The sequence below is a fragment of the Mercenaria mercenaria genome, chromosome 10, assembly GCF_021730395.1.
Source record: "Mercenaria mercenaria strain notata chromosome 10, MADL_Memer_1, whole genome shotgun sequence".
Classification (NCBI taxonomy): Eukaryota; Metazoa; Mollusca; class Bivalvia; order Venerida; family Veneridae; genus Mercenaria; species Mercenaria mercenaria.
The window spans coordinates 66,866,881-66,927,828 of record NC_069370.1 but is presented as its reverse complement, the minus strand read 5'-3'; the positions used below and the strand labels follow the sequence as shown (position 1 = coordinate 66,927,828).

The 60,948-nt window shown below is 34.0% G+C and overlaps 3 protein-coding genes across 4 annotated transcripts; all 3 read left to right on the top strand.

The window, feature by feature from the left end:
• The first annotated feature begins 1,964 nt into the window (after nucleotides 1-1,964).
• LOC123561366 (uncharacterized) lies at nucleotides 1,965-16,514 on the top strand. Its single transcript, XM_045353676.2, has 5 exons — nucleotides 1,965-2,125; nucleotides 8,841-8,972; nucleotides 12,853-12,988; nucleotides 13,758-13,853; nucleotides 15,363-16,514. The coding sequence occupies exons 1-5, from the start codon at nucleotides 1,985-1,987 to the stop codon at nucleotides 15,551-15,553; spliced, it is 696 nt and encodes a 231-aa protein (XP_045209611.2). The 5' UTR covers nucleotides 1,965-1,984; the 3' UTR covers nucleotides 15,554-16,514.
• Nucleotides 16,515-20,071: 3,557 nt separating this feature from the next.
• LOC123560661 (ubiquinone biosynthesis O-methyltransferase-like) lies at nucleotides 20,072-28,749 on the top strand. The gene is made up of 5 exons (XM_053516962.1): nucleotides 20,072-20,179; nucleotides 24,673-24,807; nucleotides 26,566-26,701; nucleotides 26,996-27,091; nucleotides 28,390-28,749. Exons 1-5 carry the CDS (start codon nucleotides 20,072-20,074, stop codon nucleotides 28,578-28,580), a joined length of 666 nt encoding a protein of 221 aa, XP_053372937.1. The 3' UTR covers nucleotides 28,581-28,749.
• Nucleotides 28,750-47,797: 19,048 nt separating this feature from the next.
• On the top strand, nucleotides 47,798-56,337 carry LOC123560228 (uncharacterized). 2 transcript variants are annotated; one of them, XM_045352466.2, is made up of 6 exons: nucleotides 47,798-47,982; nucleotides 48,263-48,457; nucleotides 48,749-48,875; nucleotides 49,811-50,003; nucleotides 50,381-50,559; nucleotides 56,033-56,337. In XM_045352466.2, the coding sequence occupies exons 2-6, from the start codon at nucleotides 48,280-48,282 to the stop codon at nucleotides 56,070-56,072; spliced, it is 717 nt and encodes a 238-aa protein (XP_045208401.2). In that variant the 5' UTR covers nucleotides 47,798-47,982; nucleotides 48,263-48,279; the 3' UTR covers nucleotides 56,073-56,337. The 2 variants fall into 2 exon arrangements, with proteins under 2 accessions (XP_045208401.2, XP_045208400.2); XM_045352465.2 differs by having other exon boundaries at nucleotides 47,799-47,982; nucleotides 48,258-48,457.
• The last annotated feature ends 4,611 nt before the right edge of the window (nucleotides 56,338-60,948 follow it).

The window sequence follows — 60,948 nt, the reverse complement described above, 5'->3', positions numbered from 1 at the left end:
AAAAGAAAAAAAAGACTTGCGAGTGCCGACCAATTATTTGTAAAAGACAAAGGTGAATGTCGCACCAATTATAGCATTAGCGCTAAATCATGAATATGAATGGAAAAAATAGGAATAAATGTTTATCTTTTTTTTTCTTTTGATAAAACGGCCTGAATTGAATTGTCTTATGACATCACATTAGAACAACATGCGCGGATACAGAGGGAGGGGTCCGGGGTACGGACACCCCCTCCCCCTGGAATATCCTTAAAAAGGAAAGAAGAGAAGAAGGAAATAAAATAGTTTTTCGACAAGGCAACACATTAGGACCGCATTCAAAGTGTATGTGGCTGCTGCTACAATTCATATTTATGTTTATTATCTAAAAACAAAACAAACAAACAAAAAACAAAACAAAAACAAAAAACAAAACAAAAACCAAAGAATTTTACCTTTAAGAAAACTATTATTTTTTGCCACATTTAACAGGTGAGCTCATAAAAATGTGAAAATAAGGGGTATATTGTAAATAAAATTGCAGTGGAAAAGACGTTCTTAAATGCTCCTAAAATGCCCCGGAATGCAGAGAAATGAAGTGCTGAATTTCAAACTTTTCCGGGGGAGCATGCCCCCGGACCCCCTGGCTGGTCGGCTACTTTTCTATTTCAGCATGTTCAACAAAAACTTATTGACAACCCTGTACTTGTAATGAAGACACATATTTGTCATAGTAAGGGTTCGGTCGGACCCCCCCCCCCCCCCCCCCCCCACACACACACCCTCTCCCCACCTGAGAAAACTGGCTGAATACGCGCATTAACCATAAGGACTCGTCTGCATTCTGTTTTCATATGGCGATTAGCCCTTTATATGTGTTTGAGAACTTTATGCCATATCAAACGCTCCCAAAAACGGCCGGTGGTCTTGTATCAAGATTTGATATGACACGGCGGTAATTCATATTGATTTATTCTTATTTTTTTTTTAAAAATAGGTTACACCACAAATGTTTTCATATGTTTTTTTTTGCAAAAGATATGCACCTTTAGCGTCAATCTGACTTAGAACTGCTTACAAATATATATCATATTATTTCAGCGTCGTGACAACCGATGGTCCTTACACGATTCCGTAGAAAATTATTACATACCTAAGTAATATAAAAAATATAGTATTTTATAGCGATTTTTATGTTATTGTCTACACATATTTACTAGAGGAGCGATCGGCACAAGCACAGTTTTTTCGTGCTAAGGCCAGAAACCAACATTTGGTTCCCATGTGTTTTCATTCAAAGCGTGTGTGGAAATTGGTTTTATCTTATCATACTATCTAACTTTATTTTTTTTCCCACAGAGTAATAACTGAAATATTGACTGAATTATTTTAATAGCTGTAAATGGAAAGTAAACAAAGTTGGGAATTCTCTAAAAGACATAACATAGACATATAATAAAATCAGTCTAAATTGGCCTATATGAATTACTATTAACTGAACTAAAATGAAAAAAAAAAAATACAGTGAGGGACATTCTGAAAGTTATATCAGAATGACATGCAAGATACATCAATAGAAATGCTGGTATGCATCTCCATGTCGTACAAACCCAGAGACGTAAGTGTACGCGTGGTACCGTCGAATGCACTGGCATTTTCTTACTGTACAGCTGTAAAAACCACATTTGTGGCTAATAAAAACAAGTACTGTAGACTCCAACTTTATCTCTTTCTTTTTTGAAAATTTACATACACTTCTCTTAGATTATGCTTTATCCAAAAAAAGAAGAAACATGATGTTGCAATTTTAACTATTTTGTATTAAAACATTAGTCTGACATGACGTCAATTTCAAAAATATGTTGTTGTATCTTGCACATGACTCCAGTCAGTTATGACAAAGTTTCAAGGCTTGTATCATAATTTTCAGAACATCCCTACTACGGTATTCCCTTCGTTACTATTGTATTACAAAAGTCAGCAGTGGCGTTCCATACAATAACTGATGGTTTATGGTAAATTTGTTTGTTGGATAAAAATGGCGGAAAAAGATTTTCAGTTATGGATGGAAGCGATCAGTGGGCCCGGTGCCAGCATCCAAGAGTCACAGAAAGCTTACGGAAAATGGGCTAGGACGTATGAGCAGGTACGTACTCCTTGTTTTAGTATCCTTTTTGCAAGTTTAAAATGTAGTACTAAGTGTATACATTATAAGTTCACTATTTAACTTGTTCGTGATAAGTATAAATGTGTTTAACCTAATATATAGTTTCACCAAGGTATAAACTTTGCTAATGCTAAGTTTGAAAATAAAGTAAATTGAGGTGCCTATTGTCTTTCTATCAGTTCCGAAGCACACACGAACTACCTGTTGTTGTTTTTTTTCACACTGTTATAAAACAATTAATGCTATAAAATTTATAGCGTGCGTATAAAATACCAGTTAAATAGTTGCAACATGTACATGTATTTGGACACGTTATAGCTTAATTCATTTGGTGTGTGTTATACTTTGTTGGTATAAAGAGATGAACACCAAGTATGTTATTAATACATGTTTATTAAAGTAAGCTTAACAGTAGAATAATCTTGAACCATAGATGCATGCGATATATATATTAAGTAACAGTAATCTAGTATGAAGAACATAATCATAAGGATGCTGGAGTTGTGTCCCTTCAAACATTAGAATATTTAACATCCCCTTTCTTTTGAATAAAAAAAAAATACATAGCTGATATCATTTTATGAATGGCATTTTTCTGATTCAGCACTATACTTGAAAGTTGTGTGTGGGAAATTCAGTTTCAAACGACAAGGTGGGTCTGTTACATTCCATTATAGATAAATGTAATAAAATTCAGATAACACAAATAATCCCAGTTTCAAGTTATCAAAATGTCACAGCATTTTCCATGTTAGTAATGTTCACATAATTGTTATCTAATAATTGTAAGTGTTTATGTCTAGGCATTTCCTCAGCTAATTACACTGCCAACATCATAAGTAGAATATCTCAAAGCACTGTTCAGCTAATTATGTTTCATCCGGTGGTCGCACAATTCATCCAGATCTAGTTTGATAAAGGGCAGGTGAATCTGGGTTAGAGTTATAATTTGTAACATTTTCCTGCTGAATTGGATCTGGAGAAATTTTAGGACATGAAGGTTGTGGAGTTTGAAAATTCAGGGGTGGAGCTGGTGGGGTAGCTGGAAGTGATGGAAAATCAATTTCATCAAATGGTTTCTCACGCGAATTTAATAAATGGCGTCTATTCCTTCTGTACATACCACCATCCTCTGTCCTCACAATGTAAGATCTATCAACCTGTCTAGACACTACAGCTGGTTGCCAAGTTTTACCTTGTCTTATTCTAATACCTTCACCTTTTTCAAGCGATTTCATGAGTCTGGCAGATCTATCATAGTAAAATTTTGACCTTTTTTTATGTTCTGCATTTTGTTTCGGACACTCGATTTGTCTGGTATTCTGGGGTCAAGGTTTGAATCCATTACTGGTAAAATTGACCTAAGCTGTCTAGACATAAGCAACTGTGCAGGTGTCTTACCACAAGCTAAAGGGGTATTCCTGTACTCAAGAAGTGCTATGTAGGGATCCGTACCAGCCTGTGTGGACTTAGTAAGCAGATTTTTGCAAATAGAAACAATTTTTTCTGCAAGCTGTACGCTGGACTTGACGTTCTGTGGTTAAGATACCATTCTCTAGCAAAATCAGCAAAGCTTTGACATGTGTAATAGCTAGCATTGTCACTTATCAGGGTTTCAGGTATTCCATGTCTACTGAAGTAGCTTTTCAGTTTCTGGATAATATTTTGAGCTCTTGTGCTTGTTAACTGACTAAGCTCAAAGTACCTACTGTAGTAACCAACTAGAACAATGAAATCTTTACCTTGCCATGTAAATATGTCGGTTGCAACTGTCTGCCATGGCCTATCAGGCAAAGGTGTTTGAATCATACGTTCTTTCACATTTTCTGACCGATGTTCAAGACATACTGGACATTCCATAACTCTCTGTTTTATGTCATTAAACATTTTTGGCCAAAACATTATCTCCTTAGCTCTTTGTGTACATTTCTCAATGCCTAAATGTGCATTGTGAATTTTGTCAAGCATTTCGCTTCTCAACCCTTTTGGTATATAGATTTTCGACCCTTTTAGAATAATGTCTTCTACAACAGACATTTCGTCCCTAAAATTCCAAAATTCTGTGATAGATTCTGGACAGTCTGTTCGTTGGTCAGGCCAACCCTCAAGAATTGTTTGTTTTAGGGTACGTGACTGTGGGTCTGTCTCAGTAACATATCTGATTTGTCTTATTTTCTGATCACTGACTGGGAAATTGGACATAACAGCATGTACATGTATATCCATGTCTGGACATAAACCTGTATCAGTGTCGGGTAAGAATTTTCTTGACAAAGTGTCCGCAATTTGAATGTCACGACCACTGATGTGTTTGACCTCTAGGTCGTATTTCTGTAATTGCAATAGCATACGCTGTAAACGTGGGGGTGCACTATGCAAGGGTTTCTTAAATATAGCCTCCAGGGGCTTGTGGTCGGATTGGACATTCACATGTCTACCATACAAGTAATTATGGTATCTCTTGCATGCAAAAACTATACTATAGAGTTCCTTCTCTATTTGGGCATAGTTTCTCTCACTTTGGGTAAGAGACTTAGATGCAAAGCACACTTGCCTTCCTTCTTGCAGAAGTACAGCACCTAGGCCATTCTTTGAGGCATCTACTTGGAGTGTTATTTCCTTATTAAGATCAAAATAGACCAAAACCGGACCAGGGTTCTGTGTGATAATCTCTTTGATTTTCTGAAATGCTTCAATTTGGGGCTTATCCCAGGAGAACTCCACGTCTTTGGAAAGTAAAGCTCTCAAAGGGCTAGTTAGCTCGGCAAGATTTGGAGCGAATTTCTGTAAATAGATCACCATACCTAATACAGTTTCAAGTTCAGACTTACAAGTAGGAGGTGGCATCTCCTTGATTGCTCTGACCTTGGAAGGATCCATCTTAAGTCCATCAGAAGTAAGCAAATGTCCAAAGAATGAAATCTGAGATTTTCCAATCTCCATTTTCTCTGGATTTAGTCTGATACCTTTTTCACGACATCTGGTCATATGTCTGTCAAAACTCCGGTCATGTTCAGCCCTGTCCTTACCAAAAACTACAAAGTCATCTACAGTTGTCTTGATACCTTCCAGACATTCGTCCATTTTCTGCTGAAACATGTCCTGGCTACATAAAAGACCAAACGGTAGCCTAAGGAACCGAAATCTCCCAAATGGAGAATTGAAAGTGGTCAGATAAGACGACTTTTCAGTCAGTTTAATTGACCAATATCCGATTCTCGCGTCTAGCGTAGAGAAAACAGAAGAACCTGCCAGATCAGGCAATATTTCATCTAGAGTTTTAGATGGATAGTGGGGTCTTTTAATGGCATTGTTAAGGTCCTTGGGATCTAGGCAAATTCTCAATTTAACGTTCAGAACCCTTTTCTACAGTAGCTAAACTGTTTACCCATTCTGTGGGCTCTGATACTTTTTGAATGACCCTCTTTTCTAGCATCATTTGTAATCCAGCCTTGAGCTTATCATGTATCGCTACTGGTACTCTCCTAGGGGGGTGTATCACAGGAATGGCATCCTACTTTAAATGTATCTCACATTCACCAGGCAATTGACCAATACCTTGAAGTATATCAGGGTACCTAGAGAGAACAAGCCATATCTAAGTTGTCAACAGTAATCATGATCAGATTCATGGAAATGCATGTTTTTAAACCTAGAAGTGGAGTGGAATTAGTGTTCACAACGTAAAATTCTTCAAGACTGACTACGGCAGTATCTTTATGTCTGACCTTTAAGTTTGCTTGACCATCAACTTTGAGGTAAGACCCATCATAAGCAGTAAGCTTTCTGTCTGTGGGTCTCAAGGGATCATGTATTCCAAGACAATTCCAAATTGACCTTGGGATGATATTGACCTGCGAGCCTGTATCAAGCTTAAATTTGACATCCTTGTACTTTGACCCTACTTCAATTGTAATGAAGGCTTGATTTTGGGTCTGGTCAAAGGAAATGGTATCAACGATAAAGTTATTTTCCAGATCTGGAAGTAGACCACTTACTTGCAGTTCACTGATATTCCTTTTTGATCTGCACACTTTAGCAAAATGATTAGGCTTCCTACATGATAAACAAATTTGTCCATATGCTGGGCACACAGTTCCTTTGGCATGACTTTTTCTACCACAGTTCCCGCATTGTTTGCTCATTTGGTGACTTTGACTCCCCTTTGGATTCCGCACATGTGGATTCGAACTTGCTGCTTCTTTTTTCCTCCAAAAGGATTTGGGTTGCTGCGCTTTTGTTTTCAACTTGACAGCATCAATGTCCTGTTTTGTCATTGATTGACATTGAACTTGACTCATCTCTACAGTTCTAGCGATGTCCAGCGTTTTCTGTAGTGTCAAGTCTGAGCCCTCGTTTATCAGTTTCTCACGAATTTTCTGTGATCGTATCCCGAAAACTACCTGGTCACGAACAAGGTCTTCGTTCATTTCGACTGGATAGCCACAGTCCCCAAGTAAAACTTCGATCTGAACCGATAACGTGCGTAAATTCTATTTGATTTCGGTTGGCAGTATTGCTCAAAGTTGTTAAAGTATATGTCGAGAGAGTTCTTTTCTTCATCAGATATTTTCCATGAGGAATACAATTGCCTGCCATGGTCTCCAGACCAAAGCATCAGATAGTTGCATTTTTCGGCTTCACTTTAAAAAATGCCGTGGCGACTATTGAGGCAACGAGGCACTTGCCTCGGTCATTTTTTCTGCCTCAGTTACCTCGTTTGATTTTTTGCCTGGCCATTATTTTTTGGTCTCCTGGTTTGGTTTTGCCTCAGCTGTGTGAATTTACAGCCGTTCTTGAAGAATATGATCTCGGTTTAGAAATATTAGCTTATTCGAATAGATTTGTTATAAAAATATGGAACAAACTATAGCATATATCTACGACGTCACAACTGTGTGATGTATGTGAGATATGTCAACATCCGAAAATACCAGCCAGTAATTTAGAGGTCACTCTCAGGCACGTAGCGTGGCACACTCAGTTACTCTACTGATTGCTGAGTAACATTTGCAATGAAAGCCTTAAAATAAAAGGGTAAAAGATCGGCAGATCTGGCGAGGGTATGAGGCTAGTGCCAATGTTTGCGCATATATTGGTAAACTGTATTTTTGTAGGTTAGTAAATTTCAGAAGAAAATACAGGACCGTAGCTTGGCTAATTTGTTTGATCTTATACACGACATACCTCCCCCCCATACACACCCACCTCAATAAAAACTGTTACAAATCATTGCGCAAATTATTTGGATTGCATCTATTTCGGACACCTACTTACGAGGACATGTTTGAAGAAATATCAAATCTCGACGGTTCAGCCATTCAATTAAGATGTTCTACTTTTTAATGTAGTTTATTAGCTAGTTCAGTGATTGATAAAACATTTCATTGCATATGCATACCTAAAACTCTGGCATACGGTCAAGATAAATGTACTTGAAGTTTGCCTAAGGCAGATTTTGGTATTCCTAGTCGTCATTCATATAATAACTTCTTTTGTAGACGCGCACTTTCATTTCACTGTAAATGTTCGCCGTGCTCAAATGTAGATGATACCATACTGGTTTATATCAACAAATGTTTTACCATTACAAAAAGTGGATGAGATGTTAACATAATTTGATATCCTTAAATGATCCTTTCATGATTCAGACACGTCAGTAAAGAAATTTTAGTAATCTTCAAAAGATTTATCAGATACAATACTGAATCAAGAATAGCAGTCAAAAATGTTTCCTGTATCAAAGTTATCAGATACATTTGCATCATAATCTAAACACTGCTAAATACAAAAAGTATCTACAATACTATGGAAAAATTGGTCCGATGAAACTGCTTTTAAATGTAAATAGCGAGGTAAGTCTTTTGCCTTTTCAGTTGCTTGGATCTCATTACTTGGTAATATGGACATAAGTTGCAGCGTCATTGCATTTGTAAAACAAAATGAGAAGAAAATTTCTTGGTAACTGCGATCGAGTAATATTAACAGACAGAAACCTTAATACTGTAAATGTAGGGAAATTCAAAAGATTGCAGGAAAAAACAAACAACGTCTTATATCAACTGATATATGTAGCTACTTTTATTCCTAGAATAGTGGTGGAAAAAGTTTCCCGTCAAATTCTTTGATAGAAATTATAGACTTAGATTACTCAAATTCAGAATTTAAACAAACAATAGCAAAGCTCATTTGGCCAGATGTGTTGAACCTAGTGACAACTTCTTTTTACACGTTTACACTTACTATTGCTTCATAATTGTACGAGTATTTTATACGAATGATGAAACTTCATTTATCCTGTAATCATTAATTAATATGTATTTGAATGTTGTTTTCAACCTAATGAAGTTTTATTTTGATTTTACGTCGCAAACAATTTATCAAAACGCATTCTCAGCGGCTCTTATCTCTGCAGTGAGTTATACTGATATCCAGTCTTTTTAGCAACATCCTTGTATAGAAAACTAATGTCCTGCAACATTAAACGGAACTTCGATTGTAGGGAAAATATGGGAAAACAACTGGTGTTCTGTAACCTATTTTTAAGTACTGTATTAAAATGCTCAGTTTTTCATTTTATTTCGAGTTGTCTCTATATCACTGGAGCAGTCAAATAAAAGGAGGTCATCATTATTATAAAATAATTTTAAGATAATTTTAGCAACTATACGGTCGATTTTCTCTTCTGTTTCAGGATGCTGAAAAGTACCGATTTAACAACCATATAAAAGTCGCCGAGATTCTTCAAGACCTTTTCCAAGAAAACCAGCGAGATAAAATTCGAATTCTTGATATTGGTGCTGGCACTGGACTAGTGGCAAAAGAGGTTGGCAAGAAAGTGTAACAAGCAATTAGAAAGTCATTACAGTGCTAAAACTTTTTAATTCTTGTGGTAAAAAGAGTAAAATTTTACAATATAGCATCAATATTTAAAGAAGTGTAAGAGAATATGTAACATCTGTATTAGTAAATACTTAACAGACAAGAAAACTCAGTCAAGAAGGTTTTCAGTTTTTTTAGGCGGAAACGAGTACTTTTGGTACTTTCCGCCAAAATGGGTCTGAAACGTTATTTTAATAACAAGGAAGTAGACCGATGCGAGTTCGCAAACTGGTTTCATAGATCTAACGGACATAACTTTGTTGTTTTTGACAAAGTGATATCTAACGGACATAACTTTGTTGCTTTTGACATAGTGATATCTAACGGACATAACTTTGTTGCTTTTGACATAGTGATACATATACAGAGAATCTTTTCCATGTAAAATAAGGAAAGGAACTATCGACATTTACATGGCCATGGCAGATCTATCAACTTAGGATTTGTGTTCCGTTGATATGTCTTACTTCGAAAATCGGGGAATGTGATCCCATATAAGAACACTTTTACTACAGGTTGACTGTAACTGTGTTAAAATATTATGTTAATTGTGGTGTTAAGGGCTTTTCTCCTGATTGATGTGATATAATGGAATACAAACATATATCAAAATGTGCAATATTTTAACAAACTTAAAGTCAACTTGTAGTAAAAATGTTCGTACACGGCATTACATTGTACGACTTTTGAAATAAGCAAAATCAATTAAAATATAAAACAAAATATAAATTTTACTTAATTGTTTATAATATGAAACTGGCGATAGCCCGACCGCTCCTTTCCTTGTCACCACTTTTGGTGGTGGAGCCGTGTATTAGGTGTGTAATATAGTTGAGTCTTCCTTAGCGGCCACTTGTACTAAGATACCATTTGCCCTATGTAGCCAGTGACCTTATTTCCACTGTTAAATTAATTTCAACTTGTCTTAAGCAGTCATCTTCTATAAGCAACCGGACTCTGTCGTTGTCGTTCCCTTGACTGGCTACTTTATACAGGCATTGAAAATTGGTCTTGCAGCCAGATCATCATTTTTAGCTGGATTATACGAAGTATATTGAGAGCTAACTTACTCGACTCGGCGTGGGCGTCGAAAATTTTGATGTACTTTCCCTTTATCTCTGTAATTACTTCATTGAATGGCTCGAAATCTAAAAAAAAGTTTTCCCAATCATCACCTACGTAATATGGCACACGAACTATCCCCCTTTCTACTTAGATTTTCGGGTTAAATTTTGTTGCTCTTTCACTCTACCTATGTTATTACGAAATGGATAAAGTTCAAATTTAAATCATCTCCTATATCATATGATACAAAGTCCACAACTCTGACACCACTTTTTCATGAATAATGCCCCTTTTTTACGTAGAATTTTAGGTACATTTTGATGCATTTTCACTATATCTCTGTTATTACAGAAGGGATTTGATTACATCTTAAAATAATTGTTCCACACCATCACTCAAACTCATTTGATTCAAACATAATACAGTTTTTCCACATTATTAGCCACACTATGTGAAACATCTGCATTACATACCCCGTTCATTCTATACTTAGTTAATGTTTTGATACATTTTCACTATATCTCTGTTATTACAGAAGGGATTTGATTACATCTTAAAATAATTGTTCCACACCATCACTCAAACTCATTTGATTCAAACATAATACAGTTTTTCCACATTTTAGCCACACTATGTGAAACATCTGCATTACATACCCCGTTCATTCTATACTTAGTTAATGTTTTGATACATTTTCACTATATCTCTGTTATTACAGAAGGGATTTGATTACATCTTAAAATAATTGTTCCACACCATCACTCAAACTCATTTGATTCAAACATAATACAGTTTTTCCACATTATTAGCCACACTATGTGAAACATCTGCATTACATACCCCGTTCATTCTATACTTAGTTAATGTTTTGATACATTTTCACTATATCTCTGTTATTACAGAAGGGATTTGATTACATCTTAAAATAATGTTCCACACCATCACTCAAACTCATTGATTCAAACATAATACAGTTTTTCCACATTATTAGCCACACTATGTGAAACATCTGCATTACATACCCCGTTCATTCTATACTTAGTTAATGTTTTGATACATTTTCACTATATCTCTGTTATTACAGAAGGGATTTGATTACATCTTAAAATAATTGTTCCACACCATCACTCAAACTCATTTGATTCAAACATAATACAGTTTTTCCACATTATTAGCCACACTATGTGAAACATCTGCATTACATACCCCGTTCATTCTATACTTAGTTAATGTTTTGATACATTTTCACTATATCTCTGTTATTACAGAAGGGATTTGATTACATCTTAAAATAATTGTTCCACACCATCACTCAAACTCATTTGATTCAAACATAATACAGTTTTTCCACATTATTAGCCACACTATGTGAAACATCTGCATTACATACCCCGTTCATTCTATACTTAGTTAATGTTTTGATACATTTTCACTATATCTCTGTTATTACAGAAGGGATTTGATTAAATCTTAAAATAATTGTTCCACACCATCACTCAAACTCATTTGATTCAAACATAATACAGTTTTTCCACATTATTAGCCACACTATGTGAAACATCTGCATTACATACCCCGTTCATTCTATACTTAGTTAATGTTTTAATACATTTTCACTATATCTCTGTTATTACAGAAGGGATTTGATTACATCTTAAAATAATTGTTCCACACCATCACTCAAACTCATTTGATTCAAACATAATACAGTTTTTTCCACATTATTAGCCACACTATGTGAAACATCTGCATTACATACCCCGTTCATTCTATACTTAGTTAATGTTTTGATACATTTTCACTATATCTCTGTTATTACAGAAGGGATTTGATTAAATCTTAAAATAATTGTTCCACACCATCACTCAAACTCATTTGATTCAAACATAATACAGTTTTTTCCACATTATTAGCCACACTATGTGAAACATCTGCATTACATACCCCGTTCATTCTATACTTAGTTAATGTTTTGATACATTTTCACTATATCTCTGTTATTACAGAAGGGATTTGATTAAATCTTAAAATAATTGTTCCACACCATCACTCAAACTCATTTGATTCAAACATAATACAGTTTTTCCACATTATTAGCCACACTATGTGAAACATCTGCATTACATACCCCGTTCATTCTATACTTAGTTAATGTTTTAATACACTTTACCTTTATCTCTGTTATTACTAAACATTTGACACAGACTTACACTATTGTCCAATATCTTCATCCACAACGCCGTTATCAAACAGTTCAATAACAGCTCCAGCTTCCTCGGATGTTCCCAATTTCACTCTCCATCACCGAAATAGCCGAGCGTGCTGTTTCTTGTCTTGGCGTAATTGTGGAATTATATACATGTATTGACATATATAATTGAGATGTATCCTTTATCAGGTTAAAGGTCAGGAATTCAAATCTTGTTTCTTTATTAATAATATAAAGAACGACAACTTGAGGTTTTATCTATGTATATGCAGAGTTAATGAAAATCAGTTGAAATATCCTACGGATTGGCGAAGTTGACGGCTACACCTAATTGTAGACAGTTTTGAAAATCAAAGCACGGTTTTGCAAATTGTTTTAGTATGTATAAATTTCCTTAAAATTGCAATGTTCGATACCTTGACATCCCTGGGTCTTTTTTTTGAAATGCATGTATATAGGAAAATGTTGCGCGTGTACGTACCCGTTTAAAATCTCAGTGTTTATTGTAATAGTTTGTTATGTACGAATTTATGTTTGGAAATTATTTCAGCTGAAGAAGTATGGATTTCGGCACATAGATGCATTAGAACCATCAGAAGCTATGGCAGATGAGGCAAGAAAATTCAACTTGTACGAGAACTATTTTCTTGAGTTTATTACGGGTTCGCCATCAAGTATTTCAGCTAGTGAGTTAAGTTAAACAGGTTTTGACACGTGTCTTATTTTCGAAACGAACCAGTCTCAGGCAAGTGCGTATTTCATATAATCAAAATATATTTGTGCTATGCAATGTTTGTTGAGTTACATCAACAAAAAGAGGAAAATTTATTTTCTTTTGAAATATCTATGATATTCATAAAAGGAAATCGATCCTACCGATTTTCGTCGTTCGTCGTTAAGCAACGAAAATCGGGATCGATCCCTCTACGGTAACATGCGATATATCGAATGAGATATAAAGTATCGAATTAAAAAATATGTACTTCTGGAACGTGCACGAAGCGTCTGAATTAGGATTTTTTTGGAAGAATACGCATTTTTCTTGTGCCTAACAAGCGTCCACATAACTTTTCCGAACCGCAACGTCTTGCACATCAGTACAAATATGGATATATGGTTATATATACACATAGTGTGCCGTTGTGAATAAAAGCGCCTGGTGAGCACAGTTCGTATGAATAAATATACCTCACAGGATACAATACGGGCAGTGTTGTTTTATTCCAAAATCTACCTTTAAGTTGATAGGGAACCGATACTACACATAGCGACGAAAATCGGGATCGATCCCTGAACGGTAACATGCGATATACCGAATGAGATCATGAGATCTTTCGAATTAAAAAATGTGTCCTTCTGAGCTGTCATCAGACAGTTCCTTTCAAATGTTATGGGAAGAATTGAAGTCGGATCGAATCCCGATTGAGGCAGTGCCTTAATTTCATATTATTTCAGATACTTATGATGTGTTAACCGGAGGTGGGATTTACGCAAAAGAGGCCCACGTACCATGCGAAGCTGTGCATGAAATGATCAGGCTGGTAAAACCAGGTAAAGCTTATAACATTCGAAGATACGGTCGGACTGACCTAGCGTATCTCCATTTTCACGGCGTGCTGCAGGTTTGAATGCAATGTAGATGTTTCAGTGGAAATGAAATACCATCGCATTATTGCGACTTTTTATACTTTATAACATCATTTATATACATGTTTTTAGGCCGGTAATATTACTAGAAATAATGTCAGAATCTTGAAACTAATTCCAACATAAAGTTATATTGATGATTTATAATCTTTAGTTACTAATGCAATTTAGGAAATTAAGTCAAAAGAAATCTAAGCCAAACTCTGACAATTTATTTATTTATTTATTTTGTTGGGTTTAACGTCGCACCGACACAATTTTAGGTCATATGGCGACTTTCCAGCTTTAATGGTGGAGGAAGACCCCAGGTGCCCCTCCGTGCATAATTTCATCACGAGCGGGCACCTGGGTAGAACCACCGACCTTCCGTAAGCCAGCTGGATGGCTTCCTCACGTGAAGAATTCTACGCCCCAAATGAGGTTTCGAACTCCAACATAAAGGGGAATATGGATTTTGATAGTACAACGACTTTAAACTAGTCAAGGAATCGCCAAACTCGACAATTAGGTGATATTTACTTTTGGAAGTAGACAAAGTATAGCAAATTTATCTAAAATAAAATCATTAAACGTTACATAATGAAAAAGTTAAAGAAGCATTTCATAAATAATTGCAGTAACTGTTTATGATTTTCAAGTAAATGAGCCGCACCATGAGAAAACCAACATAGTGGCTTTACGACCAGCATGGATCCAGACCAGCCTGCGCATCCGCGCAGTCTGGTCAGAATCCATGCTGTTCGCTTTCAAAGCCTATTGCAATTAGAGAATCCATTAGCGAACAGCATGGATCCTGACCAGACTGTGTGGATGCGCAGGCTGGTCTGGATCCATGCTGGTCGTAAAGCCACTATGTTGATTTCCTCATGGCGCGGCTCAAATATTGATATTATCAAGTACCACGCCCTTCTGCTATATTTTTGTTTAACGAGTCCCATATGAATGTTTTTATTTTCTTGGTGATCATCCCCTTTAACTAAACTTCAAGAGAAATCGTCTGAATTTTGACACCTATGTCCTGAATTTTGACACCCCGACGCGTTTTGACACTAAACGTAGCATAGCAGACTTTGCTAGAATCTTTTTTTCTTCAGATATTCAAAGCAAACATTTATGCTATAGTATACAAGCGTGTAGTAGAACAATTCAACACATGAACGGCCCCAGTACGTTACTTCAGAATCCCAGTTACAATGCCATGATTATTTTGAAGATTTTTTTCTGTGTTTCATTTCCTTTCATACTATTCATTCCACACCAGAAGAAATAGGTTCGAATAAGTTCAACCCTATATGTTAAAATGACCAGTCTATTTCAATTATGCTCTTATGTTTTGTCACCACTAAATCATGAATGTATTAAAGAGTTTTACTGCGGTTTTCATAATGTCACTTAATTGAACTTCCTTTTCAGGTGGTTTTGTCGTGTTGGTTGCGAATCTTGACCTTATCCGGGCGAGTAAGAATTACACAGATTTAGAACCGCTTATGGAAAAACTTGAGATGGAAGGCAAATGGAAAAGAGTGTTACGTGAAACTTGGATAGCACGGTCGGTGGAAAATAAAACTATCGAGAGAATAGCTTGGTGTTTTAATGTACTATAAATGATTCGTGCATTAAATACATGTATATCTTTGTTAAAAAATAGTAAATACTACTGATCCCACCGGACCAGAAAATATTGCAACACTGAGTCCAAGCACGCAGGAACTTTATTAAATTTACTTAATCAGATGATACATATAAACAGGACTGCAATTCAACAGTTAAGATTTATTAGGAAGGCATTATTTGTAGTAGATCTGTAGACGTTTAATAATGTAAAGATGTAACAGAAGATCTTACATGCCAGATTTTTATTCAATCTTCATAAAACTTGGTCTCACGAAGTCCTGGATGATTTATGCTCTAATCCTAATGAAAATTGGCCAGAATAATTGTCTCCATGACATCTCAGACGGATTAAGAATTGGGTCAGGTTGGGTAAAAAACTAGGTTACTAGGTCATTACGCCAAATCGAAGAAAAATTTTGTTTACACTTTAGAGGCCACATATTTTCTCCAATCTTCATGAAAATCGGACGAATTTGAAAATGGGTCATGTGGTGTCAAAAATTGGATCACTAAGTCGAACATGTTTACACTGTTATGGTGTGTTGCCCAGGTGAGCGACATAGGGCCGTCTTGGCCCTCTTGTTGATATTTCCTCAAGCTAAAATAGAGACAGATTTCAAAGTGATAACCATTCACTGTACAAAACGTTCGCAGAGAATTCACTATACCAATAATTTCGATAAAAGAAACCTCAGAATATTGTAAACAATTATAAAACACAAAATGAAACTGCAGAGAACATTTTTCGTAGGGAGCCTCAAGTAAAAGGATTTGAGCGGACAGAAAATGAGCATCAACAGTGAGAAATTATGACCAAGTCCTATGAGACTGTTCCAAATTTTGCTCTCTACATTAAAAAATAACCACGAGACAGAAGTAAAACCTACCTCCATTTTTTCCACAATATGTAAACAAAAGAGTAAAGGCGAAATAAAGAACTTTTACCGTATGTACTCAGTATTTTCAAATGTCTAACCCTGCACCATTCTGTATCAGAGGTAAAAATCACTTTAAACAGCAAGAAATGGCTTATCAAAAGAAAAATTTCCACTTTTGTACAATAAATCAATAAGTCTTGAAAAACAGTTTAACTTCCTACCAAAAAAGAAGAAGAAAAAAAAGAGATTGGTTCAAGTGCTGCAGTAAAGCAATAGAGCAATGCAACATCGATTATTCACACAAAAAAGCTAGAATGATTATATAACAAGACTAATGCACGACGGGTCCTCTGTGTATTGACTTTGCTACGATAAAATCTTGAATGCAGCAGTGAGTTTTTCAACATTCTACGTACGTCGTTTTAGGGTATGAACTTACTAACTGGCATTGCCAGTGAAATAGCAGCCAACGAACGATGAAGACAGCGAACGTTATTATTACAACTGAATCTCGAACTCGCTTATCTAAAAATTCCGGCTATCTCGAATACATGTTCAAGCAAACAAACACAAAATCAACACAAAATCGTTGCATTTTTACCTCAGCAAAACACGAATTTGTAACATATAGACTATGATATAATCATAAAAGACAAACGTGTACATATTTGTTTTTAAAAAAGTGACTTTATAACAAAAAACTGCTCTACACTTTGATATATGAAAAAAGTATAAAAAAAGTGAATGATTTGAAGAGTTTCGTTAGGACTTCAGTCAGTAGGTTATGGCGCGTACAGTACACGCCATGTACGTGTCTCCATCAAGAAAATTTATCAGAACTTGAAGCCAATCAGTTTGATGTGTCTTATTGTGTATAATTTTGAAATAAATGTGCGTGAAAATAAATGGGAGAATTATGTTTTACTGAAAGCTCTTTGATTAAAACCTTATATCTAAAGTAAATATACCCGAATATATGCTTCGTTGACAGTTCAAAACTGTCTAATAGGTATCAACAGTTATAAGAAAAGACTTACTATCCGATTCCTCTTCATGACATTTTACGCAATTAAATGTGACTTGTATTTCGCCTTTTACTATTTCCCTCCCCTCCATCAATATTTAGCATGAATTAATATGTACTTGTTGGATGTTTGAAGCAACCCGTCAGAAATATTTTTCCATTACAGCTTCATTTTGTTGTTGGCAAATGCGTGGCTCTGGGGCTGTGTTTTTGGTGCTCTGTGCTTCCAAGAAATCTACCCTTACCTATTATCTTTTGAGGTGCTACTTTCTCACACACATTTGAACTATTTGTTTTTACTTCGGACATGAGTTATCTAACATATTTATTATCAGAAACGCAAACAATGTATATAAATTGTTTGTTATAATGGCAGTGTGTGTTAACATTGTACTCTTATTTTCCTCTCGAAATACAGTGCATCGCATTTCCTTGATGAATCACTGAATCAAAACGAATTTACCGAGAGTGTAACGTAAAGTATTAAGAACTTGATTTTTATCAAATAAACAATGTATGTTTTAAATTTTATATAGTTGTAATGGAACTGAAATACAGTCACAGTCAACTTCATCAGTCAAATATCAAGGTGCTTGATCAGTCTTTGTCAGGTGAATTCTGTTGTAAAAAAGGCCAATACTAGGTTAAAGTTTTTCTACAGGAAACGTGATTTTCTCATATTCCACACTAAGAAACATCTGGTTACGGCGCTCAGCCATTGTCATTTTGATAACTTCTGTTGTCTTTGTATCATGGTCTTACTAGGTATTGGAAAGAAAAACTCCAAGTTACTCAGAATAAATTAATTAGGTTTGTTCTCAATCTTGGTCATAGGTCTCCTATTGATAATGAACATTTTAAGGTTTTAGATTGGTAACCTGTTAAAAGTAGAGTGGAACAAAATATTCCTTGTAATGGTTTGGAAATAATAAATGGTTTTGCTCCAGAATAAATGATTGAAAACTTTTCCCCATTGACTCCATTCATTCATGACCAAAAGTCAAAGGTTTTGGTACTGAATCTTTTGCATATACTAGTAGCTATGTCCTGTGGAACAAGTTACTCTTTTCGCTAAGGAACATTTCAAAGTTAAGTAATTTTGAATATTCAGTAAAAAGTCATATGCTTAATATGTAGTTGTTGTTTTAAATCGGTCTTATCATATCAAAGTTTTATATATATAATGCCATTTTAATTTAGGGCTGTTACATTTCATTTCCTGCCTCTCTATGTCAATACCATCAACACCTTAGGACCGCAATTTAGTTCTCTTTTTGTGTTATCCTTGGTATAATGTTATTGACATGGTTTCATTTCTCATAAATGTTTATTGTGTTATTGTTTTATCGTGTATGTGGATGTGTTTTACCATGTTTTATGCATAATACTGAAATAAATCTATCTTTATCTGAGTACTTTATACTTCTTTGATTCAAACAATTTTTACCGCTGATGCGAATTTGATATCTTAAACCATTTAGATTAAACCATTTAGAATATGCAACAAATAAATCGAATTTATCCCTTCTTTATTTAATGTGCCAAAAAACCCCCCAAAAAAAACAAAAAAAAAAAAAAAAAAAAACCAACAACACACGATAAAACCGATTTTTGGAAAAATCCGAAGTTGGTTTTGGTTGCACTGGTTTCCCTTTTGGTGTCAGTCAATTGTTGCGGTGAAATTGAATCTCATTTGTATACTTGATCTGAATGGTGTTATTTGGTTTGTGTTCTCTTGGCCGTGTTGAGAAAATACTGGACCACATACAGGTAGGCTTGATGCAAATTAGTATTATGCGTTAGCTTGCTGATGTTGTTGTTGTTGTTTCTGAAAAGTAAACAAAGTGCGTTTTCGTTATTCAAAGAACAATTTATGTAAGCTAGAAAATGTGCGTGAATATTTATCTTTTTATTATAAATTAAAATCAGAGCTACTATTCCAGAGGGCGGCATCACATATTTCTTACAATTCTATAATTACACTTTTACGAATATCTATATGCACATTTGTGTAACACAGCAAATACATAGTCAAGATAGTGTCGTATAGCTACCTCGGCACACTAACCGCAAGTGCCCTATATGCTAATGAAGAATTCGGTGGATATTTCACTATTGAACATGATCAAATCATAGAAAGAAAGTGTAGTTTTACATGAAAATTGCATAGCTTATAAAATATTTTATGAACCGATTGTCAATTTACTGATGGATGCTTGCATTTCCAAAAAAGGGACCACATTACAGAGGACACACTTCTGGCCAGTTCAGTGCCTTTAAAAACTCACAATATTCATAGAAATGTTACGTGTATTTGCAACAATGTCCGAGTGCTGAAATTTCGAATAACTAGATTAAACATCGCTTTTAGAAATTTTGAAAATTGTTTGATTTCTTCCGTTTTTCTCAGCTTGTTCTGCGTAAAATTCACCACTCAGTCTTGATCTGCAGAGTGAGCCTGTATATGATGCATAGCAATGCAGTGAAGCGGTGATATCATATTTTAATACTCACATACATAACACAAACCATGCACCACAGTATCTGTAATACCAGTACTTTATATGGTACATTAGACTGTTAGAAGGCGACTGTATAAAGATTAAATGGCAGAAGAGGATTATAAAGTTTGGTTGGAAGCAGTTTGTAGACCAGGTGTGTGCTTAGAGGAGTCACAGAAAGCGTATAGAGACTGGGCTAGCACTTACGATGAGGTAATTTTAGTTATTCATAATTTGAGTATGATACCAAATTTATCTAGCACCTTTCTCATGAATATATACTCGAACAAGTTCAAATGTGCAAAATTGCTGTTGTTAAATGTGTATGCTTTCAAATATCTGGAATCTTTATCACAAGCCGCAGGACTCACGTTGTCAGTCGCCATCATCGCCTTTTGCGGTGAATTTGTTTAAATGGCAAATATTCATTGAATTTGGCGACAGGAACTGGTAATATTTTATTTATCAGCTGCATAAATAGTTAACCCGGGGTCACTCCAATCTCCAAGCAGAGTTGTCGTTCGTTCCTCACCATGAATGCTAATGTAACCGGTGTGCAAGAGAGTGGGGTCACTCCAGTGTTGTCAATCGATAAAGCGGACGGTTTATTAACTTGTGTATTCCTAAAACGGGTCAACTATGTCCGATATAACAGTGTCCTTAAGACGGTAGGATTATAAAGGAGGAGTAAACAATCTATTACAAGATGATATCAATGAGATTGAACTGACAGGCTGTTTTTGAGAACGTTTTCAAACGCCAACTACTCTATATTCTGCACACGACAATTAAACTAATTATTATTGGAAGGCAATCTGACAAATGTATACAATCTTACTTTTTTGCTTTGGGTTTAACGCCGTTTTACAACAGTATTTCAGTTGGCTGTTAACCTAACCAGTGTTCATGGATTCTGTGCCAGTACAAACCTGTTCTCCGCAATTTTAACTGCCAATCAGAGGTGGAGGACGAGTGATTTCAGACACAATGTATTTTATCAAATCGTCACGGAGAACATACGTCCCGCACAGGGATCCAACTCGCGATCCTGCGATCCGTAGATCTGTGCTCTCCCTGTTGTGCTAAGCGGGCGGGCTACAATTTTACTTATCTAGCATTAGCAGATGAAACTCATATCTATCAGATGGTGTCGGCCCGGCACAATTTCTCCTTCTTTGCTGTATAGTTAAACAAGCACTTTTGGACATGGATTGTGAATTTCACAACAAATTTACAGCATTGACAGCTCTGTATTTTTGAAAATTAATCCTGCCCCATCAATATATCATAGAAAAATACTATCAGCAATAATGAACTTTTTTGTTACACATCAAAGTCAAGGTCTAAGTCACTGTTCAAATTTCCCAGACACATATGTCATGGCCGATGTAACATTAAATATTGACCCGGTTGAAAATTGACCCCCTGGGTCCTGTTTAAACGGATGACTGATCAATTTTCAACGTTGAAAATTGACCCCGCCCGTTATTTAATGATCCATCCATGCGTGAATATTTGACCCTCGTTGAAACCTGATCGACTATAGTCAGGTCAAATTTCAACGTTGAAAACTGATTCCCAATAATCTTACACAATTTGCATATTACAATACAGATCAAAGATTAATATTTCTGTATTTTTTCAGGACTGTAAGTAATAAACATTTAGTTATACATTCGAGCGCGTCACAATCTGATAATATGTCTAGTTACTTGCCAATTCCTCGGATAATGGTCAGATCAATCTGACTAAAGTACTTGATCTTCCAAACGAAGATCCGAGAATGACCCATTCACATTCGTCTTCTGTATATTTTGAATTTCCAATATTGCTATTTTTATTTTCGCAAATCTAATTTTATTTGAACCAATTAGACGACTTGTTCGAATGTCAAAGAATAAGAAAAATGTGCGGTCAGACCGGGGCTCGAACCCGGGACCCCTTTGCTTTGCTTACAGAGCAAGTGCCCTACAGACTGAGCCCTACAGACTGAGCCCTACAGACTGAGCTAACCGGCCGTCTGACACTTTACGTAATAAGAATTATAATTATGAAAAACCCAGGATAAATGTAGATTTGCAAAATGTTGTAAGGTAAGCTCTGGTTGGCTAATGAAAGGGTCGTCAGAACGAGGCTATCAATAGCTCGACTTCAGATCCTAAGCGTAGCGTAATAGGAGATGTACTTTAGTCAGATTGATAGTCAGATCAGGGGCGTACCTGGATGATATTTTGAACTGTATGCCAGATATGAGCAGCATAGCTACGAACCAAGCAAAAATGCTGCGAATGTAGGGTAGGTAAGGGAGGGGGTCTCCGAATTAGGTTTTTGGGGCCTCCCCTTGAAAATGTTGAAACATGTTCGGCAAGAGATGCGTTCTCTTGCTATATTCCAGCGTTAATTTTTTGTTTTTATATTTGTACTACATATTACAATGATAATCATTTAAATTCATATTTTATCACACCGTGCATTCTCACTGGCAGGGATTGTGACAGTGTCTAAACTTGCAGCTGGAGCAGCCCCGGATACTTGGAAGAATATAAACATTTTTCGTATAGAGTCCTATATAACTTTACCCTGGAAAGTGTGGTGTGCTCGACCGCTCTTTCACGATACTTGGCCCGTACTAGTATTCATTAATACTTGTATCTAATATTTTAAAATGTTTAATATCTCTTCCGCAGATTTTTCCTTCAATTACTTCAATACAATGATAAATAACAAAATGAATCATGCCAACTTAATGTGTTGAAAAGTCAGATTTATACACGACATACCTTGTATAGAAAATACGCGAAAATTCTCCTACGCGAATAAAAATGATTTCACAGTATAATATTTGCAAACGCAAATTCAAACTGCGTAAATTGCTAAATGGTACTTCGGCATTGATTGCAACCATGAAAAAAATCTTCAATATCACGCCAAGAGTGTTATATTAAGAGTAACTTTTTTCTTTCCCGAGACATCGGTTGATAATTTTTGTTCTGCTGCTGCCCTCTTGATTTACCAATAAACATGTCATTTAAAATATGAACAGCAGAGCAAGACAGGTGTCCTGTTTTTGTGCTAACAGATTTTCCGACATGCCCAAGTTGAGTACATCAAGTTTTAAGGGACAAACATAGTAATATGTTGGTATTTTTGTAGAAACGAGCGCTCGGTCGTTGCCGTAGAAACGTGCATGCACAATGGATGTGTTGGGTATAACGACGCACCGACACAAATTTAGATCATATGGGCACTTTCTAGCTTTGATGGTAGAGGAAGACCCCAGGTGCCCCCACCCCCCGTGCATTATTTCATCACGGGCGGCCACCTAGTTAGAACCGCCGACTTTCCATAAGCCAGCTTCCTCATAGAATCTCCTTTTTGACAGAATATCGCAAAATGATACCCCTATCTACATAAAAGATCCAGTTAGTATACATGTATATCAAAAATTAACAAGTAAAATTTTGATGCAGGGCATCAAATCGCCAGAAAAAGGTAAAAAAAACCACGAATTTAATGATATACATATATTCCATATCGACAAGATTTATCGCGTGATCCGAATGTGCACATGTACACATTGCAAAGATTAACTAGTATTATCTTGAATATATAACACACAAACAATTAATTAAGTTTCAATTGTTTAAATGAAAGTGCACATTTTTTTTATTTACCAAGCAATACAGTTGCATTGTCCGTCAAGAACGTTTGATTCCTTTAGACAATGTATGTGGTAATTCATTTTTCTTCTGACTTCGACAACATTTTGCTTTTAGAAGAAATTTATTGTCTGTTTTACAAACAAACGCATTGTGTAATAACTTTCAATAAACAAATTATATCCTCTTTGAAAGACCTTGTTTTATTTCTTCCTCTTTCTTTTATGTAATCCGCAATATTTAGAATTAATTTTTACCCCAATTCAAACAACTACTAGAATCCATTTCTGAAATTATCTGTAGAATGTTGTTGGGATTAAATTAGGATTCTGTCTAGGTTGAGTGTCTAATTGTTTATTTATTAGCAACTGAAAAGAAATAGATTAACTGTGATTATTAATCTGACATGGTATCTCTTTGCAGTGTAGTGAGAATATTTTCCTGTTTCAGATCACGTGATATGGCTATTGATACGGAGAATAGGGATAAATTCTTTATACATTTTTCCTATTTTCCCAGAAAGCTATCTTTTGAAATAATAAAAATCTTATGCAATTTTCAGCTCCTAATTCCTTTATGTAAGCCTTTCATTAACTGCCTCATTTTCCTTTTATTTACAATATCATTTTCCATTGTCACATTTTAATAACTTCTCCTACTAGCTGCAGAATCCTAAAGCGTATCAAATATAGTCGCCGGTTTCTACCGGCGACTAATCATTGGCTAAACTTTTTGTACTAGTAACAGATATTTATACTTTGTTTAGCTAAACATGCAATTTGTCTTATTTTAAACCTGTTGCATAGTACTGGTAATTGCATGTTTACGTAAACTAAATGTAAACGTAGTAATTGTTCTTATTTTCAAATGTAAACTTCGGACCTATAGTGCACCTTTAAGACATGGTCGCTCTCTTACCGGTCCGCGCGTCAACCGTTGTCACAGAATATTCTTCTTTGTTTACTTGGCAGTTTAATCGAAACTTGTTAGAAACGTGGATAGTTTCAAACTGTTGTTAATAGCTGTAAATATTGTTTCTATTTACAGGATGCTGAAAAATACAAGTATGACATTAACAGTATTAAAATAGCTTCAATTCTTAAAGATTATTTCCAAGAAGGTGAGCGAGGAAACGTTCGAATTCTTGATGTCGGTGCAGGTACTGGACTGGTTGCGAAACAGGTAGTTACAACTCACATCGAAGACATCGTATCGTTAAATGTCGGATATTTTTACCATGACTACGTCATACATGTATAAAAATAGAAACAAACACCATAACAAACATTGAAATCTTTTAAAAGTTTACTTTTAGTAGTAGTAGTAGTAGTGGAAGTAGTAGAAATAATAATAATAATAATAATAATAATAAAAGTTATAATGATGATGATGATGATGACGTTGGTGGTGGTGATGGTGATGGTGATGGAGGTAACTATAAGATATATTATGCCCAAAGTTTGTATTTGACAATATGATCAGTCTCTAAACATATGTTAACACAGAAATTGAAACAGTACGAATATTGTATGACCCTGAAAATACTGGTGTACATGTCTTTAATTAACAAACGACTGATACTATATAACATTTAATATTGATCGTAGCTCTGCATTTAATTAGTATTTTGCTAAGATAAATATTGGGATTTTTTTTTTAGATTTATATCCATATTCACTGATGAAATACTTTAAGCAAAAGCATAGTTTATCTTAAAAAAACAAAAACATGATTGCATATAAACATTTCGATGACAATCTTATTTTCAATGAAGTCTTTCAAAGAATAAAGACAACTTGATACATGAAATAAGCATTCTAGCATAAAACTGTTGTTCCTGTCACTTTTCGGGGGTGTTTTAACAGTAGAGAAAACGTGTGTTAACAGAGAGATTCTCGCGCTCTCGTGCTGTTATAACACATTTTTATATATGCACGCTCCGTGGCAAAGCGTAAACGTCCCCAAAACGGATAATTCAAAACGAAATAACGTCAACAAACAACTCAGACATTCCCTCGCATTTCGTGGAAATTTAATGACGTTGAGTGACATTGTATTCATTTATCAGTTTTTACGCGTTTTATGCTAGAATAGCGTTAGCGCATGTTCATTTCGTGTTATAACATCTGCAGAATCCCATGTTATAACACGAAAAAACATGCGTTATCCCTATATTTAAAGTTTATTGCAGTATACCGAAAATAATATCATGAAAATAAATTCTACAGCCATCTCATCAAAAATGGTACCAAGATAAAACTGAATATTTATTATAGTGTATTGAATAGTTCTAAATAGTTCTAACTTAACTCATAGTTTATCATATATTATAGATTGAAATGAATCTCTTAGGAACATAGTATCTTGTTTCTAATTGTTCGCCTACGAAGGCAAAAATTGTCTGTTTCAAATAAGGTGTTCTTCATTGTTAATTAATAATGTTTTAAGTAAGAATATACAGAATGTGCGGTGGTTTGTAAGCCATAAGTTAGTAATGTACTAGTATGTGTTAAGTTATTTCATGTGCGAGTCTTGTAAATCAAACGTATCTGAGTTTCTTGCAAACCGTAAGTTCATCATGTGTTTAGGTATAACAAGTCTTGTAAATCATAAGTACATTAAGTGTAAGCTATTAAGTGACTTGTAAACCAATATTAATGTAGTTATTACGAGTATACATTGGGTGAAAATTGTTAAAGTCTTTAAAACATAAGAGCAGTGAGATACGTATGTTCATCTACGTCAAAAAGAAATACATTCAATACAAAATAATTATTTATCATTTTTTTCTGGTTCTCTTTTCTAATGTTTTGTACAGAATAGTTTCTTAGGTAAAAGGTTAGGAATCTTGAGTCAATGTTCTAGTAGTTTTTAAGTAAAAGCGTTTTGTTTCTGCATAATATCCCGTCCCGATAAAATATATAGAAGTTATATTTTCAGCTTAAGAAGTATGGTTTTGAACACATAGACGCCCTTGAACCATCGGAAGACATGTTAAATGAGGCAAGAAAAAACAACCTTTATGAAAACTACTTTGTCGAGTTTATATCCGGAACACCATCAAGTTTACCTGCCAGTGAGTCAATACTTCTAAATGGTTTTGGGGGTCACGATTACAATGCTTAACGTCACATATATATTTTGCTATGGCTAAGCTGCCGGCTGCACTAAGTTAGCCGTCAAGCGTAAGGAAGCTCTGAAAGGCGAGCTTGTTTTAACTATTTGTTAATGGTTGCTGATCTTGATTTTATATGCAGCAGTCAATCTGTATCTTCTCATAATCTTGTTTTTTTGTACTACTGTAAGCTTTTTTGATATGTGTTAGTGCTATAGTCAAATATGTCGTACAAACTTCAAAATTTACTTTTAGATTCCTATGATGTTCTCACAGGAGGTGGAATCTACGCAACAGAAGCACACGTGCCCGCTGAAGCTATTCTTGAAATGATAAGGCTTGTAAAACCGGGTAACTTTTATTCATTCTCTTTAATGAAAATGAAATTATTTGCAACATTTAGTATCGAGAAGTATGTGAAATATACTATTGCGTTATTGATTCAGATGTTTTGACGGTATATTAAGTTTATTTCGTTGGGTTCAGCGAGAACAAAACATCTTTCAGTACAAGAGTAGATAACGAGAATAAAATCAGGGACAGTTTTCCTAAGCCGATTAACTGAGCTCAGGTATATTGTATGGAATATCATTAAGTTAGCAGAAACATGAAGAAACATGCATCACAGATATAAAAAATAGAAGGTAGCACTTTTTTGTACTTCCTAGCAGGAGCCAATCAACTGGATTACCACAATGAGAAAATTGTCTTTCCGTCCTGTAACTTACAAAGTTGAGAGTGTAAACTGAAATTAAGTTCTAATATCAGACTGAGAATGATTGTTTTTCTAATAAGTTTCCCCATATTTCCTAATTGTTCTTTCAGGAGGTGTTATAGTTTTAGTGGATAACTATACCTATATTCGGACAAGTTAGAATTATTTTCTTTCAAAAGGTGTATATATTTTCTGTCGGTTAAGCGAAGCGAATTAGGCGGGAAATATTTTCCTTGAATAGGTATAGATCTTTTGTTGTATCAGGCCAATCAAAATCTTGTTTTGATGGTTGGTTTGTTGGTAGCCTTAGTAACGCTGGTAAGGCAAGTTATCGTGCCGATTGTTGTGATTTGTATGGTCATTCAGCTTTTGGCACCTATGCTTACAAACAGATTATTTTTTAAATCTAAATCACGGGAAATTATTTGTTATCTTATTTAAAAATATTTATATATATATATACATGAGAAGTGAATGTTATTCATGTTCAATCATTGAATTGATACTTATGAATTGAATGGTATTTGAAGTTGTTATATGATTCATGTCAGTATTTTCTTATATGTAAATGTAATGGATATTATTGGAAGAAGAAACAATGTAAGTTAATCGTGCCCAAGTGCTCATTACATATTATATCGTGCCCAAGTGCTCATTACATATTATACAATATATGAAGTATATTGTGTTTTTGTTCTTTTGGTACAAAGATCTGTGTAGAATTATTTTCTTTCAGAAGGTGTTATAGTTTTAGTGGGCAACTATACCTATATTCGGATTGGTAAGAATTATTTTCTTTCAGGAGGTGTTAATAGTTTTAGTGGGCAACTATACCTATATTCGGATTAGTAAGAATTATTTTCTTTCAGGGGGTGTTATAGTTTTAGTGTTCAACTATATCTATATTCGGATTAGTAAGAACTATTTCTTTCAGGAGGTGTTATAATTTTAGTGGGCAGCTATACCTATATCCGGACAAGTAAGAATTATGATGATCTTGAGCCACTAATGGGAAGACTGGAAGTTGAGGGCAAATGGAAGAAATTAATACATGAGATATGGACAGCTGAATCAGCTGGCAGTACAACAGTGGAGAGAATAACTTGTTGTTACAGAGTGATCTGAGATATACGTTCTCTATTGCATTGTATTTTGGCAACTTTTAGACGAAAAGTATATAAACCTTCTACTTACTTATACATCTTGTATGTTAGTTGTTTGACCTCCATTCACCTGTCCCCCGCCCCAGCTTTCTCCCACAACTCTCCACGTTATGATCCACCAATCTGTGTATGTCCCCTCCCATTTTATACCACCTTTAAATTACATTCCCTTCTCCCTTTTCATATTTTCATATAATTAAAACAAACTTGTTCATGGATATTTAAAGCAACACTGTATCTTTCCACTCTGATTCTATTTGTTATTGGTATACTTTGAGATGCGGAGCTCTGACTATATTTACAATGCTAAATTCTTCTAGAAAGTCTACTCTTGCAATTTAATTTATTTATTGTTTGGTTTTGGATTGCAAGTGATGTGTTCGTATATGTAAAGATTTAAGAAATCAAATGTATATCTTTTAATCTTATTTTAGACAAAACATTACTCTCAACAGTATTGTGATCAGTGAAAAATTTTGGTTTCGGTTTTACAAAAAGTTTGCAGAATAAACTTGCTCTTCTATTACCAGGACAAGAATAATACTCTAGATAATAAAATGTTTGTGCAAATAACGACTATGCACACGATAAAAGAAGTTATTTTTGAACTATTTAGCTAGCTACAAGTAACAGTTGGGTTGTTTAAAGCATTGAAAGGGAACTATCACCACATTCCTGCACTATTCTGATATTAAGACATTTCATTTTCTTCTACAATATTATATTCTCTCTCATTTCTGCAACTTTTAAAATAAGGATCAAAGCAACGTTACTGCATGATATTGTGTGTGTCCAAAACTTTACTTTGTGGAAGTATGTAAATGTAGGGTCTGATTTGCAAGGGGAATAGAAATGATGTAACATTTTAAAATAAAAGAAGTGTAGTTAGAGTTTATGATGAACTTATACTTCTGCCCAATCTGAAAACATTCTTTTCATTTAAATAGGTCAAGGCCACTCGTTAAATATTAAAAGCACAATGAAATATATATATAAACAACGCTGTATAAAAGTCATGTATTTGTCAATTGACATTTTATATTTCGATTCGACAGAAATAATGCCAGAGAAGATATTACCAAGTATGGAGTATCCTTGTGTAGTTTGAAAACATACATTTTTTGCCTTTTTAAAGGATCTTTATGTTACTTATATTAATTATAGATAATTTGATGTGTTAAGGCGTTTTCGCCCCAGTTCATTTGCACAACTGGGCCACTGGGTCCTGTTGTAAGGTTGTGTTTTTATCATACAGAATTGTGTTGAACTGGTGATTCATACTCCCATATCTAAAATTCTAACGCCTACAGCCCACTCCCTCGATAGGTTTGGCAATATATTTCATATTTACGAAATACTATTACAAATTAATTGATTATAAATGCATGCCTATTAAATGATCGTATTCTATTTTATTTAGAAAATTTAACAAATAATATATTCACGAATTGTCTTTACCCAGTCTGTAGTGGCAAAGGACAGTTGCATGATTTTTGTCCCCTCGTATTTCTAAATAAAGGGAGCAGACGTATTTTATAGGCATTTAAGCGGATCAAGAGTTTTTGCTTTAAAATTAAAATTTCCGGGTTCCTTTATGAATGTTAGCAATATGAAATCTATTTCAAATTTTCGAAATTAGGCCACTATTAGAATAAGCTCACTAAATGATTTTATTATACATTCCAAATGCTAGATTTTCGACATGATTAACTAAAATTCTTAGCAGATTGTTTCTCTTTATAAACGGTTTACCTCGAGTTTTGTTCAAAATTCTACATGTTCATGTGAGGAAGCCATACATCTGGTTCACTGATTGTCGGTGGTTCTACCCACGGCACGTGTCCGACCTTGAACAATTAAAATACATTTGTATGACAATTCGTTCAGCTGCCTCTGACAGTTCCGGCTATGTACATACAAGGACACGTGACCACATTCCACAACAGCAGTTTCTTTTCGAAACGAATTATCTGGAGAAATTTGGCGTCGACTAGCCCAAGGAAAACGAATCAGGCCTGCAGTTTCTGAGAAGAATATTTCTCCTATAGTCATATGAAGAAAAAGGCCCAAGCCCTGACGGCCTTTTGTTTGTACAGAATTTTTAAAGTATTCCCAAATCCGCTATTCACTCGCTCACGTTATTATTCGATGCACTCATAAAATACACTTTAAGCGACCAGTATGCTGTATGCGAGGGAAGGTAGTTTCTAATGTATTAACTGCTTGAGAACGGATAATATATTATGGTGCCGTTTGACCTATTAAAGTCAATAAATTCAATGAATACCCCATCCCATAAACTTGAGATTACTTAAAGACCTCTCACAAAAGTATTGCTCTCTATGTATATTTTATTTCCAGCAGATTTTATGGCCAATGATCAGTAGGGGAAACTTCCCGATCGGGAAATTATTTATGGGTTTTTCCCTACTTCCCGAACAGGAAACTTGTTACTTATTATAGTAACATGCTTCCCGTTTGGGAAGTAAAACCACTATATTTTAGGTACGTTCATTAAAAATGCCCGGTGCATAAGACTATACATGAGATCTCGAAATTGAATTTGCCATATTGAACTTAAAAGACATATCTAGATTTCTACCGTTCAGAATTTTTTTAAATGTCCTAGTATTTTTTTAATTTCACATTGAATCTGCCCTTTTTCCGAATGAACTGCAAAAAAGCAGAGTTTCCCGATTTGGAAACCAAACTTCCCGATCAGGAAATTCTTCTTATTTGCGTGGTACATCTTTTTATCATACTAAATGGAATATCAAGACAGACGAAGTCATAAGAACCAGAAGAAACATTTCAAAGGGAGACCTGAAAACACTTGATAAACTACATAAAATAGAAAATCACAAAACTAGTGTCATATTGCAAACGTTGTGTCTCCTACATTGAAAACTTTAAAACTATTATACAGAATGCAAAGAAAGTAGATCAAGCAACACAGACCGATACTATTGAACACATGTACGTGTACAGGTACATTTTTACCTTAATTGATGCCAAATTTTTCTTTCAGTAATAAATTCACAGTATCTTGTTTGATACAAAATGATACATGTGTATTTGAAATACCAAAAGCAGGATGATATTCGATGCGAGATGTTTTTCAATGTAAAATTCTGATTTTGTTCACGAGGGATACATAATGCTTTTCCAGATTGTTTGTATTCTTCACATGAATATTTTACAAAAAAAAATCAATTGTGAAGGTGATAGAAAATGTATTTTTCAAATTGAAAATTTTTGAACAAACTTAAGATATTCGAAAAAGTAGCTATAAGGCAACTGACAAGGAAACAGTATAACATACTAGTATACTGTCATATGCTAGAACCAAAAATATTATTAAATTAAAGTCTGTTCTTTAGCTTACTTATTATACATGATAATATAACAGTACATGTACTTGTATTACAAAACATAACCATAAAATATGAAAGGGGTTTACTTATAATGACATAGAAATATAGCAGTGACAAGTCCCTATAAGCTCATGGTTTGGAATACTAGTTTATGCTTTGATAGGAACAGAGATATTTGACTTTTAAAAAAACTTTAATCAAGGGTGATACCATCGCCAGCTCTACCTTTTTCTTTTAAAAATCGAGCTAAAGATTAGAACCAATACTGACAGACAATTAACCTTGTGGTGCTTGATATTGTAAAACAATAAACATAAAGAAAACTAGGGCCATAAGATGCATCTACCTGAAACTGAAAATCTGTTTAAATGCAGCACATGCTCTTACAGTATTTTGTGTTTTGACTGTGTCAGATGTGATACCTTCAAGAAAAGATATAACTACTCTGTTTCTTTCACTTTTATTTTTATCAAAATCCAAGTTAATCAAGGATTCTGTGTCTCTATTAATAACTGATATAGAATTATAATCTCTTAATATATCTTCCTTTTTTGCACACCCAAATGCAAAGGCGACAAATGCTCTTTCAGACTGTTTTAAACCTAAAAAGAGAAGTAAAAAAATATGACATCAGTTTTCAAAAAGTTATTTACTATCAAAGTCTACACCAATCCACATAACTCTGATTTGACTTATGATATAGTTATTCTCCTTGTTAACTTTAAAGTTTTTGATAAAGTCAAATATCTCTGTAACTATCAAAGTTTTTGACTTGAAACTTACAACATGTATTTACTGTCAAAGTCTACACCAGAAAACAATCCTCATAACTTGAAATTTGCCAGAGTTAGGCCTCTTTTTATCTTTGATTTTGTTGTGTAAAAGTTTTTGATAAAGTCAGATATCTCTGTTACTATCAAAGATTAAACTAGTTTTTTGCTATTAAAGTCTACACCAGGAGAAACAATCCCCATAACACTGATTTGAATTTTGATAGAGTTATGCCCCTTTTTAACTTAGACATTTTTTTTTGGTAAAAGTTGTTGATGAAGTCAAATATCTGTTACTATCAAAGATTTTGACTTGAAAATTAAAATAGTTTTTGACTATCAAAGTCATCACTAGGAAAAACAATCCTTATAACTCTGATTTGAATTTTGACTGTTAAAAATTGTACTTGCAAAACTCTAATTCAGAGTCAAGCACTGACAAAAGTTGAGCATGCTGTCTTATGGACAGCTCATGTTATTCATCTGGTTGCTATCTTACCTTAATGAAGTGGCTGACATCACTTGTTAGCAACTGAAATTTCTTCTGTCTAACTGTATAGGAGCCTTTGACAATGATCAAATAGTTGGAAAAACATGGTCAATTAAAACTGATACCAAAGTTAATACATAAGTTGTAACATCATTTTGTGCAGTAGATTTGAATTCAGAACATCAGTAGGTTTGAATTCAGAACATCAGTATGTAGTGAAAAACAAGGTGTAAAGAACAAAACAGGCCAGTATTATGATTCAATTTATGACCCACATTATGAATATTTGTACATTGTTTTCAGCAAAGAAGATTATTTTTGAAGAGCAGAGATCCGCATTTGTTGAATGCAATTTCTCTGATAGTACTGAAAATGATAAAAACTGAACAACAGAAAAGTAAAGAAATAACATGTGTATTATGTAGTAACACATACAAGAGATCTTAAAAAGATATAGTTGGGATTTTCTAAAACTACAAAAATGGCCGTAATTCTGACAAAATGCAGATTAGAGTTATGGTTCTTTATTAGACTTTATAGTCCCTAATGATCGATGATAAACAAGTGTGCAAAGTTTCAAAACTGTAGCTCTTATAGTTTTTGACCTAAACAAAAAATTTAACCAAGAAACTAAAATTTTCCAAGTACAATAAAGGGCAATTATTTTATCAAAATGCATATCAGAGTTGTGGTTCTAGGCATACATAGTCCCCTAATGTGCAAAGTTTTAAAGCTGTAACCCTTACAATGTTTGAGAAAATGTGGACCTAAACAATTTTTTTAACAAATGCAGACACCAATGCCAACGATCAAGTGACGACAATACCTCATAGATTAAAAAAAAAAAAAAAAAAACAACAAAAAAACAGACGAACTAAAAGGAGAAAAAAATACATTTACATCAGAAATTATGCTGGAGTCACACAACACAAGATCTTGGAATGTGTCTAAAGTAAATATTCAAATAACTGATCCACTGCCTTTGAACCAAAACTCATATGAGTCTGTTAAAATCCTGGGTCACTAGACACATCAAATTATGGGATCACAACTCCCTGAAAACTTGAAATAATTGCTTTTTATAACAAAATAAAAGAATAAATTTTCTGAATGTCTGCTTTCAATTTCCTGATTGTGAAGTAACTTAAAGGCTAGGTTTCCCGATCAGGAAGTTAGGTTTCCAATTCGGAAAACTCTGATTTTAAGCAATTTCTGAAGAAAATGGTCAATTTCACTGTCAAATAAAAATTCAATAAGACATTTAAAAAAATTGTGAACGGTAGAAATTTAGATATATCATCCAAGTTTAATGTGGCATATTTAATTTGCAGATCTTGTGTATATTCTTATGCACCGGCTATTTTAAATGAAATGGGTCTAAAACTTGCGATATTGCTTCCCGAACGGGAAGCATGTTACTATAAAAAGTAACAAGTTTCCCGTTCAGGAAGTAGGGAAAAACCCATAAATGATTTCCCAAACGGGAAGTTTCCTCTACTGATGATATCATTATCCTTTGATGCTTACACTTTGTTGATAAGGAAGGAATTTAATAATGTTGAAATCTTATACAATTATTGTCTTTTGGAGAAGTCAATATGTGGATTTATCGACCTGATAAAAGCGATATCAACATTGAGTGCATCGACCGAGGGCGCAGCCCAAGGTTGATATCATTTTTATCAGGTCGATAAATCCACATATAGACCGAACTTAAAGGGCAGCAATTGTTTTATTATTAAATCAAGCCAACTCATAAGTATAAACTTTAAATACAAATATCTGCAGCCTAATGTCATTTTTTTTCGTGGTAAATTGTGTACGACGTCGCATTGTTTTGACGGCAAACCGTGATGATGTCACAACTGGAGGTCAATACGTGTTTTAGCTCCGCATTCGAGTCAATACGACATTTTCTCATTGATCATGTAACTACATGTAGACCAATGGAAAACAATATAAATATAGATTTTAAAATAAACACATTTAGTCCTTCCAATGAACACGATTTTACCAATAATCGCGTTAGTTCGCATAGATGAGCAGCAAGATTTCGCCGTTGTTCAACAGTATTTCAGTGATGTAACGGCGGACAGATAACCAAACCAGTGTTTCTGGATACTGTACCAGTAAAAGCATGTTCCCCACACGATTCAGAGGTAGAGGACGAATGATTTCAGACACAATATCTTTTACCAAACCGTCACTGAGAACATACGCCCCGCCTGCGGGTCGGACTCAAGACCCTGCGTAAGTGGAAAGATATTGCGATAATGTATAGGCAAACTCTGATATACACCTTTGTGAACAATACAAAATTTTGGTGAATTCATAGAAAGATATAGTTTTACCAAACCGTCACTGAGAACATACGCCCCGCCTGCGGGTCGAACTCGAGACCCTGTGTAAGTGAAAAGATATTGCAGTAATGTATATGCAAACTCCGATATACACTTTTGTGATCAATACAAAATTTTGGTGAATTCATAGAAAGATATAGCTTATCAGAAATTTTGAATGATAAAGATGACTAAAAACTTTCAGAATTAATTGAACGTTTCTATTAAACCTTTTCATGCATAACTGTTGCATTCATTTTAACCTGATGGGGTTAGTATTGCTAGGCCATACATAAAATCTTATAACTGTAAATATAGACAATAGCTTGTTACATTTCCCAATGATTGGTATCGATTCTTTTCAAATTTCTTATATTCTAGGTACTAATTTTACGGACAAGAAACGCCTGATAATAATTTGATATCCATTTGAAAGCCATCATAGAGTCTTTCATAACGCTGAAAGAATTTTAAAATCGGACCACTATTTAAACAGATATGGCAGTTTGAAATTTGAGAAAAAATGTGTCTTTATGACGTTATTTACGCACTGCTAAATTCTTCATTTTGAAAATAATCTTTTAAATAGAATTAATTTCATATAATTATTTCTTGTGAGTAAGATGTAAAACATGGTAATTACTTTTATTATAGCTGGAAAAAGTGGAAATTATTTTACAGAAATAAGCAAATACACAAATATGTATCTAGAAATATAGTAAATCCACCATTTTATATTTTGTTGCCATGGAAACAAAATGGCCAACCTTTTGATCAAACATTTAAATGGTCGAAACATTTTCATTTTAAGCCGATTTTGAAAATTCTTTCACTTCACGGAATTAACACAAGAACAACATTGCCTTTGCAGGCTTTGGTAATTAACATCCGTGATTGTATGTTAAACTTCTTGTTACATTCGGAAATAATCATATTCCAAATTCAACTTGATAAGAGTAGTTGAATGTAATTAATATTAAGAGGTAGATTCGACGTAAAAATGTATTATAAATTAGGTGGGTGAGGCATAAACTGAACTTGTAAAATGGATTAACTTACGAAGTGTAAATATTATTATTTCAAAATGCCACATAAGTTTGTTTCATGGCATGATATTAGATAATATAAAGATTTCTGTTGACTTGTTGACAAGTTATTGAAAAGTACTTTTTTATATTTGGTAATCATTTTGATGACGTCATTTCCGGATTCAGAAGAGATACATATATATTATTTCGATCACAGACCAGGGATAATTTGGTATAATGTAGTTACATTTCTTTTTTCTATTTTGAGCGGGGTTATAAACGGCACTGAATTATAATATGTTACATGAGATTATGAACACTGATTAAAATCAGTTATTATAATATTAAGTAGTAAAACACATATCAATTGTATGGTTATATTTAATTAAGTCGTAAGGCTGGTATAGCCTAAACAGTAATCCTCGTCTATATTTAGTGTTACTTAGCACATCTGTCAAATATTTACTTGTTTATTTTGATTTCTTTATACATTGTAATCCAGACCAAGATCTTATACTCTTAGATTCGTAACTAATCTGTCCATAACGAGATCATCTAAATTTTCATGCGTTCAAAATAGTTTCCTATTACAAATCTAACTTTTGTTTTTAATGTTAATTAGACGTTAGTTCTATCGTTTTTGCTCGGACTGAGAATATTGAACTATTATCAGGTCCAGGCAAAGTTATATGTCTGTTATAAGTTTTCCAGGTTGCGTTCAACGCTTACGAAGGTTCTTTTTAATAGATTTATTCATGTAAAACATTGCATCGTACGCTGGGAATTTTGTTTTGACTTTTCATTGTTTTATTCTTACGGGCGAACAGCCTTTCATTTGCAGTCACTGAAAGATTTTGAAGGAAATATGAATAAAATAAACTTATAAACAATTATTATCTAGATATCTATTTATGATCGTCTAGCCATCCATATGTGCGCAAATGTCTTTTTCAGCCGAAATAGGACCGTTAGGTGACTGTGTATCATTTTATGTCCCAGATTGTAAGTAAAGATAACAGCCGTTTTGTCAAACATTTTGTCATTTTCAGCACCTGAACAGATACTTTATACAGTTTACAACCCATCGGTACGACCACCCTGGTCTGATAAAAATGGATTGGTTCATTTTACTTTAGGCTATAAATAAACGAAAAAGTTATTTTATTTCTGGAATGTCCAACATTAATGATTTATATTTTGGCTTTCAAAAACTTTGCTTTTGTGAAAACTTCAATTGCCATTAAATTAAAAAAACAACAACAAAAAAAAAAAAAACAACAAACGACTAAAGTTCATCTCTTATTCTTTCTTTCATAAGTTTGTACACGCAATGTTTTCAAAGGACTCTGTAACAACTCGTTACTCCCTCGATTGTTGTATTTCCAGCTGATTCAGATGTCCATATGTCATGTATCATTTTCTTCCATTTTCCCTCAGCTTCCAGTCTTCCCATTAATGGCTCAAGATCACCATAATTCTTACTTGCCTTAATAAGGGTGTAGCTGTTTGCCAACACGATAATACCTCCTGCAAAAGAACAAATGTATATCATTTTATAGATCGCGATCAAGCTGATGTGAGAAATTGTATCGAACTACACTCACGACCTGCTGTAAGAATGTTATAGATCGGAAACGATTTTATATACAACAACCCACTGTGGTATCAAGTAAGCTCAAGTACTATAGGCGATCTTGCAAAGAGATGGACGTCTCCAGTAACTGAACTTTTCTGTGTTTAGATATCTCATACATACGCCATTGTTGCAGACAGACAGTGAATATATCCCAGTAATAAACTTTATTGAATAACAGGTGTAAGAATAAACGATTAAATACATTCCATGAATTTCATACGATTATGTCATAAATCTATTATGCAGATTCGACTTGCCTTATGACACCGAGTCACTCTCTTCAATCATTGGCGCTACCTCCTCGAGGATGTGTATGTAAATAGAACGTCCAGTCTAGTGACAATTCACGAACCCTTTAAATAAGATTGTGTTCTATTATCAATCATTCGTACTTTGATTTGTTAATTGAACTTAATTTTATTCAAACTTCCAAGATGAATTAATTCTTAAGTATATGATAAACGATACCCCACGTACATTGTCAATGATAAAAACTCAATCGCAGGTATGACACAGAAATGTCTGCGTAACTTGCTTGTAAATTTCTTTTATTGGTATTACTTGCATATATAATTTACGAAATGTCCACTGATTGGCATCGATAGACACTTTTAACGCTGAAACCAATAACAAGCCCAATTCATTGTCATGCTGATGTAACATCAACAAATAGTACCTATCATTTATAGCCTGATACTAAATACTTCAAGTGCCTCAACTCTAATGAGAGAGAATGAACACAAAAAACCTGGTTTTACAAGTCTATCATTTTATGCAAAGCCTCAGTGGGTACATGTGCCTCTGTGGCGTAGATTCCACCTCCGGTTAGAACATCGTAAGAATCTAAAATAAAAGTAAACATCTATCAGTTAACATTCGCTTTAAATCATTAACACACATATTGCAGCGGTACACGCAGACAAGGTTAACAGCTGATAAAACTCAAAGTTGACAGTCGTATGCGAAACCAAGGCTGACAGTCCAGTCAGTCCAAAGTGGTAAACAAATCAAGAAGCAAAGCTTTGTGACTAAGGTGTCATATATAGCAGGTAAGTATACACAGAAATCAGGAGACAAAAAGGGGCAGTATGACTCAATTATTCTAATGGCAACCCAATATTATCCTGCTCTAGGTTACCATAATGTATTTTTGGCCAATCTATAACTTTATTTTTAGAAGAAAGTGTTTATCTATTTTGTATATTTTTCTTTAATGACTTCTTGTTTATTATAGTAATAATAATCAAAATAATGTTTGCTCATTTAAATGTATCAACGTTTATGTTTAACTGCACTGGTTTACATAAAAACAATCATTCATGATCTTTTTCAGTTTTTCAGGATTTGTCTGATATTTACCCTAGGAAATGCTGACGTAAGAACGTTCCCAACGACAAACCAGACAGGCGAAAGGGCTTATGATGCAAAATAACATAAATAATTCACAAGGGTCCTTCAGTACCAGGTGAGCTTATAAAATCTGTTCTGTTATATACATGTATATCGAACATAGCAAAAGTATGTCATATTTAGCATTGTAAATTATTTCGCTTCGTGATGTTGCATTGTTTTCAAATATACTCACTGGCAGGTAAAGAAGACGGTGATCCGGTTATAAATTCGACAAAGTAGTTTTCATATAGGTTGTTTTTCTTTGCCTCATTTAACATGTCTATCGATGGATCAAGTGCATCTATATGTTTAAAGGAACACATCTTTAGCTGAAAACACAATGTTTATTTAGTTTAAATGTATGTAACAGCAATGCTGAAAAGATCTTTATTAACAGTAAGTATAAGTAATGCTGAAAACACAGTTTATTTAGATAGTAAATATAAGCAGTCCTTATTTTAAAAACTAGAACTATCAGTAAATGTGACTCAAGATCTTCAGTCATATTAAATTCTCATCAGTAAAGCCAAAGTTATTCTTAAAAAGATGTGAAAAGGGATATTACTTTATCATTGCTCAGGGTAGAGTTATGGTTAGTGTTTCTTTCAGTTTCATTTCACAAAATAGTAGCTACCTTTTTTGCAACAAGTCCTGTACCTGCCCCGACATCAAGAATTCGAATATTTTCTCGTTGATTTTCCTTGAAAAGGTCTTGAAGAACCGAAGCTATTTTAATACTGTTAATATCATATTTATACCTTTCAGAATCCTGTAATGCAAATAATATTTACAGCTATTAGATACAATTTGTAACTATACACGAAAATATCATGCAAAATCATCATATAGCTAAAACATTATCTAAACATTTTCAGATGCTGGTTACAAACATAATTTATGCTGGTCGGTTAATTTGAAAATATTCAAAAAGGCAGAAAAAATGTTCATGACTCCCAGCATCTGTGAATATATAATTAAAAGCGAAATTTCTCTGAGACATACTGTTGAATCCAGTTCGTTATGTGATGGAAAAGGTTTCGCTAAATGTGGCTGTAGTACAAAACTAGATGTAACACAAAACACAGTTTGTGAAGAGAATTTGAACAGCTCTGTAACGGCTCTGTGACAGAAGATGCCACCCTAATGTGACATGTAAAATAAATCAGTAGTGTAAAATTAACGATAGAAGTAATAAACTGTGAATTTTGAAGCCTGAGGTGTTCCTTTGGAATTTACAGTTTGGATCATATTTATAATTATATTGCTTACAAATTAACAGACTTTGATTCGCACATTATTTAAATGTATTGTTGCAAGTTTGTTGCCGCTTTCATACTGAATGTGTACATGCATCATTTGGGAAACTTAGGTAGCAGTCCATGAAAGTATACTTACATCGTTTACATTATATTCGAACAAATGGTCATTAAGTAAAGCAGATTATTTTTAAATGTAGCTAGAACTTTATTGTAAACATTTCTAATTATTAAAATTGTATAATAATGAGATAAAACAAAACATAACTTAGACTACATGTATATGGACACTGTTTAAATTTTAATAAGAGTATAATACTGTATCTATGATTAACAATAACATTTTCATATTGTAAAGAATTCGTTTTATTTCAGATATCCTGAGAAATGGATTCCATGTACCAGAAAGTATACTAATTATAAAATTATACAATTCTGTCCACTTAACTGTCGAATGTGTGCATTGACCCTTGTCAACATGTATATTTCACCCATTGAAACATGAAATAAATAGTTTACCCTAAACTTGTAGGTGTGCAATTTATTATCTACATGGAAGTAAGTTGCAATTCCTTAGAACAGTCAGTTTTCAAGCGAGATTCTTTAATTTTTAGCACATCTAAACTTTGCATATTTGCATTTTAAACGCGAGCATATAGATATAAAGAATACTAAATAAATGTGCTAAAGTAATATTGATATGTAATAAGAAAGAATAACCTTATCATACGTGCTAGCCCTTTCTGTATACCCTTTCTGGGATTCTTCTATGCTAATCCCTGGTCTACAAACTGAATCCAACAAGACTTTATAATGCTCCGCTGCAATTTTTGATTTAACCTTTATATCCTCTCTTAAATGTCAACTCATGTACTTATATATGATATAAACGAACTTTGTTTTGTTATCTTTAAACTGTCAGACCTTATCGACAATGGTCACGCGCCTCTACTGTGGTATGGTACTGTGCTTACGAGATTACTGTCTCCAGACAACTGTTTCTGAATCCAAATAACGAAAAAGTCATAGCAGTGTTTAAGAATATACAATTTATTTCGCGAAATATACAACTTTAGGTGAAAGCCTTGCATCATTTCACAGATCTGTCGGAGTTGTATTTGGAATTTTGGGTTAAAATACATGGTAAACCATTTGAATGGTTTGGCGCAAGGTGTTTTTTTAGTGTTTCAGTTGAGTTACCCATGAACTGTCCGGTTACATCTGCTTGTACAAGTGCCACACTCGAGCTGTTACAAGTGGAATACTAGTATTTGAGGTTTCTGTAGTTAGCAAAAAGTATTTAAATGTAACTATAAATATATTTGCTCATTGACATATCCTTAATATATATGAGCCGTGTCATGAGAAAACCAACATAGTGGGTTTGCGACCAGCATGGATCTAGACCAGCCTGCGGGTCCGCGCAGTCTGGTCAGGATCCATGCTGTTCGCTAAAGGTTTCTCTAATTCCAATAGGCTTTAAAAGCGAACAGCATGGATCCTGACCAGACTGCGCGGATGCGCAGGCTGGTCTAGATCTATGCTGGCCGCAAAGCCACTATGTTGGTTTTCTCATGGCGCGGCTCATATATATGAAAATAATGTGAATGGCCCTGATTTGTGCCAGATGATTGAAACAGTAATCTTTTTTTTCCAGTTAACGAGTTGTAAGCTGTAGTATAGGACAGCCATTTTTTAAAAATCAAATAGAAAGGCAAAAAAAGAAAAAAAAAAGAAAACACACAAAACCATCAATTATCTTATTAGGTCATAGTCATCTATACCTGTCAATTTTCAAAAAAAAAAATATTGCTGGCCTGGTCAACATGTTCGTTTATTTTGATAACAAAACTTAGAACTGACTCATTATATATCTGATACGAAGTAATGTCCACCAATGTAAGTGTAGGGTATCAGTGGTGCAGTGGCAAGCAAGTTGGACTACGACACAAGCGGTCCGGGATTGGTTCCTGCTTGAGGATGATATTCCGACTATTGTTCAGAGCGGGGCGATATATTTATTTTGGTGCTGTTTTCAGTGGTATCGATCTAGACTGGATGCTGGGTAGATAAATATAATATGAAAACACTTTTCATGGGCTCGACTGAAAATAAGTTGTTACATCCATTCCAGACTTTCGTCGACTACCCACTTTAAACAAGGAACTTTACTTTACCTTTAAAAATACTTTTTTTAAAGAGCTTCATTGTTGAAATAGAAAAAACTGGCACATTTCAAATACCTAACATATCAAGAATTTTACAGTGTTATTTCTGACAGTAACTTGCGGTCCCCAAATGTAACTGCATTTAGACATTGCCTCCAAAGTCATTTTCAAATCTTCTACAAATTCTGCAAACAAAGCGCCATCATCGCTAAGAGTACTGCTAACACTTCCATACAAAACCCTTACACCATAAAACGTTTAAGAAATAAATGTAGTAAGATCGTTTAGAAAAGGAGAAATATAAATTGGGTGACATATTTAGTTACCTTAATACCTTTCAGACAATTAACATGAACGGTAGAAAGCGTAATAATAAGGTGTTTACTTTATATAAATACCTTCGTTTTTAATGTCCTGTGTATAATCGTCACAATACTTGTATTCTTATTGGTTTTTGCATTTGAGGCTGTTGTGCTGCACTTTTGCTGTGGTGTTTTTGTTGCAATGCAGCAACGCTGTTAGTAATAGGTTAACCCCAACTATCCCATCCACCCTCTATCCCCTAAATAAAACATTTGTTCTTTGTCTATAACTTAAGTCCACTTCTAAACAGGCTGATGAATAGGAACATGGAGGTTATGGCGTAGGAGCTGAATGCAGACTAAAGCGGATGTTGTATGAGACCTTAATACTGGAATTTCTCCGTGGTGGACTGTACTAGTGTTGTTGCAGACATTAGGCAAATATTTTGATTACAAAATAAAAAACTCCAAGGGTATTACGGATCCCTTCCAGGGGATACTGGAGGAGCCAGACTTGAGACAGTCTGAGGGGACCATTGCCACTCCGCTCGATACCGCCCGCTCCCTGTGCCTCTGACGCGCAACAATATTGTGTTTGTTATTCAGTACATGAAATGTTTGTCTGTTGCTGGACATTTTCGACGATGCATTTCCCGCGTAATTATACCTGTAACAACTGCTGTTTTGAGGCATAAAAAAGTCTGACATGCCTGGCACTTTGCTATAATTATTTAGGTAGCTATGTCCCTAACCTACAGTCTGCACCGATGTGTAATTCGTATTAATTACTATCCGACGTGACACCTTTTGGCCTACTTGTTGGAGTGATCTCCTGTTATTTTTGCGCTTCTTGCTTGGAGTTTTGCTCTCTTTGTCACCTTTAGCCCTCACATAATTATTGTGTCAATATGGGGATATTGAAACTATAACACCTTCAACGTGTAAAGATAAATGGAGTTTTTGTTTAGCTTCGGGCCCAAAATGGATAACCCCATTTATTTCCCACGTCCATCTGGCTTCCTGGGGATCGGAGAGCCATCCACCATTGGCCTTACAAAACAAAAAGCAACATTCATATGCATAATAAAATCTTATATTTTTTAGTTTTTCTTAATGTATTTCATGTATAAACCTTATAGACTTTAACAAGTATGCCCACGGGCAAAATGTCGAGCCGCCTGCTGTCTAAGTTTGACCTTGACCTTATACCTAGGGACCTGGTTCTTGCGCATGACACTCCGTCTCATAATGGTGAACATTTATGCCAAGTTACATCAAAATCCCACCATGCATGAAGAAGAAATGCTCCGGACAAACTTCAATTTGAAATTTGACCTCTAACTGTGACCTTGACCTTTAAGATAGGAACATGGGGTTTGCGCATGACACTCCTTCTTATTGAGGTAAATATTTCTGCCAAATATGAATAAGATTGATCCATGCATGTCAATGTTATGGTATGAACAAAATCGGACTGACACACACACACACACACGCACTCACGCACGCACGCACATAGACCGACCCGCCTAAAGTGACGACTAAGTCGAGCTCACCGCAAGCGAGCTCGACAAAAATACTGAATTTTTCGAATCAAAGTAAAGGGTTTATAATACTAGTTTAGTATGTACATTTTGATAAATAAAAAAATTGAAAAGTAAGCAACTACAGTATTTAGGGACCTGTATTTTTATAGCTCTAAATATGAAAAATTAACATAAAAATTACAGAAAAATTCATGCATTCTTTGAACCCAGTACATGTATGGGACTAAATATAGTTTTGTTTAATATATCTAACAATTGCCCACCTATCTCTGTCATTCCATTGGTATTAACTGAGCTTTGAATTTTCGAAGCCAAGCTTAGACTACTTTTTACACCCTCTGTAGTAAGTAAGATTTTTTGTTGTTTTACACAAAAATACATATCGCTTTAATTCTAGAAATACAATGTCCATTTAACTGTCATTTTTACCAGATTCTAAAAGTACACACATACTTAGTCTATTTAATTTAAAATTTGGATCAAATATTTTGACTTTCTTGGAAACATACTGAATCAAATGTTTTACTTTACTTTGTCTGCGAGGCGTAATGTCGAAGTAACAAACACACGAAAGGTCGAATAATGCTTATTTGTTGTGTGTTCGCCTTTCGACTTTCGAGGCGAATACACGAAGTAACGAAAACATTGAAGGCGAAATAACGAAAGTTCAGAGGCGAACACATGAACTTTTGTATTAATCACTTTTCGTCTCGGCGGGTATTAAAACTTCGTTAATTCGCCTTCAATGTTTCGTTACTTCGTGTATTCGCCTCGGAAGGCGAAAGGCGAACGCACGAAAATTGAGCTGTTTTCGACCTTTCGTTACTTCGACCCGCCGACACGAACACACGACAAATGTTTCGTGTAGGGTCTGCCTTAATACACTATAATGGCGCAAAATGGGGCGTAATGCATATATGAATTTAATACCAGAACTGAAATACTTGAAGAGTGACATCATATTTGAGAAGGTATTTTGTATTAATGGTAAAACACATTATCTAGATAGCATTCAAAGTTCAGGTCGGCGTAATGATATGCCCCGTAAAACTGACAGAAGCTTTATGTATGTACAAATTTAATACTAGTGATATAATATCTACATAATGACATATTTTATGGAAAATAAATGATTATCTTTCGTTTTCGAACAAATATTATTTTATAAATGGTAAAACACATTATTTAGATAGTATATTCGTTTCAGCAGCATATGTCTAATTGTTATGTGCATGCCTACCGGAAGGCGAATACACGAAAGGACGAAATTGCACATTTGGCGTGTGTTCGTGTCAGCGGGTCGTAAACTGCTAATTTGTCGTGTGTTCGCCTTTCGACTTACGAGGCGAATACACGAAGTAACGAAACATTGAAGGCGAAATAACGAAGTTTTAATACCCGCCGAGACGAAAAGTGATTAATACAAAAGTTCATGCGTTCGCCTCTGAAATTTCGTTATTTCACCTTGAATGTTTCGTTACTTCGTGTATTCGCCTCGAAAGTCGAAAGGCGAACACACAACAAATAAGCATTATTCGACCTTTCGTGTGTTTGTTACTTCGACATTACGCCTCGCAGACACAAACACAGAAAACACGAAATGGCAGAAATTAGCCACCATACTTTATTGTGTATCAATGTTTAGTAAATAAATTTATTTACGTCTCTTCTAGTTAACAAAGGATATGCGTAACGATTTATGCTATGAAAAACAGAGAATTTGTCATTATATATTTCAATATGTTTTCTAATAATAAACGTTTTCACAACATAGGGGCAGTATGACTCTATTCTAATGACAACCCACTACATATTTAGTGTAACCCAGACAAGGAAAATTGTTATTACAAAAAAATGCTTATAATGGTCTCCATGGAGGTCAGGGTAATCATTTATAAAACTTTGAAATATTTCAATGGCCGCATGTTTCCTCCCAAATTTGGCTGAATTGCTCCCATAAAAGGAAAAATTATTTATCGAAGTAAACCACTCCTAGCTAAGGATGGCTGGTAAGAGATGGAGGCTGGCTGAAAGTGTGTACAAATCTGAATCTTCCTAAATTTCTACCAAGTATTTAAAGAATCTGTTTACATACAATGGTCTCCGATCTATGACGTTTTGGGGGAAGGGTGGATGGAATAGGGGTATAAGTACAATCATTTATGATTTTTTAAATTTTACCATGACAGGATTTGTTTGAAATATGCTGTAGTAAGGACGTTTGCAACGACAAACCAGACAGACGAAAGGACTTGTGATGTAAAATTCTCTGTCTTTTCTGTTTGAGGTATCGCCATTACTGCTTTGATGTGACTTTAAACTCAAGACAAATAAAGTTAACCGTATTGTTGCAAACAAGTGTGTGCAATCAATATTTATTTATCTATTTATGTTTTCTAGGTTTATTCAAGATAAAATTTTGTTCTACTTTAAATGCCATTTTCACGTAAATACAAAGCCTGTTAAGTTGCAACATTGAGGAGTAACACCCTTTTTACCAGTAGATTTATCCTCAATATATTGTGTTTAGATAATACACATGGGAAGGAAAACAGGTTGTAGACCTTGAGAACTGATTTTTTTCGAGTTGTCATAAACATAACAAAATATTTGACTGGTGTAACTTGTCAAAAACAATTAGAATTTTATTTAAAAAAAAAACAACAAAAAAAAAACACAACAACAACAACAACAATGAAATATGACAGTTCAAATTAAAGCAATTAGTGTACGCGTAAATACAACAAAATTAAGAACATATAGTATATACTTATTTGTCATTGTCTAACGGAAACATACACTTGAATATTGCGCAAAAGCAGGAAATACCTCTGCTTGTTCTCCGATATAACTCGTGATATTTCTACTTTCAGTTTCAGTAAAAGTAGGAACTGTTCTCTTATATAACTCGTGATTTAAGTTCACATGATGTCGTTATTTTAAAACCCGGAAATACGTTTGTTGTAAATGCATCTTATTTTTAAGACATTGCAACTTAGACAAAAGTCAGTTTAGGGTCAAGACTGGCCCAAAAGGAAAACGGACTAACAAAAAGATACGAGGTATGTGACATCTAAATATTTAAATAATGATTTTGTCCTTATTTAGTTAACTGGATAATTGCCGTCATGTTTACAAAATACAATTATATACAACAGATTTTAGCCATTAATGTAACCAACATCAATGTCAGTTGTATAACTGGATAATGGGTGAAAATAATTCATAAAATCAGATAGACACAATCATTTATACATTATAGTATGTTCAATTTCCTCCTGTAAAATGTCTCTTATAACAGAAGTATCTGAACTAAAACAACTTTTCATATCTTCAGTATAGCGTGTGTTTGAAACAGTATGATGAACTATTCGGCAGCAATTCTGGTGGTACTTTTTGCTTTCCTGGAGAATGGAGTTGTTGGGGAGGAATTGTCAGATTACCTGTGGAAACAGACAGCAAAGTACCATCAGGAAGCACTAGTTTCTAACTACATACAGGGAATCAGGGCTGTGTCACTCGATCCAACTGAGTTTGGTATAAACTTGAAATTATTCATAATACGCTCGAATCAGTTATTTGCCGAACATACATATTACTTAAAGTCTTTACTACAGTTACGTATTTATCCACGTTATGTACAATTCTCCCGTGCAATACGGCAATACTGTATCGATTGAAACCGATACGAAGTTTATTATGTCTTTCGTATAAATACGAGGACAGATAGGTGCCGTGTCGTACAGAGAAAAATTAAATAAGTTTTGATAACCAAAACGCCTTCTAACGTCTTAATAACATTATGAGTTTTCTTCCAAACAAACACAGGGGCCTACAATGTCCAGGATGCAGTGTATGTTTACTGGTTCAAGGAAAGCATTGACATTGCAGCCGTCAGAACAACTGATACAGCTCTTAAACAGTTTTTACAAAACAAATCAAAAAGTCACGATGTGTAAGTACTACAAAGATAAAAATTGTTCTGATAAGTCAGTCTTAAGTCGAATGACAGATTTTATTTACTGCAATAACAGAAGTCATTAAAGGCTCATAATACTTTTATCTATATGTGGCTATCACATTTTTTGTTATGAACATATAATGTACCCATTTCTTGTTAAAACATTTGTTTTTTTTTTTTTTGATGTATTTGCCAAAGGTTAGATTACAATACTAGAAAATAATTATAGTTCACTCCATTATGTATTATTGCTTGCCTTTATGGTCTTTGGTGAGTTTTTAACCATGTGATTATATCTATTTTCAATTTGGATAGCTGATGTCTGATGTGCCTGTTTTTAACATAAACTTTAAACCCTTGTGGAATTTAAATTTCTTGTTTGCCGTAAAAGATCTCTCCGTACTTGAATTCAGTGTTATTATATTTTCCTCAAATCTTCCATAACGCTGAAAGAATTTTTAAAATCAGACCAATATTGAAAAAGATATGGCAGTTTGAAATATAGAAAAAATGCTGACCATGGAGGCAGCCATTTTGTGTGTTTATGACGTCATTTACACACTGCTGAATTCTTTATTTAGCAATTAGCCTTTTAAATGGATTAATTTCATATGTTTCTTGAGTGTAAGATGTAAAACATGGTAATTTCTTTCATTATAGCTGGAAAAAATAGAAAAAATATTTTACAGAAATAAGTAAATACAATTCAGATATGTGTCTAGAAATTTAATAAATCTGCCATTTTGTTTTTTTTTGTTGCCATGGAAACAAAATGGCCGCTATTTTGATCAAATATTCAAATGCTCATAACTTTCTTATTTTTAAGTCGATTTTGAAAATGCCTTCACTTCTTTAAATGATTGAAGAAATCCCTGCAGATTGATTTAACACTAAAACAAAATTGCTTTTCCCTTTAATTTGTCATTTAGAGAATACAAGAAGGCATTTAAAGCATGGCATATCAACGATCCCAATGGAATCCATCTAGGAAGTGCCTGTCAAAATTACGTGAATCACCTTGTTGATGTTGCCATGACAATGGATGGTAACTACCTTGTTACTGCATTGATACCATGTGCTAGACTCTGGCCATGGCTCGGCCAACAAATTGGGGCAGATTCAGTAAGTATACTTCGCCACTTGTACTACAACCACAATTTCTAAAACAAGAGTCTTTTTCTACAATCGTTTTCCTATATAGCTCTAACCAAAAAATAAACAAAAACAACAAAGACAAATATCAAACAGGGAATGCAGTCAACAATACTCTGAGATAAAATGGAATTATGAAAAAAAAATCTAAAATTGATATCTTAGGTAATTTAGTTTCCCTAAAATATATACAAAGATCTCGAACTTTATAGCATCTCACTAAGTGTTAAAACATAGTTATTCAACATCTTTGAACATGTTATACTGTAAGTTAGATAAAAATGTACATCCAGAAGTATTTACATCCAGAAGATTCTTTCATATCATTGTTTTATCTTCATTTTCAGGGAAAGTTTGGTATCTATAACAAATGGGTTCAGGAAAATTTAAATCCAAGCTATACTGGGTACACGACATATGAACAGGTTATTAACGAAGCATTTGCAAACGGGACAATAACTAAAGAGAAAGCACTGCAGGTCTATGGGGAAAGCATGATGGGAGAAGTAGCGTTCTTCAATTCCGTGTAATGTTATATTCCGTTTACTGTTATATTCAGTGATATAAATTATTATATAACACAGATAATGATTGCTTTAGGACAAAACGTATAAATTTCATGATTTGATAGAATAAGCATTATAACTGTTTATGCTGGAACCTACATAAAAAGTATCAAATCTTGAGAAACTGGTTTTCTAGCTATGCCAATATATTTACCGTTCTGACCTGCTACCTCTGTTCAAATCTCATATACACACGCGTGTACGTTGTGTTAAAATTATGTCAATTACTCAAAAGTCAAGTCAAGTCAAGTCAAATAGTTTATTTACGTCTCTTCATACGTATAGCATGGTAAAACATTATAATATTACAATATTTTCAAAAAAAAACACGTATGCCTTTCTATACAGAAATATAAGAGACAATGTGATCTATACACATTTACATATTCTAAAACCTAATATCTATTAAGATGACTAAGTCATCAACAAAAAACTATTAAAATCTTTATATGCAGAAATACCTTCAAAAGGTTACTTACATAAAATTAAACAAGTATAAAATTAAGAAGCATGAGGAAACTGTGAATCTATCTGTGGCTAGGTGCAGATAATTACTGTAGGGAAATTTTGTGTCTAAGATGTTATATGGAAATTTGAATCTATATGTGACCAAATAAAGTTAATAAGCGCTGTCAGAGGACAGCAACGCTCAACTATTCGACAGCCTTGTCAACTGAATGAAAATTAAAGTCAGTAAAGGGGCATAACCTGTAAAATTCCATAACAGGGTTAAGGAACCTGCACAATGCATATCAACTCATGACATGGACAACTGCGTGAAGTTTCAATCCATTCCTACTCAGATATCAGCTTACTTATAAAACTTTAACACAAAAAAAAAAAAAAAAAAAAAATTAAGTTGATAAAGTGGGATAATTTTGCAAAAAGCAAAACAAAGTTATGGAACCTGTGCAATGTAAGTCAGTTTATCACATTGAATAAATAAGTGAAGTTTCAATTAATGGCCACAAGCTAAGGTAAAAAAAAAAAAAAAAAAAACTTAACCAAATCAGGACACCGACATGTATGCCGACCAGGCCGAGCTATAAACTACTTAATACATAGACAGAAAATAAATGCCAAAAGTATTGTTAATAAATCATTTTATAGTATGTAAGTTGTGTCAAGTAAGATTTGATATATATTTGTAGATTTGTTTAATGTTCCCTCATACTAATTTCCTAAACTACAAGTGACAATGTTAAAATATTAGCATTATTTACTATACAATAAAATTTTCCTATGCTTTAAAATATTAAAACAGGCTTTGGCTGTATACTTTACTATATTTGTGACAGTGAATAATACACAGAATTTCTCTTCGTCAGATAAATTATCAAAACCATTCAAATTTCGTCTGGTATGTGTATACAATTCCTCCCTTACAGATGAATATAATGGACAATTTAGTAGAACATGTTTTTCATCTTCAATACAATTTGAACAATTGAAACAAGTTCGTTCATTTACGTCTACATTTTCATATCTCCCTGTTTCTATTCTGATGGGTGCTACACCACATCTAAATTTTGCCATAGCACTACGGAAGTCGAATGGTAATGACTCTTTAACATAAAATTCAGTTTCAAAATTAGTTTTTATACATTTGTATGTTCTTAATTGATTACAACCTTTTCCTCTTACTGACTCATCACGTGTTACTGATTGTTTCCATTTATCAATTTCAATCTCTAAAAGCTTATTTTCTAACCCGTCCACAAAAGTCTTAGTACAATGCTGTAAATGTATATTATCTGTACCAACAATGCCAATATTACTAAACATTTGACAGATGCGAAAAATACTGTTTTTACATCTAATATTGGATGATGCTTTTACCCAGTTAAAAACTGTTTTATTTAATCTTGAATCATGCATCTTCAAAAATCTACAGTACTGTCTTGCCACTGCACCCCATTGTTTAACAAATACTGGCTACCAGCCCATGTCCCCAATTACAGCTGCATTTGGTGTGTATTTCCCTACTCCAAGAAAATATCTCATGGCTCTGTTATGAACAGAATTTATACACGAGTAAGATTTATCGCCCCATATGGGAGCTGAATAACATATAACAGGTAAAACCATTGTATCATAAAGTTTTGAAAATGTTGAAAAGTTGAAACCTCCAAATGTTTTACATTTTGAAATAACAAGACCAAGTGCTCTACCAGCTGACATGGCTACATTTTTTGCCAATTCTGTATAATCTAGAAATTCGTTTAGTAAAACACCAAGGTATCTGTAACTATGTACAATATGTAGCGGAAATGCTCCCAACTTAAAGACAATACTCGTTTGTTCGCAACTAGGTGTTCTAAAATGAATTATGTTTGATTTGTTACAATTGACAGTCATACTATTATTTATACACCAAACATGTAAAATATCTAGTAGCTTTTGTAAATCTTCTGGAGTTTCAGCCAGAATTACAACATCATCTGCAAACAATAAGATACTTATCAACTCGTCATCTATTGTGATTCCAATATTTGTTTCTTTAATAGCAGTAACCAAGTCATTAATGTACAAGTTGAAAAGTATTGGCGACAACGGGCAGCCTTGTTTCAAGCCACAATTTACTTCAAACCAAGGAGAATCAAAGCCATTTAACCTTATACAGCACTGAACATCTTTATACAAAGAAACCACAGAATTTAGAATTTTGCCATTTAGACCAGTTTCTTGTAGTTTTGTCCATAATTTAGCCCGAGGGATATTATCATATGCCTTTTTGAAATCAATGAAGGCAGCATACGTACTTTGTTTCTTTAATTTCCTTGTTTCTACAATATTCGTAAGTGTATGGACATGATCTATCGTACTTCTATTTTTAACAAAACCATTTTGCCCATCATGAAGGATATTTTCATGATCACAGAATTTAGTAATTCTTTCGTTTAAAATCCTACAATAAATTTTATACATTGAAGGTGCAAGAGTTATGCCTCTGTATGATAGTGGGTCCCTTGGGTCTGAAGTTGATGACTTTGGTACAGGTGTAATTATACCCTTGTACCATGCTGATGGCACTATACCTGTATTAAGACACTGATTAAAAACAGCATTAAGAGTATAAAGAGCTGAATCATTTTTTAATAACTCAACTGGTATATTATCATGACCAGGAGCTTTACCAGATTTTGCCTGAGAAATAGCTCTAAATGTCTCTTCAACCGATATTTCTGAATTCGGGTTAAAACCACCAGAGTCATCAGCTTCATTACCGTTTGTATCAACTTCAAAATTAAAGCAACTATTCCCATCGTCTGTATTCAGAAGGCCAGAAAAGTCCGATGCCCATTTGTCCAACACAACCCTAGGATTTTTACAAATTGACCCGTCAGACAAAACTGTCTCAAAAGGGATATTTTTAACTCTTTCATTACCAATACCTATCTTACCAATTTGTTTCCAAAATTCGTTTGGTTTAACAGCTAACAGGTTATCAATATCATTTTGAGCCTTTTTAATATGCTCTCTTTTGGCCTTCTGAACACAACGATCAAAATATTTTCTTTTATCAATATAGACCTGTTTAAATATTTTCTTATTACTAGTTTTACATTTCAACCATTCCTTTTCAGCTTTACTCATTTCAGTCCACAAATCAGATAATTCTTTTGTCCACCACGGTTTATTTTTACGGTGCCTTTTGTTAGTATGTTTTGACGATGTATATCTCACAATTCTACATTGTAATTTATTACACATTTCATTGTGGACAATTTCCACAAGTTGGTCATATTGAGAATTAAGTACTTGCTGATTGATATCTGCTGTTTCTAAATTATCTATGACACTATTTAAATCACTTACAACATCATATCCTGCTAAAAAATCTACAGGAGGATTTCTTGTATCAAATATCGATTTAGTGTTTATAATATTTTCATCTATACATTCCTCATTACTAACATCAAAACAAACATCAAAGGAAAATATCCACCTCAAAAATGAGTGGTCAGGTTTAACTGTAAATGCATTTACTTTTGAGAAACACCCTGTATCTGTCATTAAATCTGTAGTTCTAATAACTTCAAATTTATTAAAATTACACAAATGTTCATAAGGAACAAGACAAAAATCTACTACAGATGTTCCTTGTGGACCAATAAAAGTAAAATCATTTTTAATTGTATTTCTACCATTCAAAATGCATAAATTTGTGTCTATTAAAAAATCTGTTAAACAAGAACCATAAAGGTTTTGAGAGAAGTCTATAACATCTCTATAAGGAATGTTATCAACACCTGGAATAAAGTCAAGATTATCTGAACAATGACTATTGAAATCACCGCAAATATACAATAAAGATGAAATTGACTGATACATATGGATTTGACACATAAGATTATCATAAAAATCATGTACATCAACCTGTCTTGTTGAGTTATAAGGAGGTAAGTAACAAACACATACACAAATTGTTACATTTGAATCATACTTGCTACTAAGTTTTAGCCATAAAATTCCTTCATAAGTCTGATCTAAAACATCATAGTTAAAATCATTTAAAAGAAATCCCACACCACCGGAGCCATTTTTTGATTTCTTATGCAAATGTTTTCTATTATGACCAATCCATGTAAAACCATTAATATCTAAAACATCACCATTTTTCAAATGTGTTTCAGCAACACCAACAATATCACATTTACAATAATTAAGACAAGATTCCCTTAAAATACTATTATCTGATAAATTGTCAATGTTCCACCCTTTGACATTCCAAAACCCGCAGGTTAATACCTAACGTCTACGATTGATTCCTCTGTTAGGACGGCCACTACTGTAGCCTCCATAATTACGAGAGTCACTGCGCCTTTCTTGTTGACTTGAATTTCGTCTCTCGTCCTGCCTGTTGTTCCTAGAGTCTGAATTATTGCTTTTCTTAAACATAACTCTTGAGCCACGTAGCTCAAGATCATCAATATTGCCATTTTTAACACTGTCAATGACTTTCTTAAGGTTACTTGCCTGAAGTCTCTCCTCCTTTGATTGATCGTTATGAATATAGACCTTTTCATACTTTTTATTGTTTTTCAAAAGGAATTTCTTTTTCATAACGGTTGATTTGTCATTTTGATTGTCAAGGGATGCCACTATTACTCGTGGTCCTGCGTTGTTTGTTTCAGATGAGCCTTTCCTCTCTGCTTTGGTTACTTTCACGGACGTCTTCATACCATCAGATAAAATATTATTCACTTCTTCCATCACATTTTCTGACCTAGTTTCATTGACATTTCGAATCACTATATTCAGCGAAATATCACTAGCTGGTATACATGACTGCATACCTGAAAGAGTTGTTTGAATATCTTCAATTGACTGTTTTGCATCGTCGGTGTTGTCACATAGCTCCTAATGATCATCATTCGGATATGTATCAGTTATAGCCTGTAGATCAATTATCTTAATTACTTCTTTCAGATCTAAAACCATCAGGCAAGGTCTCCATGAAGAACTCTGAGGACAGCGGACTGTCGATCTTATTTTCTGTTCAAAAGGAATTAATACCATGTCATTCAATACTGTCCATGTTAAACGAACATGAATAATTGTAGTTAGAGTACATATGCCATGACTTTTCTAAACTTTAAAGAATGTGACCCATGCTGTTTGTTTAAGCAAGTTAGAAGAAAAAATTATACAATGATCAGAATTTAAGATTATCTTATAATTTTCTATTCATTCATTACTACATTGTTAGAAGGAATCATAAATTTCCAAATTTATCGAGTAGCCGCGTAGTATTTTAGAAGAAAATGTATTTAAACCATAAAAGTAAATTGTGCAAAATTTGTAGGATATTGTCTCAAGTTAACTCAGAAGATTGGTGAATATGTATACGTTGTCAAGACATAAATACCATTTCAATTGTTATTGTCATACAGACCATTTCATTATACGGTTTCGAGTCGGTTTTCAGTTATTTAATTTGACCATGTCGTTCAGTTTCTACTCATAGAGGCAATATCGAAACACAGATGCCATGTAAATTATACGATATCAACACAAAGATGTTTAAACATACTTTGCAATTTGGTCAATTTGTCATTCAATGAAAGAATTATTTAACTCCGTTGTTTCTATAGGCCTATGCGTATGTCACATGATACACAATGTCGGTAAAATCGATTCCAAGTCAAATATCAAGGTTTCAGTAATGGGTATTGAATACATTTTATGTTTTTTGATTACTTTAAGTTGATAAATATATAATATTTATGTCAGTTCCACAGAATCGTATTTATAACACAATTTTGGTAATGATGTAATACTGACGCCTTGTACAGTGTTTTCAGCCGGCATGATATTTGCTTCATCGGTGCTTGCTATCTGTGACAGTTTTTATTTACGACAAAATATAGAATTTAGAATTAGTTTTCTGTTATATTTTGATGCTTTCTTTGTCAGCCCGCCCGCTTAGCTCAGTAGGTAAGAGCGTTGGTCTACGGATCGCGGGGTCGCGAGTTCGATCCTCGGGCGGGGCGTATGTTCTCCGTGACTATTTGATAAACGACATTGTGTCTGAAATTATTAGTCCTCCACCTCTGATTCATGTGGGGAAGTTGGCAGTCACTTGCGGAGAACAGGTTTTTACTGGTACAGAATCCAGGAACATTGGTTAGGTTAACTACCCGCCGTTACATGACTGAAATACTGTTGAAAAACGGCGTTAAAACCCAAACAAACAAATAAACTTTCATTTGACATATTTTGAACGTTCTTTACTAATAAAGCAGAGTAAAATATTTTCATAGCGACCCTGACGCTGCGATAAAATAAGCACACATTTTCAAATGCTCATATGCATTGAGCCAAGCTCCTCGTAGAAGTAACAAATTGTGAACAAAGACAACGGATGTGGCTTGTTGAAAGTAGTAAGTATTTATAAACAAGAGGGTTATTGTGGTCAAATTTGCTCCTCTGAATACAATTGCTCTTACTTATGAGTTCAAGAACGACAGATATGAATTCTAATAGTTTGGTATACGTTTGTATTGTAAAAATTGCAGTCAAATAAATACCTTGGCAATTATTACATTGGTAAATCAAGGACAAATAACTGCTCAACGAGTAGTCCAACTTTATCAAAATTCACCCAGTTTAAACATGCAAGAAAATAATAAGTGTTCCACAATACAATTGGATCAAGGCTTAACAAGAATTTGTATTCTGTCTAAATATGAATAAGGACAGGATTTGCAAACAAGTGAAGGTGCTGCTCGAGTGTAAAACATTCTGAGACTGGTGAAAAGATGAAGATGCAGGAAGGTGTACATGTGTACATAGTACAGAAATCAAAAATTTACAAATATTCCAGTTTAGAATGTGAACACTATATCTCTATCATTAGATAGTTTGTTCACTGATACACTTTCCTATTTTGTTGCAAAAATTCCTTTATAATAAGCTAACAGAAATACTTACATTTTTCCAAGTTTACAACAACAGTATTAGGATATGAATACCAGTAATGTAAATATATCACAGTTGCCTTACTTGCGGAAACAAACTAATATTACATTTTACTTTATATTTTCATTATTTATAAATAATTATCTTCTCCCGTATATGTCATACTTAGGTTCAGTAATAATCTTAAAAGAAAGATATGTAAATGAAAACAAAACACAAGATAAAGGGTTGTAGAAAATACTACGAATATTATGTGCAACTATAATTTAGTATATATCATAAGATAAATTTACTTCAATGTGGTAAAGACAAAAGTTGCTCACGTTTGTTGCAGTGTGATAAAGCAACACAATGATAATTATCGAAATTTGTAAAAACAAAAACAACCTTGTTCCTGTGGGGAAAGCCTGCCGGTGTGGCAGGAGCAAAAACATGAAAAGTAATACATTTATTATTTCTAACGTATGTAAAAGGATGACATTGCTTGAGTCTCATATCAAATTTTATTGTAATGTATAGGGTAAGAAAGCTTTCGTTTGTAGTGTGGTTGTCATATTTGTGTTATGTCATCGAATATTTTGATATCTTGTTACTCTCTGTTTTCCTTAATTTGCTTCCTCAGAATGTCTGAACGTTTACTTTAATTCATTGAATTTTATCTCCCTTTACGGTTTTGACTCGCTTACAAACGTTATCGGGTCCACGTTCCGTGTATATTCAAGGGAGACTACTTTTGCCGAAAATACTGGTCAATGTATTGGTGAGCAGACACAACATATGAATTGATACTTTAAACCATGTAATTATGCATCTTGTCTTTTTAGACAACATCATTACCTGTTTTGTAACAAAGCATTATGGAACTTTAAGCGAACATGATCACCTCATACAACATATAAAGAAAAAGAATTTAGCAATCAACGTTCGCGCATTAATTTCATCTTGTGCATTATTAAAACCCGAACCATGTTTGTAGGCATTCTTTGGGCCGGAAGCTTGGGCGTTTTTATTTCTCTATTACTTCTACATATTGCATCTTAATACGAATTATAGTTGTTTTTAATAGGAGCCATCTTCCTGCGAATTATTCAATAGCAGAATCTTCGTCAGTTTGTCATTTCAAAATTGTATCTGAACCTGCACAGTGCATACTTATATTGTACAGTTTGGTATATGTTATCACTTGACTATGATTGTCATTGAATATGTATTAATCAAAACTGCACGAAGACTTCCATGACCTGATACCTTTGATTGAAAACGAAAATATGTCTTAGAAGAAACGTTTCAATAAAGTGCATTATTAATTTATTAGTCCCCTACTGGTTGAAAACCAGTATCGTGGACTATAGGAATGCGCTTTTCCGTCCGTCCGTCATTCCGTCATTCTGTCATTCCGTCCGTCCGTCCGCAATTTAGTGTCCGTTCCATTATTCTGTCATTCATTAAGGGATTTTGATATTACTTGTATCTGCATTTGAACTTTTAAAAATTAGCTTTCACTCATGCGCTAACAACATTTGCAAATTATATTGTGACATTTTGATACATGCAAACTGTATTATCAGCACTATAAAATACTTACAGGTATTTCATTTTAACCAAAAGTAAGCTGACAAAATCATATGAAGCAGGTTTTAAAGGGTAAATCAAATACATATGAGTAAATCCTAAATATTTTGTTGTGCAAAAAGGTATGATATTGTGTCTTTAACCATCGATTGTGTTGTTGGAAGGGAAGTAAACTATCATATATCTCTTTTTATAAGTACTGGTCTAAGGCAAGAGTTGTCATTCTTTGCGGATCACAGCTTTAACTTCTGTTATTGATATTATCATAACTATCATAACTTCACATTTTAAAGTCATTTTCGGTCATTTGAAGGACATATAAATCAATTTCTTTACTTTATTATTTAATGTATTTCTATAATTGAACATTTTAGAGTCTACCTGTATTTGAACTTTAGCTTTCACTCGTGCGCAAACAATATTTGCAAATTACCTTTCTGAAACGTATAATAAACAAATTATATTATAAACCTGATATGTGACAAATTTGTGCCCGATTTTCTCTTCTCGATGCAAGGAGTCAGATGAGCTTATTAAAGACAAGGACGAAGTATATCAAACAACCTTAAAAAACTAAAGTTTTTATCTACAGAAAAGCAGTCTTAAAATTGACAATTTTGAATTGTAAAATACGTTACTGTGAATTAAGCTAATACATGCACTATGGAATGTACTTAACCAACTAAACTTCGTCAAAAGGTAAAATCATAAAATAAAACTAGTAATATCTTAAAGAATAAACTCGCCAGGGACACTCCTAGTTGACAGCCATTTTTTTCACCATTGTGTCATTTTCTTTCTTTATCACTATTCTACACAGTAGGTAATAAATTAGTTGCAACAGTATCTTTGATATCACAGGCATGTCAAAGATAAGTAAGGTTCTGACATAAAAAAATAGGTGCCTGTTTGATAATATTCCCAATTCAACGTATTCTGTCTAATTGTCTGTTGGTTATATTTGATCTAATTTTGGTTCGTTCAATATTCGGCTTGAAATAGGCTTATTGTTGTAGTTATCAAATATGTCAAAATTATCTGAAGTACGGTTTTGGCAAACATCATCCTAACATTGACAGGCACTGTTTACTTTGTATTTCATAAATATTACTTTCATACTGCGCAGCTGAATAACTTTTTTTCCGGATTCATAAAGCATATTAGTATTCAACTATGCAATACTGGATACAATGTTACAGAAATTGTGCATATTACATTATTTGAAATAGACTGAGCCAGTACCAAACTATGTGAGAAAAACAACCTCTGCCAGTATGAGAAAACAGAGCCAAGACGGGATTCAAGCATTTTGACTTGGTAAACTGAGGGAGGTTATACACAATTGGCTTAAA

Excerpts from the sequence above, each read along its gene's own strand:
- LOC123561366 (XM_045353676.2), top strand. The coding sequence starts at position 1,985 with ATGGTTTATGGTAAATTTGTTTGTTGGATAAAAATGGCGGAAAAAGAT. Across the intron at positions 8,973-12,852 it reads CTGGACTAGTGGCAAAAGAG|CTGAAGAAGTATGGATTTCG; the intron begins GTTGGCAAGAAA and ends AAATTATTTCAG. Across the intron at positions 13,854-15,362 it reads GATCAGGCTGGTAAAACCAG|GTGGTTTTGTCGTGTTGGTT; the intron begins GTAAAGCTTATA and ends CTTCCTTTTCAG.
- LOC123560661 (XM_053516962.1), top strand. The coding sequence starts at position 20,072 with ATGGCAGAAGAGGATTATAAAGTTTGGTTGGAAGCAGTTTGTAGACCA. Across the intron at positions 20,180-24,672 it reads GGGCTAGCACTTACGATGAG|GATGCTGAAAAATACAAGTA; the intron begins GTAATTTTAGTT and ends TTCTATTTACAG. Across the intron at positions 27,092-28,389 it reads GATAAGGCTTGTAAAACCGG|GAGGTGTTATAATTTTAGTG; the intron begins GTAACTTTTATT and ends TATTTCTTTCAG.
- LOC123560228 (XM_045352466.2), top strand. The coding sequence starts at position 48,280 with ATGATGAACTATTCGGCAGCAATTCTGGTGGTACTTTTTGCTTTCCTG. Across the intron at positions 48,876-49,810 it reads AAATCAAAAAGTCACGATGT|AGAATACAAGAAGGCATTTA; the intron begins GTAAGTACTACA and ends TTTGTCATTTAG. Across the intron at positions 50,004-50,380 it reads AACAAATTGGGGCAGATTCA|GGAAAGTTTGGTATCTATAA; the intron begins GTAAGTATACTT and ends CTTCATTTTCAG.